The 62,030-nt window shown below is 44.7% G+C and overlaps 1 protein-coding gene and 1 pseudogene across 1 annotated transcript; one reads left to right on the top strand and one right to left on the bottom strand.

Moving 5' to 3' along the window:
• The first annotated feature begins 2,231 nt into the window (after positions 1-2,231).
• LOC121837278 lies at positions 2,232-52,749 on the top strand. Its single transcript, XM_042292862.1, has 4 exons — positions 2,232-2,265; positions 25,904-26,038; positions 49,595-49,966; positions 52,412-52,749. The coding sequence occupies exons 2-4, from the start codon at positions 26,014-26,016 to the stop codon at positions 52,747-52,749; spliced, it is 735 nt and encodes a 244-aa protein (XP_042148796.1). The 5' UTR covers positions 2,232-2,265; positions 25,904-26,013.
• A 2,276-nt stretch (positions 52,750-55,025) lies between these two features.
• Positions 55,026-57,164, bottom strand: LOC121837279 (annotated as a pseudogene).
• Between the last annotated feature and the right edge of the window lie 4,866 nt (positions 57,165-62,030).

Here is a 62,030-nt window from a genome sequence, read left to right on the forward strand (position 1 = left end):
TAAATAAACACAGTGAAGGATATCCAACACAGTGTGCTTGCAAAAAGGTAAAATTTAGTTTTTAAATTTTAATAAATGTGGAATTTAACGGCTATGAAATACATATATACTCTCCCCAAAATAAAGGCATTTTTGTGTAAACGTTCCAGACCTTTACAAATTCTCGTTAAAAAAAAAACTATTTACGCCGGTGCTTTTTGTCGAACAACTGCCTTAGATTGTTTTTATTAACTTTCAGGGGTCTTTTAAAAAGCTGAAGTGCGGGGATTATTTAGAGTGCATGAACGATCCGAAATTAAAGTAAGAGATACTATACCTCAAGTAGTAAGATCAGGATTATCGGCTGCGTTCACAGAATTTCAACCTTTTATTATAGCGATATCGTACTTTGCATTACGCAGGAATTTATTGATAAGTAAGTTGCAGTGAATCAATTACAAATAAACTGGTTGTCCTCCAGTGTTACGTATTGGAGTGGGTTTAGGGTGTCACACCCATAATATGCTTTAATAGCTGACTTTGGGAAACCTGTCATATCAGTAGAGTAAATGAACAAAATTACTATTAATTTAATCAGCTTATCCAGCTAGAAGTGAGAGTGGTACCAAGCTCCAATATTGGTGCTGTTTCAGTCGCAACAATGGGGTATTTAGTGGTTTCACCACTCTGAGCTGATTACGCAAATGTCAATGATAGCTTGTCGTCATTAGCGTCGACAGAAAGTAATATATAAAATAATCGAAATATGCCCATTCTTAGCATTAGGATTCTGGTGTTCTGTGTGAATCAAGGCCCGTTCACACTCTTGCAACCGAGTGCGACCGAGAGAGACCAAACCGGTTTTTAAGCCTCTTGCGATCTCTTAGGACCAGCTCCGCTCAGTGCATCCGGTCCCAAGAAGTCTTTCTCGGTCGTACTCGGTTGCAAGAGTGTGAACGCGCCTTCATGGTGCAGCATTGAATGTTATGCCATCTCATTTATTCCTTAGAATTGACACAGTACTACTCAGCGTTGCGAAAACCTTCCTCTCGCCTCCATGTAACTCGTTGCTCAAGGAGGAGATGGCATCTTTCCCTGGTATTGCGTGTAGAGCGTCAACACGTCAAGGCCGAACGATACTTGTTCACGTGCAGCACACGTGCATTGTGTATCACGTGCAGCAGAAGTTACGTTGGAGAGCCCGCCATAGTTTGATGGACATCCAACGGAGAAGCTCAGCTCTCACCCTTGTAAAATCCTTGGACTCTGCACTCATGTGGGGCAGCATACAAAAGACTGCCTTGTTCTCCGACCTGCGCTGTTCACCGACACCACGTCACTCCAAGCCCTCAGACACGAGTAATATATCTAGCAGAGTGAGTAAGTGACAGCGGCATGAGAGGGCCCCAAACGACGTACAGGCCGTTTCAAGAACGTCGCATTGTAGCGCAGAGACTTAGCAGCAAACGCCAGTCTAGTCATTCACAACTCAACAAACGCAGGGTGTGGCGAATTCCGAGCACCCTATCATAGCTCCGCAGCTCATAATATTGCGCTATTAACCCATAAAAAAAGAGTGAATCGCGATGCAAGGACTCAGCATAATAAGACACGTCCTGCCTTTCTTCAACAGTCAGTGACTACGTCACTAAAAATTGTCGACACTCAAGGCGCGTGCATTTACGTGCGATACTTATTAATCCATATTCAAGCAATCATTTTATATTATATCATAATTTGCCACAAAATATACAAATGGTGCTTGGACCCATAGCCAAAGATTAGTTTGGGATCCAATAACAAAATATATCTTGGAATGCGAAAGGGGCTACGGGCACAGCATAAAATAAAAAAAAGAACAGAACAAAATATTAACATAATAGGTAATTCTACAATTTACTAATCTTAAACACAGGATAATAACATTTTTATCTATACTTTTATTTAAAAACTTAAGTAAAACAAAAATATTTTTTTGAAGATGCCAGGAAGTAACTTTTCACTTTCACATTGCAAGGTATAATATTCGAGATTAAGGCAACATGAAACACTCTTGCGGTCACATTAACGGCTGCCAAACAGTATCATCTGATACTGTTTTTTGTCGGCCACTTTGTGCACATCCAAGCCGTTTTGCTTGATTTAATATTACTTGGAGTGTGCTGCGAAACAAGAGATATTTATGGAAACTCGTTGTAATATAAAACGAAAAGTATATTTTCAACTCCTTTTTTTCAGAAGCTGCTGGCTTCCGGTGGTCAATTAAAGTCTCGCCAACACCTCGAGGTTAGTACTGTTCGAGAGCTCACATTTACCAATCTGGTCTTTAATTAATAATGTGTAGTTCTTTCAAGTTCAAGTGAGTAATGTTAGTTGAGGACACCCCTAGTATATGTATATGCGTAGGTATAGGGCATTTTAAACGCCATTCACTTCAACGAATGGGTTCGCAGCAAGAATCGCTCAGCGTTCTTCAGTTCCCAGATAGAAAGGCAACACTCACTGGTTGTTTAGTGTTTGTTCTCTAATTGTTCGTGGTTCTTTTTTATTTATGTTTTTATGTTACTCTTTTAGATGCATGTGGTGTGCCTCGAAATTTAGTTGATAACAACATGCGGTCACCTTATTTAAAGTAAGCGAGAATTCATTAAACAACGTAATACATAAGCGATTTGTATTTCTTTTCGTTTGATGAGTACATGATTATCAAACCTCCGTGTTCCCTTGATTGCGGAAGTCTACACGCACAAGCGTTCGTTCTTTTCCGAATACAACCTACAGTATGGGATTTCACTTGTAAATATTGTCACGTGTGGTGACCAATAAACAATAAACAATAAATAAACAGAAAGAAATAAACGTTTAATGTGGCGAACTTGTGCCAAAAATAAAAGGGTACAAAAGGTAATAACGGAGCGTCGCGGGCGTCTAAGTCGGCGTAGCAGCAGAGTCGAACGCTGGGCGAAAACTGACTGCAGATCAGCACGCGGAGTCCCTTATGTACGCGCGTTGGGTTCTGGAACAATCGGCCTAGATTGTTCGGCGACTGGAACATTCAGAACTCGATCTGACGAGAATGTTCTCGAACTCACGAGAACGCAATGAAAGAACAAATAAAAGAGCATTCCACTGACTGGAATCGAACCCAGACTTTCTGCACGACAGTCAAGCACGGTAGCCACTCGGCCACGCGCGCTTTTTTTTTTTTTTTTTTTTTCTTTATTGCCTGGTTTAAACAGAGCATGAAACACCAACACATACACTCAGAGCATTGCTAAAATCGCCGGCCACTCCTTGGCTGGCGCGGGTGGATTAAAAAGGTTTTAAAGCAACCAGCTCGTCCAAAACAGGGAGCCATTCAGGCTGCTCCCTCTGCGCTTTGTACATCGCCCTTATATGCACAACACTCTCCACGAAGTACTCTCGGACTGGACGCGCATCCACGTCCGCGTGACGCACAGCCATCCGCGTTCGCCAAATACTATGGAGGCTCAAAACCATGAACATATCATAGGGCACGCTGCCGCTCTTGTCGACCGGAAGGAAACGAATGCCGCGGGGTGAAACAGGAAGATCCTTTTTTAAAGTGCGCTGAAGGATGTCCCAATGGAATATGGCATCCCAGCAGTCGAGGAATATATGTTCTACGGTTTCAGGTTTACGGCATAACAGGCAATTGGTCGTCCAGGGAACAAAAAGACCCCTTTCCTGAAGCCAGGTTTTAACGGGTAGCGTGCCGCTATGTAGCTGGAAAAAAAAACTCTTTGCGGACGGTCGAATCGGCATTCTTTTGACCCTTTTCAGCACATCGCTACCAATGTCCTCACAGTACAATGAACGGTACAGAGGAACAGGCAAAACCGTATCCACCAGGTCTTTGTACAAACGCTTTCGCGGCACCAAACTCAAATATTCTAATGAAAAGCGCACCTTCAGAAATCTAAAAGCCAAAACTACTTCACGCAGAAAACCTTGGATCCTCCCGCATTTCACATTGTCAGAAGACACAACAAATTCAGGCAATGCACTACTCAACCTTACTTGCACAACATTGCGTAGAAATGGATTTCTCATGTCACGCAAAAAAATAAATCTAGATACCACCTGCCGTAAGAACAAATGAACCAGGCCTAGACCGCCACTTTTAACTGAACGAAACAGGTTTGTACGACTGGTGCGTTCCCACACCGAACCCCAAACAAAGACCGCAAACACTCTATGGATTTTCTGAACACCGGCTCTCGACATGCACAACACCTGCAGCACATACCATATTTTAGCCACAATAAACAAGTTACAGACCGTTGCGCGAGCAAACATCGAAAAACCGTGTCCCCCCCACTTAAGTGTCTTCGTTCGAGCCTGTTCCGCTTCGTCTCTCCAATACTGTCTTGTGTCTTGGTAATGCTCGAGTGGCACCCCGAGATACTTAACAGGTGCACGAACCCACTGAACATTCTCAAAGACTGCTGGCTTGCTTTCCCAGCTACCGTGCCAAAATCCCAGGCACTTGCTCCAGTTAATGGTGCTTCCCGACAGCTTACAAAAACAAGCAGCTTCTTTGACAACCTCACGTATACTATCGGTGTCATCACAAAAAACGGCGATGTCATCCGCGTAAGAGAGAACCTTGACCTCACATGAGGTCAAGCGAAAGCCGCGTATTTTCTCGTTCTGAATAAGCTTTAAGCAAAACGGTTCTAGGTACATTGCGAACAACAAGGGTGACAACGGACACCCTTGCCTGACCGAGGACCGGACTTTAAAACTTTCGGTTACATTTTTGTTAACAATGACACTAGTAGAACACTCCGCGTAAGCCATTTTAACACCTTCTAAAAGCACTGAACCAACATTGGCATGTTCTAAGATGCAAAAAAGAACCTCATGCGAGACACGGTCAAAAGCCTTTTCTAAGTCCAGCTGTAGCATAGCAACGCGGCCTTCAAGTGCGTCGCAACATTCTAGAATGCTTCTGGCCACGTGAATGTTGGTGGCTATCGTTCTTCCCTTGATGCCACATGTTTGATGGGGGCCTACAATTATTGTTATTACAGCTTACTCGGCCACGCGCGCGGTCGCTCGCTGACCAGCGTGGCAATATTACCGTGACGTTTTATTTTCGATTACGAATTGTTCAATAAGCAGCATACTCTCTTAAACCACGTCTTGTGGGACTTTGTTTATTTTCTTATTTCTTTTTAGTATTTATTTTAGTCCAGCTATGGCTTTCAGTGAAGAGCCGCTGTACTGTAACATACAACAAAAATGAGGCGTTTTGCATTAAACCTGATTACGTTAAATGAATACGAAGCTTTTTTGGTGAGGATTATCAAAAATATAGCTTTAAAGTCCGGGAGAGCTTTTAGCAGCACCTATTAAAGAACGCGCGCATCACAATGACCGCCAACTTTTGAACAAATTGTGAAACACTGCGGGGTTCCAAGTTCTTCTGTGAATATACAGTGTGTTCGATTTTAATACGAACATATTTATTTTGGAAACCCATAAAAGATACACTAATCTGGTCTATGTAAATAAATTATACGGCCAGAGGGCATACTGTGAAGGCTAATCGTCACGTTAAGTCGAATCAAAAACAAAAATTTGTTAATTACTTTTCATTTATTTATTTTCAAACTCTCGAGGCCCGGTAGCTTTACAGAGAGGATTGGATGGTGCAGAGGAAATCGTTGTCACGCTTCTTGAAATATGTGGCGTCATTGATTGACCGGGCTGCCGTATCCCAAATGGAACACGCATGTTTAAGTTTTGGCTTGACTAAGCTTTTTTGTAATTGCAGTTTGACCAGAAAATTAGGGGAGCGGAAGTGGCGGCGCGAAAACCCAGACATACGATTGGCATTGTTAAATACGTAGCCGACGTGCATGTTCCAGGAAAGGCTATGAGTTATGGAATACAAAGATGATTCTATGACGCAGCTGAAGATAATGGTATATCATTAAGGATGTAAATGGCACGATCTGTGTTTTAAGAAGGACGGGAAACACGGATGCGTTTAAATTTAGCAATGTTACGCTTCAATAGCTTAACGTGGCTAATTATTACGAAGCAAAGTTAGGCTAGCTGATATATTTTAATGTTTTATTATCATTTTAATTAGAGCTATCTGAGTATCATCAATAACCAGACTTGCACACGTTACTGACAAAAGTAACCGATTACAATTGCAATTGCAGCCTCAAAGAAGAAATTGAAAAATTACTCTAAAGTACTCGATTACTTTTCGCGTTACTTTTCATTAAACTTTTTTTTTATTACAGTAATCCTTGGGGTCTCGCGCTCAGTTGTCCCAAAAGAAAAAGCCTTGACCATTTTTGTTTAGAGCTGAGTGACGCCAACACACCCGATTTCTCTCGTGAAAAAATGAAATAAAAAGAGCGCTCTTTAAGTTTATTACTCACAAGAGGATGGATAAGGTCATTTTTCAGACACCAATGTAATCTCCGGTCTACAAAAAAAAAATGTACCCAGCAAAGGAAGCATAGTGAAGTGGCTTACTAATCCTCGAGGTTCCGTGCTTAGTGGTTTTGAAAAAACAAAACAAAACAAAAAAAAAAATTAACTTTGCCCAGAGCTGAGTGCCTCCAGCACATTTAACCCTCCCCCCCCCCCCCCCCCCCAAAAAAAAGGAAAAATTGCAATCGGTGATTTTGTAATCGATTACAGCAAAAAAGTTATTCAATTACAAGGCTTGTCACTCATTAAAGAAAGTAATTTGAAGCGTTACAAAATTACAGTAAAATGCAATCGATTACAAGTAATCCATTACTTGTAACGTGTTTCGTACAAGTCTGTCAATAACTCATAAAGCAGTCGGTTTGAGAAGGAATAAGAACGCGCAGGGAGCGCGGGGCTGCCCTAAAATTAGCGCTCGTTCAGCAGGCACAAAGACTAGCTGTTAAAAAATGCTAACCAAATTATCATGCCCCTTTTAGCACTGCCCGAGTTGTGCCTCATGCACAAACGTATTCCACGTATCTAAATTGCTCTAAAATTGACTGGCAGTGATTTTCGACGACGCTTGGAACTATGTGTTTACCTTTAATATTTGCAAAGTGAAAGATCATATTTTATGTAATTATTCGACTTGTCAAGATTAGCCAGGTACAGGGTGAAACAAGGAGACGCCAGGCTCTTTAAATCAACAGGGAAATTCGGTTTCTTAACCTATCGCGCTACAACTTTGTGCAGCGTTGCCCACAGATGGTGCATTTTTTTTTTTGTAAAATTTGCGAAGAGCCAACTTACCTGAGGAAGAAGTAAAGAAAGAAAAAGGCTTAGCTCCTATGAAAACGCAGCGGCGCCACCGGTCTGCAAACAACACGGCGCCGTTTCTCACGCGACACAAGAGATGGCGCAAGCGGTCGCGACGCCAACTGCCGCCAACGAACGAGCAGACGACGCCGAGAGCCGGCCCTTTAGCAGACAAGGAACTGCATTTCCTTGCTGTTACCGCGCCTGTCTTTTTTGTTTCTGCGACTGTCGCCGCCTGCGGAACGCGCGCCGCTTTTGAGTCGAAAGGAACGTCTGCTAAAAAGGCCTGCTCTCGGCGCCGTATGCTCGTTCGTTGGCGGCGTTTGCTGCGCCATCTCTTGTCTCCCGTGCGAAACGGCGCCGTGTTGTTTGCAGACCGGTGGCGTCGCTGCATTTCCATAGGAGCTAAGCCTTTTTCTTTCTTTACTTTTTCCGTAGCGCGATAGGTTAAGAAACCGAATTTTCTGGTCGACCTAAAGAACCTGACGTCTCCTTGTTTCACCCTGTATATTATGTCCTCCTGGCCGTATCTGCAATCTCGTTATGGTGTGAGATGCAAAACTTGCGTTTAAATAGGAAAAAATGCTTGTCATATGTTTATGGGACAAAAATTGTGTTCTCAATTTTTTGCATAAGCTAAATAATGAACCATTACTTCGAGAGGATCGTGTGCAGGATTTGGGCGTTTATAAAATTCCACCCTCAGTTTTGATGCACATTTGTCAAATTTGGTGTGTTCATGCTTCCGCCTTTTAGGTTTGTTTTCGAGAATGACCCGCGATTTCCAGGAGCCCTCGTGTCTTGTCAGGCTTTGCACCACTATTGTGCGTTCAAAGCTTGAGTTCGGCTCCGTGATCTGGAACTGTTTGAGTGTGGCAGGCTCTGAGAGGTTAGAAAATGTTCAGAGGAAGCTGGCACGCAGTGTGTACGACCATTATTACGGTCGCCGGATTTCGTTTTAGTCACGAGTCAACGTTACACAGGATGGATCTGCAGACATTAGTTGCTGGGAGAAATTTTCGAGATTATGCATTTTTGCGCAAAGCTGTGCATGGAACATTAAGTTGTTCTGAACTTGTGTCTCTGCTCCCTTTATCCGTTCCATGCGTGAGCAATCGCAAGCCCAAAAGGTTCTATATGCAAAACCTTTCTTCACTTTGGCCAAGTTGCGTATTCAAAATAGTTTGAATACACTCAGCGCGGAGGTTGATATATTCGACAGTGAGCGCTCGTTTAAAAATTCCCTAAGCATGCAGATTTATTAGGGTCAATGTTTTTGCGTTTCCTTTCTGTACAAAAGGTGTATTTGTGTGTACCAGCATTCAGGCTGTTGCTGTTCCTGGACACAAAAAAAAGAAAGAAAGAAAGAATAACACCTGCCCAAGCCGCGCATTAGCGTACCTTTCAAGCTTTTTCATAAGAATATATATTAAAATGAAGATGAAACTTCCGGTATGTCACTCGGATTGCCCCAGGCTTCCTGCACAGGAATACCGTAAAATGTGCTCCTCCTGGTAAGTCGCTGTCAAAGGTAGAGTTGTTTTCCTATCGGCTCGCGATGTTCCCAGGGTGTGCTCTGAACAAGCTCATATTTATTGTATGCCTGAAACAACAATGATGATTGCGTGGAATGCACGTCAAACGTGCAAGAACCTTCATTCCAGCCGATTCAGGTCGTTGTACTTGGCTGATGAGAGATGAAAGCTAGTTCTGAGCATGGTCTGCACACAACAATCAACGATATGGGGTCCCATGAATACCCGATTTTCATTTGCTACCTATTTCCCCTGATACTGATTCACAAGAGAATCGATGACAGCGAACTGCTTTATGTGGCGAGTTTTACCGGCAATGAATTCTCAGCGTCGTCTTCTTATTTTTCCTTTATATTCAGAATTTGGAAGCACACTTCCTCGTCGTCGTCGTCTGTGACGTTTATCATTCAAGATGTACCACCACGCAAGTTTGGAATGTACGCTCTGATGGATAAAGTGCTTGTATCACTCTGCGTGCCACCTGGATATTCGGTAGACGTATTTGACAAGATATGGCGTGCTTGTAACGGCTTTAATGAATTGGCACAGTTCTTCGCATTTTCCACATTTTTCCACGGGTGGATAGTTCTTGAAATCCGAGTGAGCTTCGGTCGAAAATATTTTTAAGATGAGATTTCACGGTTCTGCACACCCTCTCCCAAAAACCTCATTACCACACTTCATACTCCGCATTGGATTTCCAGGATATGTGGTTGTGTGCGGTGTAATTCATTACGTATTGGAGTTTCAACACTTTCCAGATGTTCGCGTGATCTCGCGCTACTGCTTTGAACGTTAGAGCATTTTCTGAATATATGACTCTCGGTAGCCCTCGGCGAGAAACAAATCGTCGGAATGCCATTATAAATTCTTGGGTGGACATGGTTGACACCAACTCCATATTAATGGCGCGAGTTGCAGCGCTTGTAAATATATTTATTTGCACCTTGCCTTTTCTCTGGTTCTTAGTGTGCAATGACTCGGCAAAGTCTAGTCCAGTGACCTCGAAGGTTGCAGCTTTTTCGATACGGTCTTTTGGAAAAGGAGCTGAGGGTGCAGACGCTGCTTTCAATATAAATGGTTTGCGTGTTGCGTATTTACGTAGTGCCTTCTCAACTAGTTGTCGGCCACGTATTATCGAAACTCTTTCTCTAACTGAAGCCAATCTATTGCCAACTACAGCGTGAAGTACCCGTTTATGCGTGTTGGACACGACTAATTCAGTAAACCTATGGTCGTTGGGCAAAATAACAGGATAAACATCCTCAGTTGAGTTATGCTGTTGTAACCGACTTCCAACTGTCAATATCCTAACTTCATCGAGGAACGGTCGTAGATCCTCGATCTTTGATCCTCTGTTGACAGTTCGAATTTCTTTTATTGCTTGGATTTCAGCTAGAAGCTGCTGTTGTTGTACGATTTTTATCCAGTTTCTTTCTACTTGAAGGATGTCTTCCGCTATTAACAAAATTTTGGCTGCTTCATGCTGGATTTCTTGCAGTTATTGGTGAAGCGGAATATCCATGCTGTAATCCGTAAGATTATTTAAAGGCTACTGCAGTGGGTTAAGTTCAGAGCATGTTCTTCTATCGGCGCAATGGGTGGTAACAAAAGTGTACCAATACTCTCTTTTACGTCAGCGCTTTTGCTAACATCCTATTTTGATTTATGATGGGGCCGTTCTGAATAATATTTTCTGAGTCAGGAAGGGCCATCTCACCATAGTTTATTTGTGTGAAGGTTTGTAGCTGAAATGACTCGAGTGAAGTAGGTCGGCTGGACACTTTTTGCCAGGGCAAAAGTTCCACCGTGACAAGTCAGTGTTCTTTTAAATTTCCATCACTCCGTTGGTCGCAAATCTGTTCCATCGCCTGTCTGATACTTGGATCCACTTCAATGTTATCGTAGAGTTCGTCCACGAATAATAAGTAGACTCCTTGTCTTGAAAGCTTTTTTTTTTTTTGACATGCTGGATCAGTCGGCTACCGATAAGATCTCCTATTAGTTATAAACGAGGGAGTGTTAATCGTCTGATCAGTGCTACTCCGGTGCTTGCTATCAGTGTTTCTCTGCTAGCAAGCACCGGAGTCTGCCTTTGCATTAGTGTCCAATGTGTGCAGATAAACAGCGGCGCCGTAAGCTTGTGGATGGCATCTGTGAATACATGAACCTCATAGTTTGACTTCGCGCTACTAACCAAGTTGAATATAAAGCGTAGTACAGCTACCGTACTTATCTCTTGCACCTCATTGCACCAAATGTGTCATTCACCTCCAATTTAAGTTGGTAGTGTCTCATCCCAACAACTTTTTTCTTCCCACAAATTCTGGAACAATATTTTGACACGTATGATGAAAGGTGCAAGACGCCCCATATATTCAAAAAATGGAGTCGATCTCTGCAGGAGATAGCGTTTCGTGTTCGCTCTGATTTTCAAACAGTTTAGAAGTGGATCAAGTTAAAATCGGAAAACGTCTTCAGTGACGTCCCAGATTATTCTGAGAACTTTGGGACATGACAGTCTCGCGTCAGGCTCTTCCGTTTCTTGTTGGATTATGTACTGTAGAATCTTGCAATTAGATGTCCATCTTTCAGCTTCATTCCCGCACCTTGCATTATGCAACAGCCTTCAGTAAATATCCGCGCAGCCTCTTCGATAGTCGGCGCTTTTGTTAGCAGGCCATCCACTAAAACGACTTTACGAGGAGAGCCGCTGTCTCTTTGTACTTACTGGAGGTCCTGAGGCGATGTTGTGAAGTTGCGTTAAGTAGAAAAGGGCATGAAGTCAACTGACTGGGACCCTTGTCATTCTCCACCCTTCGATGGGAGGTAGATCACCTACAGTCCGCGGCGTCTCGTGAAACCAAAAAAATCGAACAACATCTCGATCTTGAGTTTTAATGGATATCTGCAGAAAGGCTTTCTGGATGTCAGTTGTCATTGCTACCTTGTATATTCTGCAATGCAACAATCCTTGAAGCCTCTCGTTCGTCAAGTTCGGACCAGTTTCGAGATGTGAATTGAGACTACCTTGACCTTGCGTTGAAAAAAAATACGCACATTAGTTGTGAGTGAGTGTTCTTGTATCACTGCGTGATGTGGCAGGTAATGAAAGCGGTGAGCTGTCTCTGGACTCTCGTTCGTCATCGCAACTTTTGCGTGTTCATCCGTTGTGTACCTTCCAATACCGTTGTCTTAAGTTTGTAGCAAATAGGGGTGTCTACGCAGATTTTTAAGCAATCTATTAAGTCTTGCACACGCTAAATCTCGATTATTGTGCACGCGCCCTTTGTCATGTTTCCAAGAAAAGTCCACTTCATACATTGCGTCGTGTCTTCTAATATTTACTCGAAACTCGTCTAACGTAGTTGCGTTTATCTCCTCTCATTGATAGATGCCAATGCGATCCAGGTCCCAGAAAACCTAGATTGGACCTATTTCCGAGCACACTTCGGCACCCAAGACGCATACCATGGCGTTGCTCATTTTTATCATGGAGCAAGATGCGTCTGTCGGTCCTTGAAATGTTCAACCCAGACGAGTGTTGATGAAAATAGTGCCTTATCTTGGGTTTCGACAAACTCTTTCTTGAGAACTTTCCATAGTTGATCAGCTCCGAGTATTTTAAAATTCGGGTTCTGAGTATGTTCATGGAGCCTATAACTTAGTCTCCCTCAACGGCGACTTGTATCCCAGCTGTAGAAGCGCAGTTTAGTCACTGCAGTACAATCACTAGCCTGGGGTCTTTAACGCCCACCACGCAGTAGTGATTCACGACCGCACGCCGGCGCGATGCTCATCCAGATAGAAACGGACAGGGGTGTAGATCGAACCCAGGACCCCTGGGTTGTGCAGCGCGAGCTTTCGCTCCACGTGCTCCGAGCTGACGTGCGCTAGGCCACTCGGTCACCGATCGCTTTTATTTCCGAGTCATAACCAGACAACTGGTGTTTCACTTTTTCCGGGAAAGAGATACAAGTCCGCAAGTTTTTCTTCACCCCTCTAGAAGCCGTTTCAAAAATTGATATGTAAAAGGTATTTCTGACATGTTATTGCAGATGTGAGGACGTTCAACCGCTTCAAAAGTGTATTGGACTTAATGAAACTGGCTTCTAAACTTCAGCTTGTGGGGTCGCTCTATAATAATCGCCGCCCGATCGGTTTGTACTTCGCTCAAATCCCAAGGACTGACACAACACAACGAGAAGACAGCGAATGGGTTTACTGTACTTCCTGGTTGCACACCCTCGAGAGCAGGCACTCCGGGTCCGCCGACCCTGGTTGTCGCCCGTCATTGAGAGCTCTCAGTAGGAGTCCGAGTCCTTGCCTGCGGTTCGTCCTTCTCACACCAACGCTGCGAAGGCAAGCAGTCCCGGGCTATCACAGCCCGAGTCTTGCTGAGGAACCACTCCGGGATTGTCATAGCCCAGGTCGGTATGGCTTGTGCTCGCCGTTTCCACCGGTCCTGCTTCAAACCTCGCTATTGAACCGCTCGGGGATCGCCATGGCACAGACCGGCTCCGCGTTCCTGCCCGGCCATGGCCTCGCGCAGCACGATCTGTCCGGCGCCAGCTCGTGTCTCTTCGGCCGACCGCCTGTCACGTGCCCTCGACCCCGTCGTGTTTCACCCTCGCTTCCCACACTCTCCTCCCCCTTTTATCGTCTCCCACACTCTCCCCCCTCAAGGTCCGAACTTCGGAGATGGACTGGGGAGGCAGGTGAACGCTCTCGTCGAGGCCGTGTAAGGCGTCGGGAGAGGCGGCTGCTGTTGGTGTTGAAGGTCTGGTGCCTGGAACGCGTCTCCGACTTGTGTGTTTACCGCGTTCAAAAAAAAAGTGGTCCCTTAATTTCCGCCTGATGACGTCATAGAAGCGTCATGCTGCCGCCGGTCGCGACCCTGACAGTGTCCCAGCAGCAGTGGTGGATGTAGCAGACGCCTGTTCTGCTGCAGGTCGCTCTTCACTTCGACAGTCCCGAAGGAATGGCCACGTTGTAGAGTCCGAAAGCGGCTTAGGTGGTGGTGGGACCCTCTGCGTCAGTAAGTTCTTGGTGCCGGCCTCAGCTAACTCCTAGCGAAGCCGGCAAACAATGTCGACCTGTCCGTCGCTCACTGTCCCATTCACAACAATGCAGCTGGGGGACTGCTCTAAGCTGGTCGCTCCGACGCGGACGGACTTGCCCCGTTCCGCTTGGAGGTCGCTGCGGGTGTAGAACTGCCCGCTTGAACCGTTCGTCAGGCCGAACAAGTGTCAGCCACCTTGAGCACTTAGGAATATGGATAAGCCCGTGTTTCCTCCCGGTGGACTTCCTGGGTCGCGCCGTCTAGGGCCGTCTTTCCAAGAAGCCATACTGCGCAGAACAAAGTGTTAAAACAACACACCACGAGCAAACAATCTGCCTCAGATTATGGCAGTGGTCATAGCATCTACTGCAAAATTGTTTGCTAACGGGATCGTAAACCGTGCGGTTAACTCGAAGAGTCCGCATTTCGGAGCTCGCTTCTGGGTCGCCAGAAACAAAGGATTTCCTGTGTCCTACCGCGACCTCATGTTAATCGTTTTTCCCATTGCGACGGTAGTATCCCTTCAAATCAGCGATGTGAACCGGGCCAGAGTCCTCGTTTGTATCTCGCCGAGTAAGCCTAGAAGTAAGACACGACTCTCGCGTCTTTGCCTCGGGGGCCCTTCTCACCTCGCAGCAAGCGATGCGGCAAAACCTCTAGCTGCATTGCCCAAAGCGCGAGCTTCCTTGAGGAATACTTAACGATGGTGTAAACCTAGTCTATTTATTGCGCAAGCGAACAAATCCAAGGCCCGCGGTGGGATGGCCCTACCATACCCACGTTCCGCAATGGCTGCGTACACCTTTTGCGACTCGATGTAAGCGTCGGCGTCCCGTTCCTTCCACGTGCATATGGGGTCTAGCCACTCTCCAGCCCTCGGAGGTGTCGGCAGCTCATCGAGCCAACCCGCTTGAACCATTCACGCCTCAAGGAAAACTGTACAGCTACAAGCCCACCTAAATGTCTCCCGCCTTATCCCCGCCATGTCGTGACGCGACATAACCTATGAAAAGTCGTGCTGCCACTGTCATGACCGGCCAGAGTGACGCCGAAAAAGCATCATATAAATCACCTCCTTTTGGAACAACCACCCTGAAGGGAGAGTCGTGTCTCCGCTCGTCGTCGATTGTTGGGATGATTCGAAGCTACCAGCCGTCTTGGCCCAAATGATACGAATCGTAGTGCTAATTAACTCGCCTGCTTGCGTTCCCGTTGTCAAGTGCCATCCCCGCACTTTTTCCGACACCCACTGACAAACTTATCCGCCAGCGTTCCCGGTGTGAACTGCTATTCCCGCAATCTTTCCGACACCCGTTGACAAACTCGCCCACCAGCGTTCTTGGTGTCAGCTGCTATTCCCGCAATCTTTCTGACACCCGCTGACGAAAACTCATCTGCGCCCCGGGTCTCGACAAGCGCTTACTTGTTCACTACATCACCCCAAGCCACGATCTTTGGTCCACTCCTCCAGCGTCCTAAATCTGCAACAAGTCCTGACTGTTTCACCTCCTGGCAGTCGCTATCTTGCCTTGCAGCGGACATACAGCGCCTCTTCTCTGCCTCCGAAGACGACTTACTTACATATTTCCCTCACTCCTCGTAACTCCCCCAGTTTCATCACCTTTTCCCAACCGCTATTCTAGGGTGCTCGAGAGAGCGCGTCCTAACCTCATCGGTCGAGTTCTTTCGGCACTCGACTCAAGGTGACACCCGATGAGCTCTGCTGTGAGACAAGTCGCCAAAATTCAAAATTCAAAAAAAAAACTTTGTCTCAACGGGCATCGTCAGCGTTATTGAATAACCCACTAAACGAAACCGTGGGACCCCCTGAAAACGAACAGAAGCAGAGGCATACCGACGGGGCCCCACCTTGGGTGCACCATTTTTATGTATGGGGTCGCTTTATACAATAATCGCCACCCGATCGGTCCGCACTTCGCTCATCTCTCAAAAAGTGACAGAACACAATGAAAAGGCAGCAAATGGATTTACCGTGCTTCCCGGATGCTCGCCCTCGAGAGCCGACACTCCGGGCCCGCCAACCCTGGTTATCAACTGTCATTCAGAGCTCGCAGTTGGAGTCCGTGTCCAGGCTTGCGGATCGTCTTTCCCTCGCCAGCGCTGCGTATACGCTAGCTGTCCCGAGCTATCTCAGCACGAGTCTTGCTGCGGAACCACTCTATGATCGTCATAGCCCAGGCCGGTATGGCCAGGGCTCGCCGTTCCCACCGATCCTGTTCCAAACCTCGCTGGTGGACCACTCCGGGGATCGCCATGGTCAAGGCCGGCTCCGCCATTCCTGCCCGGCCCTAGCCTCGCGCAGCACGCTCTGTCCATCGCCACCTCGTGTCTCTTTGGCCAACCGCTAGCCATGTGCCCTCAACCCCGTCGTATTCCACCCTCGTCTCCCACAATGTCCATCAGTCTTCTTCTCTGTTTACATGGCTTGTTTGCCCCAAAACTATTTATTTCTATATGACTGTTCTTTTTTAATTTTGAGATTACAACGTCTGGAGACATTTTCCTTGATAAATGACCGCTGGTTGCCAAAGACCATTGCACCTCGTGTGTAAACAAAGGTGTTATCCCCTGCAATGACTGAACGGAATGTTTGTAAAAGAATCTCTGGTCCTGCGACCTTGTGCAGGTTTCTTGATCTTGTATGCGGAGCATTTGTTTTCGACTGATCGCTTCCGTTATTTCTTCGCTGCCTGGCCGGGTCGCACATGACGGTAGCATGCCTTTTATTCCATGAACCACATTATAATCTTTTGCTGTGATTTCTTGCACGATGACCCTTCATAGTACATTGGAAACATCGCGAATCAGTCGACAGTCTTTCCTTCTTTTGTGTTATTGTAATATCCGTCGGACATTCCTCTGTTCTGTGTTTTTGAAAGTTTCAGAAAAAACAGTCTCGAGCTGCAACGTTGCTCTGTAGCACTGATGCAGACGGTATATTTTCGTTTCATGGGTAGTCTCTTGTTAAGTGGATCGTTGTAGTTGATGCATTATGGTTCTAACCAATTCTTTCCCGACTGTCCAGTTCAACTAAAAGGAAACTTAGAATCCGTTTAAGCTTATTTCCTGTCGTAACCTGTTACGCTATCTCGACAGAATTTCTTCTGCGGTGATATTCCAGGACTAGGTCCCGCGGCAGTGTCTTGATCATTATTTCACAAATCATTAAATCGTAGGACGGAGGACTGGCATCTGGGATCCTTAATCACCGGATATGTACCTGAATGTAATCGTCTAATCTTCTTTCTCATTTCTTTTACATCGTCTGTAGAAGCTTTTTTCTAGACTTTCCATAACTTATTCATATGCTCCAATTAAATGACATAGGTGTCACCGAAACGTCGCTTTAGAATATCCATTGCCTCTAGGTAACCGTTTTCGGTGGCTATTAGTCCAGACAGTGCACACGCAGTTGATGCTGTCAGAAACGACCAAATGTAGTGAAATCTTTCGATTTTAGTGAGGCCTCTGTTGTTCTGTTCTGTCGCTGAATATTGGTCCAAAAATCTTGCCGATTGGTCAGTGACCAGTCGAATGTTGTCATGTGTAACTTTGGTAGTCTGGTTTTACTTGGTCTAGTATTAGGCAACATTAGCTCCTCTCCTTGAGCAAGAGGCACTTGTCCACTTTTACTGGAGTCAGCTGTCGTAGAAGCGGTCGTCAACCTCTCGATGTGGTGTTTCAGGACAGGTAGTGTCTGAGTAACATCCTCTTTCTACTGCTTGACCGTTTCATACTCGGCTTCGAATTCCGCATCTGGGATAATTTTTTTTATATTTTTCTATTCGAATGTTTCAACTCGGCGTTGTTCTTTTAGAGCCTCTCGTACAATCTTAATAGTGACGACGTATCCGGGTTAGGCGATGAGACCGCAGCGCTAATCTTATTTATGATTCTTTTATTTAATGAACGCCGGGACGTCCACTTGGTTCTGAGCCGATCCGTGCTCTCGGTTGTTCTTGAATTTGAAGCTACCGAGTTTCGGCACCAGAATTTCTCTTAACTGTTTTCTCCAGACACTGGTTTACGAGAAAATTGATGACGGCCATCTCTATATGATGAGGACTTTTAATGGCAAATAATTCTGAGCGTCGTATTCTTTTTTTTTTTTTCTTTTGTATTCAGAGTTTGATAGAAAACTTTCTCGTCCTCGCCGTCTGTGATGTTGGTCATTCAGCATAACTTACACAACCCTACCGGCAAGAACATTTGATTAAGGCTAGGGGTCAGCTCTCAAGGTCCTTCACCCAGCAGAGTTCTCCTACATTCGACTACATTGCGGAAGGTCCTCGTAGGGATGAGAGTGAGAGTTACTACGACAAGTAACCGCGGACAAGCGTACTCTCAAGAAGTAAAAAATGCTGTTAAATGGTTCTGCGTAAATTTAATTCAAATGTTAATCGTTCCAATAGCTGGAAACCAGGGTTGGGCAGAAATACTCAAAAATGTATTTGGAAATACAAATACTGGGATACATTAAAATAGTATCTAAAATACTGATACTAAGATACATTTGTAAAAATGTATCGCGATACGTATCGGAAATACATCTTAAAAAGAGGCAAAAAGCATTTGAAAATACAAATACAGGAATACATCTTAGGGAGGGCAGAAATACAAATACAGAAATACTGATACTGGAATACATTTTCCAAATTTTTTGAGACGCCAACTGAGATGAAGCTTGAAGTTTAAGTGGATGTTTTTGATCCCGAAATTACTTTCCTGTAAGCTTGGCACTTTGCCTTAAAGATAGTGGTTTCGGACTACAAGGAGTTTTCAATGGGCCCAAAGAAACGTCCAATGAAGGGCTGACCGCAGTCCCTTCCATGACATCCTGTCTGTCTTACGAGGGAATCCTGTCAACATTGATCACATGATGTCACGGTGGAATGAATTAATATTCTTTATCTGTAGGTGTGGCCTTGAGCATAAACTTTACCACGCAGCTGTATGAAAGGACAATACGTACTTTCGTTGTAGGTTACCTAGTTAAAGTTCGTGCATACAGTGTCATTTGGAATTTTTGAGAATAGTGGACCACCTGAAGCATCTTGGAAGACATGTTTTATCTTCTGTTAAAGGGGGATTAGCAGAAATATTCTTCCGCCTGGCGGAAAGTCCTCCTCGCCCTCTTTCTTTCTTGTATTGTAGCACGGCGAGGCGAGGGGAAAGGTCCCCTTTTGCGCCGGCTTCTTCTGAGAGGATAAGCCGAGAAAATCCCCATTCTGAGCGAAGGGCGATTTGTGCGGCAGCAGCGACCTCGTGACCTACAGGTAGCTTCAGCTCCTATCGCGTAATCTGCCCCATTTTTTGGCGCTCACCAAGCCTAGCCCCTCGGGTGTAGGTTTTACGGAGCTGCAAGGCTGCGCCTGCGCAGTCACCGAATTTCAGCTGTCGAAGGTCTTTGGTTTAGCCCGTGGCAAAGTAAACGCATACTTGAGAGCTGCGATGCATCCTCGCACCCACTGAAGGAACGTTTCATAGATATTTTCGGTTTATCAAGGAGCTCAAAACACATGCGCGAGAAGTGGTGACTTGAATATGTAAGGATGACTTACATCTTCACAAAACATTCCATCTTCAAAAAAAAAAAAAAAACCCGGCTTATTACGCTCGATGGAAAAGAAAATGATGTACCAGGCGCGGGCATGTTCTAGAAGGTCTTTGTTTTCTAGCAGCGAGCACAAATTATTAAAGGACTTTAGCAGACTATGTTTTGAGGCCACGCTATATTTAGCGGGAGCTCGCGCTGCCACTTCGATGCATTCTCTGAAGCGCGCGCCTGAAGTGGCAGCAGGCCTTTGAAAACGATTTACTAAAATGCCCTGTTGTGTGCCTAGCTCGCAGAACATGATGGCCAGCAAAATGTATAAAATTCATATTTACACATTCCCAACAACCACCTGAGGTGAGAGGGCATCAAGGGTGGATGTCAATTTGAGAAAGTTTTAGTGTGTCGCTTTTAGCCACTTAGATAACCGTACGGTCCGTACCCCACAACGAAATGTAAGCTAGACTCGCTGTTTACATTCTTTATCGAGTGCGGCTATGGAGCGGAAAAGACAATATCAAAACCCTTTTTGGCGAGTCTAGCGTGTCGTGTTAAGGCCGGTTCACACATGCAGCGAAGCGCTAATGTAGCGCTTCTCACGTGTCGTCTGCTACTTATAGACCATTCCATTTAGCGCTCTCTGGGCGGCACCATTTTGTTCGACCGCAGCGCCCTCTCCACACATCCGGGAAGTTCAGCGAGTTCGGCGGGGTAAAACGAGAGAGAGGGCACGCGCCCGACTCCGCTAGCAGACGACAAACCGGGGTTGCCGTTCTCCATCTTTGGGCTGTATCGGAGGGCAGTACGAAACACCGAACTCTCGCTCGTGGCTGCCGTTCTGAAGTGGTTCGCGTTCTTAGAATAGTTGTGGCTACTCCAAAATCAGCCTATAGCTCTCTGTTGTTCTATTTCGCTAAATGATCAACTAGCATATCTTTTTTTCCGTTACTTAAATAGCAGTTGAGTCAGCCGGCAGTACTATTCCCTCAACTACTGCGCGTATTGCGGCAGGGGAGCACGTTTTATTTATTATTTCAGACTTCAACTCATGGTCGCTAGAGGCCTACACCAGTACGAACTTTCTATAGTAAAAAAGGTACAGCAACCGGATTTACTTTTCGCCAAAGAGACCGGCCAATCTGACACAGTTTTCTCCATTTTTTTTTGTTTTTTATTTGCAAGCAGGTAACAGCGCAATTGAACCCTGTGAGTCTTTTTATCTATCATAGCATTACGCGACGCTGGCATACCAAAATCTGCGCATCTGCGCTTGAAAGTTCCAAAATGACGCGATTTTAAACAGAGTTTGCACGCCAGCCGGACGCTAGCTACAGCCCACTCGGCGGAGGAGACGAAATCGGGGTGAGAGGGGGAGTGCATTTTTTTTCTCTTTTACCCTCTCTGCTATGACCCTAATGGAACGGTCTATTGTCTGCCATGAACAACGGTATTGACGGTGCGACACGAAGCTGGTGAACGCTCCCGTCAGCACGCGCTTAGCGCGAGGTCAGCGCTCCGCTTGTAGCGCTGCGCTACATGTGTGAACAGGCCTTTATGGTTCAACGTTGCTTGTATCGGTACCATAGCACGGGCCACCACTTCGAAGTATTTGTGTTGTCTCAAAGAAACTAAAGCAAAAGCAGACAACTTTTTTTAACGTGACACAAAATTGTATTTAACATTGTAAAACACTTTTTAGGTACCCTACGCCACGCAGTTAGCACAAACAAACTATCGCCGGTGTTTACAACTTTTTTTTCTTGTTAGAAGTGAATGATGTTGAGGAGACTGTTAATGCGAGTATCCAACCTAAGCAGTAGATTTTAGTTTGAGTTGATACATTGCTGGGGAAAATAGCAAAAAGCGCCGATGTCGTGTTTGCGCTAACAGTGTCGCGTAATGTACGCATACCGCTGCACAATCAACGCTAACATAGTAAATCAGTATATTTAGTGGCCCCCAAAAAAGTGGCGTTATTTTGTTTTATTTTTATGTTTGAAAAGTTGTTATTTTTAAACAAGCAATTCGGTAAAGAGTGCTTCCGTTGGGCACCAGCTTACGAGGCATCAATTTGTTCTTATATACTAAATTCTGCATGGCCCTTGCTTAAAAATGTCAATATTGTGTTTCGTGCTAGCTGTGTCACGCACAGTAAGAAAACCAGTTCATTGCTCGAACATTTAAACAAGGCCTTTCTTACGCTTTCTTACGCTAAATAGACGTTTTGCGAGTACGCTCTATTACTGGTGGTTCATAAAATAATCTACGTTGTTTATTTAGAGGAAGGAAGTGGTGGTGAGGGAAGGGGGAATTGAATACAAAAGACGACTCAGGGAACCTCGAACTTTGTAAATATTTGGCTCAACCTATAATCCTGAGCTAATTAAATCACTTTTGCTTTGTCTGTTTTAGAACTTGTTAAAAGTCGCGCTAAAGGCCAAGATGAGCGAAAAGTCAGATGCCCCTGTTTATTTGAGCAAGAAGCTTATTTATGCGAGATAGAACTGAAAAAGCGTACGAGTGTAACAGTAGCGATCACCGACCAAGCCTGAACCTCACTTTTTCGCCATTCCATCGAAAGCCGTTTCATCGAATGAACAGACACTTCATCGAACGCCGTTTCATCGAGCGCCGTTTCATCGAATCGCCAAGGGCCGTTTCATCGAATTTCTCTGTTATGGCACTGTACAGAGTTTTGGGGCATAACAGTGCTTTATAGTTGTTCCACCTCTCATTTGTTAAGACTAAGGTAGTCACTTGTGAAATTGTTTTGAAGGTGGTGTCAAATTACTAAAAATAAAAGCAATTGGCATAAAAAGAAATAAAAATAATTCGGTATGCGACTTACTGAAAAGCTTTACTCATGTACATACACGACTGAAACCAGGACGCTGCAAATAAAGGACAGAGACTTAAAACACTTTTAAGCGTCTGTGCTTTCTGTTTTTGCCTCATTTTTAATTGTTTCATGTGACTTGGAGAGGGGTCATTGTTTCATAGAGGCTTCCTTTTCGAAGCAGGATATGTTCACGATGGAACTTATCTCGCCACTGCACCCAGTGATATAAAAACAGACAAAAAAAAGAGAGAATTAGATGAAGTTGTGTATAAAAATTAAAGTAAATTCCAAAATATTACAGACTGTAACGTTGTTCAATGAGACGGCGTTCGATGAAACGGCTTCTATGAAACGGCTTCTATGAAACGGCTTCTATGAAACGGCGTTCGAGGAAACGGCGTTCGATGAAACGGTGTTCGATGAAACGGCATTCGATGAAACGGCGTTCGATGAAATGTCCGGACGCACTTGTAGCGGTACGCGTGCATTACGTGGCACTTTTAGCCCGAACGCGACATCGGCGCTTTTTACTATTTCTGCCCAGCAACATGTATTGTCTAGCACTGAGCTCTGCCACTTAGGTTGGATAGTTGCATTGACAGTCTTCTAAATATCATTTATTTCTAAAAAAACAAAATCAGAAAGACCGGCAATAGTTTGTCCGTGCTAACTGTGTGGTAGTATACCTAATATCTGTTTGCAAAGACAAATTACAAACGCGTATTATGTTAAAAAAATCGGCTACATTTGATTTTTTTTTTTTAATTTTGAATGCCTCAAAAATACTTTAAAGTGGCTGCACGTGCTATAGCACCGATTTAAGCAACGTTGAACTACAACACCAGACGCTTCGATAGCCGCACTCGATCAAGAAGGCTCACAGAAAGGTTATAGCTTATATATTGTTGTAGGGTGCGGTTATCCAAGAGCTAAAGACGATCCACTAAAACGTTTTAGTATGGACACACACCATTGCTGCCTTCTCACCTCATGTGGTTGCTGGGATGCGTAAATATAAATGTCGCCTACATTCGTCGGCCATCATATAGTGTGAGTTACGCACACAATATTTGTGCTCGCTGCTAGAAAACAGATACCTTCTAGAAGATGCGCGCGCCTGGTACATCGTTTTCTTTTCCATCGATCCCAATTTGAGGCAGGTTTGAGCGTGATAAGCCGTTTTCTTTTTGAAGATGGAATGTTTTGTGAAGATGTAAGTCATCCTTAGATATTCAAGTCACCACTTCTCGCGCATATGTTTCGAGCTCCTTGATCAACCGAAAATATCTATGAAACGTTCCTTCAATGGGTGCGGGGATGGATCGCAGCTCTCAAGTATGCGTTTACTTTGCCACGGGCTAAACCAAAGACCATCGACAGCTGATATTCGGTGACTGCGAGGGCGCAGCCTTGCAGCTCCGTAAAACCTACACCCGAGGGGCTAGGCTTGGTGAGCGCCGAAAAATGGGGCAGATTAGGCGATAGGAGCTGAAGCTATCTGTAAGTCACGAGGTCGCTGCTGCCGCACCCATCACCCGTCGCTCAGAATGGGGATTTTCTCGGCTTATCCTCTGAGAAGAAGCCGGCGCAAAAGGGGACCTTTCCCCTCGCCTCACCGTGCTACAATACAAGAAAGAAAGAGGGCGAGGAGGACTTTCCGCCAGGCGGAAGAATATTTCTGCTGGTCCCCCTTTAAGGTTGAAAAAACGATACGGTAGCATCCCTGTTCTGAAGGTCCTTACTACCGACCCTCCGCCACTGACGCACGGATTGCAGTTCTCAAGTTTTGCCTAGCATTATCCAAACAGATACCTCGTGGATTGCGAGCTGATATTGCCGGCACAGGTGCGAGCTGTCCGAGAAACAGCGGTCTCGAGACGAGTCGCGGGAGTACGTAGTCTGGGATGGCACAGCGAGGCCACTTCTGGCCTCGTTCTGGGTTTCGGATCACCAGAGCAGCGGGTCACGTGCACGTTCGCTAATGACGTACCCTTGGATCGTGCAATGTTACGGGCGCAGCCGCAGATGAGTTCGAATATGTGTGAACTTCACAGCGTGAGCCTTCCTACTATTTCAAGTTAACCACCACCAGGCTCGTGCTGCAACGGAATGTGACTGAGCTTTGCCGGCTGGGTGTACTCTGTATGCTAAGGAGAGGGAGACGGTTAGCAGCGGGCATTGGATGCCAGCAAACAATGACTCAATAAATCCCTACCTAAGGGCCTGCGGCAGAAGATGCTCTGACTCCACTCTTGGCGCGCCACCTGGTTCGAGTCCCCGACTATGCGACACTTCTCAGAGGAGAGAAGAGGACGCATAGAAAAATAGTTTGCAGAATCAAAAGGAACCTTGGTCAGCATAGTAACAATCTCCTTGACTCTGATGCCCTCAGAAGTAATAATAAAAAAAAAATGCGTTCGGACTTGCTTTTTTTTTTTCGGAGCGGAGGGGGGGGAGTATTTCTCAAGAAATGTAACGAAATACATTTCATCGTGATTGTATCGCGATACAAAGGAACATTCCAAATGTATTTCGATACAGGAATACAGATACTGGTTAAAAAATGTATCGCGATACAGAAATACAGATACGAAATGTATTTCTAAAATACTATCGCGATACATTTGTATCGCGATACTGCCCATTCCTGCTGGAAACATTCTAGTATCACCCAAAACTCCTTGATGTCGCTTAAATTGAACGGAACGTTACAACCGCTAATCTGGTCGCCCTGCAGCAAAACAAAATCAATATAATGTTTCCTGAGCACAAAATTCAAGAGCGCCTGATGATCGGTTTCCAGTGCCTATATTCACGAAGCTGAACCAGGGTTCCTGGTCCAGCTTGAAGACGTAGTGTAGTGTGCGATTGCACTCCCTAGTGTGCATTCTTGCGTATTGATTTTTATAAATTGAAAAAAAACAATATCTAGATTTTTAGTAGCAATAACAAAACGAAAATCCCTAACGGTTGTAGCCGCCGTTATCTGCATTTTGGTTTGACAAGATGTTAGTTGAGATGTGGGCAACTGACGGTGTATACAATCAGGTGCTCGGCAATGCTGCAGGAGAAGTTGACATTGGTACCGGCCTAATACTTTTGTTATGCAGTGCTAGTGAGTAGATGTTGAACAGTACGCTGTGCTTATTTGTGGAATGAAAATCAAATTCAACTCAAGCGTTTAGACTGCGTGAAGTAGCTCTACATATCAGACATGATGACGCGATTCATGGTTTAGGCTTCATGGGGTAGATAGTAAATTTAGCCAACTCAGTATGGACTTCGCTGGCTCTCCGTTTCTGTATAATATAATTTATAAAAATCTACTTGATATTACTTTACTTGCCTCTGAGTTTATTTTTGAATTCTGGAGTAAAAGATGTGTTTGAAGATGAGGCAAAAAAACAAAATCAATTAAAATGCATTTTGAAGATTTTGAGACTGAGGAATTCCGAAGGTGACCCCAAGAGAAGAGAGAGAGAATGTATTGAGACGTTCTCCTCCTCATCTCTTGGTGAAACCTTTCGAAATCCTCAGTCTAAGGTTGCCTCAAAATTTTCAGTATACACTAGCTCACGTGCGCTTTTACGTTCTGTTTTAAAATTATGTAACAGCTAACATTGTCCCGCTTTCAGAACAATTTCAATATGACGAAAATATCTACCATTGTCCACATGATGACAACCTATTCTGGCCAAGTAACGTCGTCTGCGATGGATATCCTGACTGTGATGCAAGTGACGAGATGGATGAAGATATTGAACTATGTGGTAAGTGTCTTACGTGACATAAGCGTTTTCTTATTGCAAAATGTGCCCTGCCAGCAAAAAAATTGCATGCCTCGAATAGACCAATCTCACCATTTAGTTTTGTTGCGCCGCCGCTGCCCGCATGGGTCATGAGAACGGTAGTCTTTCTGCACGCGCGACAACCCCTCTGGAGCTCTGCGCGAGCCGAGCACGAGACGGCACGAGCAATCTCTTGCACGCGCGCCTGTCCCCCGTGAACCACATTCACGGCGGCGTCACAAATGCATGAAACGCTTAGTAATATTGGTCTATTAAAGTCTATTGGGAGTTTGTGTGTTCATTTTAACTTATATTGACACCAGTGAGACAGAAGGCAATATGATAGGCTGCACTGTTCTGTGCATGCTCCAATCAACTCTACATTATTTCCCCAGCCTTACAATTTCTTCAGGGGAGGTGACTATTATGAAGCCCTCAAGTAAAGTTTCATATATCTTCATATGGAGCGCGTGGAGCTGGGGATGGCCTTCTATAACGTCAATTTAAAAGACATAATGTTGTAAATTCTTGTTTGTTATAGTACACACTTTTTTTTTGCACCAACAATTTGTCGCAGAGATGTGCAAGAGATTTTTACGTTGAACCCAGTGATTCGTAGACCTCGTGCAACTTGAGGAATCTGAAGTTAATGGGCAAAAAGTGAGCACTGCCTGCGACATTTCTTTTAATATTATGATTCTGTCGAAGCACCTGGGTAAAAACCTTGGATTGAAAGCTTTTTGTCCGGTGCAGAGGACAACGAAGGTTGCGCCGAGGACACCAGAAGAAAAGCTTTCTATTTATGTCTTTTTGTCTGGTGTCCTTGGTAAAAAAGTGGTGAAATAAATACAAGTTCATGTTGATGTTAATTTTCAAAATAAACAGGAGGCTGAGGAGAATTTTAAAAGAAATATTTAGAAGGAAACGTTCAGACGATTTTTTAGCGTTTGTCACAAAAATATGTCAAGACCGAAGTATCAAGGACGTTTTAGTGGGAGAAACTCTGCACTCGTTTTATTCGAGGCTGTCATTACAAGAAATGCAATAAAAAATTCAAAAGTTAACAATCTGGGGTGCACACAGTCATGTAAAAATAAATTAAGAACTAAAAAAAAGGCAACACATTTTGAAGCAAAAGGGCTCATTTGTTTTCATCAGCTGTGTTGTCGGCGCACTCACCAAATGAACGCTGCTGATACAGTTGTGAGTTTTAGTGTCGCGTATACGGCTGGATGTAAGCACGTTACGTTTGCGTTAGCGTTCTGTGTTGTAAGTTCGTGCGCGGAGCCCAAGCTGCTGTCTGGGATTGGCGCACGGCGAAGACGAGCATCGGCTGCGTCCAGCACGCAACGCTGACGCTAACGCAAACACACAGCGCTCGTGTTTTTATACACAATGCTAAAACTTTCTAGTGACAACATGATTGAAACGAGTACATCGTTCTTTCGAGCATCGTTGTGGCTTGTGTCGCTGTTTTCGAGAGCACAATACAAATTGGGCAAAAATTGCGAATTCGTATCTTATAACCGATTATCTTTTTACCTATTATTAAATTGGTTCAAAATTAAATAGTAATTGTTGTCATTATTGTAATTCTAGCGTCAGGCCTAAAACAATATTTAAACGGCTGTTGAACAATTATTTCTCAGTTAGCCAACTTAACAAGAAGATTATCCCTTTACCGAATGTCTGTTGAGCCTGATAAATACACGGTGGAGGTGGCACGCGTCTAACCCTCACCTCGGTTCTGAAAACAATTTTGACCGAGTTGAAAGCAAACGCCCTGAATGTTCTTATTTTTTCATAAGGTGGGCAAAGTCAGCTCCTCGAAAACATTTTGTAATGTTGCTTTGCAATTAGTTGGAATTTCCCTGTCAAAAAAATATTTTTCTGTAAATTATCGAGACCTACAGCTATTTTCGAATTTTCCACGTCCGCTTCTTCAGTGATTTGGAAGCCAATGCTATTGAAAGGAATAGCCTTATAAAATGTTACTTGCCACACATCATGATAAGTGTAGGTAGCCCTTGGCATGCTTCAAAGTTTGTTTCTTTTTTTTTTTTGGGGGGGGGGGGACGTACATTTGCATTAAAGTTCGAGAAAAATGACGCGTCACAGAGCAGCGCCATTGTCTGGGCAAGTGAGAGTGGAATCCTTATTTAATTAGATAGTCAATTCTATGAATGCCCTACTATGTTATACCACAAATGACTAATACCGGGAGTACAGTCTTGGCGCCTGCAACCTCAATTTGCGAATGACAGATGCCTTTGATACTTAAAACCCCGTCATTTAAGGCATGTGCACTGCGCTGCTGTAGTGTGATTGCAGATTTCTATGTATTAGGTAATTCCGCTTACTTATAAAAGCTGATGATAACCACAAACGACTACGAATCTAAACCATTTAAAAAATGTACATCCTGCGATTTTGTTTTCTGAGCGTGATAAGTGGCGTTGCTTGCTCAACCTCTATTTAGTTGATACGTGCTTTCGCAGGGTTCAGAGTTAACAACCAGTTCCCCAAACGTCATCGATTAAAGCACACGTATAAGGATGTTTCATTCATTGTTGTTGTCAGGCCTGGCATAACAGCTGCGTGCCAAATGGCCCTCTGTACCACCATGGAAACAGTGTTGTTTACATGAGGCCAGCAGTGGCGTCGGTTGTCACCTCTTGGGGATATCGCTCGGGTTGCAGGAACAGTCACGGTACACTCTTAGAAAAAAGGGTCAGTATAGTCCTCCCTAAAGGGAGGAACGCTCTTGAAACATATGTTCTTTCAGAAAGGGAGAAACTTTCGTCCCTTAAGCAGGGGAGCAAAAGTTCCTCCGTCGACTGCATCTCATGGCGGCCACGAATCGAGCAAATCGAGCTCGATAAGGCTTAACGAGAACATTAAGTCTATTGTACGAAGCGAGAGGAGCACCAAATAAAAACGTAACAAGAGCTTTCCGCGAGCTGTATTTATTTCCGAAGTTTCTTTACCCCTGCAGTTAAAGAAAGTTACGTTTCGAATGCATGCAGTCACTCGGTCTTCTCATCGTCTGCACTGCGATGTTCAACGGAGACAACCGGCACCCAGTTCGCGCACTTTATGTCTTACCTTCGCTATTCCTCGAGCCACAATTCCTTCGTCAACCGTTGCGTCAACCGCACATCACGGAGGAGTGAAAACCATTGGCCCGCAAGACCAAAAGCCGCTCTAAAAAAAAAGCAAATCCGAAGCAACCTCTTGGCTTATCTCAGCACGGTAACACGAAATTATGGCGTAGCCGCGTAGCGTAAAAGGATGTTAAATCGCTTGCCACCAGATGGCAGGGTCAAGCAGAGTAATCGCGAGTAGCTAGGCTAGGTGGCGCTAGGTACCACCCAATTCATGTTTTACAAAAAAAGCTTTTATTTTCTTACGCCACAATTGCGCTTTCTTTTCTTCGGGAATCTCTAACACATATAGACACGTTACGGACACTACAAGCATCAGGTGAACATATATTGAGCGCATATGAAGGCATCGCACATACAGACATCAACACTACAGCACACTACCCCAATCACTACTCCCGAGCCCTGCGTTTCCTTCTTTTATACTGGTCGTTTTGAACGTACGGAATTTTTCGGTGACTCCCTAAGCAATAAAAAATATTCCGAACATGTTCATTTTTTTCCAGCAATGTCATACATCTGAGACTACTTTTAATGACTCAGGGGATGAATCTCTTATTAAAACGAAAACGCTTGATCATGCCGTAATTATTTGAAAGCCAATAAATCGAGCCGCTCCAATGTGGTTCGAAGCCATGAGTTTGTTTTCCCGCACGGCCCTTCGTAGCCAGTATTTATATTGTAGTGTTTGTTTTTCTATTTGTGCTGTTCGCGCACGGCTGCAATTGCCGTCTTGAATTAATCTTTGTAGAGCGGATATTCACTCAGCTGGAAGTGATGCTTCACGGGCAGAGAAATCGCTTTTCGATCAACTTGAATGCAGTCAAAGCCGCGACTTGCGGCAACTGTTAAGTGTACCGAGCTACGCCGTTGCGAGCTCGAAAGCGTCTAGCGCTCATCCCAGCGCGCCACTTGGAGGGCAGTTTCTACAGGAACCGTAATATATTTAAACAGTAAAATAAAGGATAGCGTTTTTTGTTTTTGGTTTTCGATTTTACCTTTTTTTTATGCTAAACTTCCATTGTAAATATACGTACTTTCCGTCATACCGTATTTTCCGGACTATAGTCCGCACCCGGGGTATAGTCCGCAGAGGCAAATTTGGGGTGAAAAATGAAAGTTTTTGCTCAGATAGTCCGCACCCGCTGCATAGTCCGCACCCAGTGCATTTCCCAGTGCATAGTCCGCACCTGGTGCTAAGTCGACACGAAATTCTTCTCATACGCGGCACACCTGGACATACGTATGTTTTCTTAGCTCACAAAAAAAGTCTATAATATACATAAATTATCAATAACATACTCTTTTATTCACAAATTCCGTCCCGTCTCGTCATAATCAACGATATTGAAAAACATAATTCCTGTATAATCCGCATGCGTAGATAGTCCGCACAGCCAGAAATTTCAACTTTTAAACATGTATAGTCCGCGGACTATAGCCCGGAAAATACGGTACTTTCGTACTGTTCAGTCTTTTCTCCAGAGCGCAATCGCTCTCGGGGACCGACAGTCACATTGGCCACTGTACGATAGGAGCTTACCGTTCAGACCAGCGTTCCAACATGACTATCCGCTCGTCGATCGACTGCACCTAATCCCTCAAGTGGTTTTAAACTCTTTAATGTAAAGCCGAATGTCATCCTGCGACACCCCGCCCCCTCCGATCACGGCCCGACCAGCGGCATCAATGTCCGACAGCTTACGTTATCTCATCTTGTTGTTACACCACTGATACGCGAACGCACGGTCACATCGGCGATAATTCCAGTCTTCTGTTCACAACCCACAACACTGCCATCACGATGTCGCTGACACGCAGAAATACAGAATCACGTTGACGATGTTGCTGACACGCAGAATTACAGAATCACGTTGAATGCCGGTTGGCACTTGGCACGGGACAACAGAACCGAACTCAGCACGGAAGGCACCCAGGCAGCCGGCAGGAAAACCTGCCTGCCTTGGACGCAGTTCCCGCGATTTCCATAACGTCGAAAACGTCGACACAGCTCCTCGTGGTTTCGCTGCTGTAGTTCCGCGTGTGTCCCGCAAATCGGAGACGAGCGTCTTACCCAGTGTATGTAGCGCTGCTGGCACTGCTCCGGAGCTTCGCTGTTTCTAGCGGCTTCGTTAGCTCGTTTGATAAAATTAGTGGTAAAAACGTCAATGCAACCGAAATGTTCTGCACGTTTGGACTAGAAGACGGAATTACAGGCGGCCTTCCCTGCCGCTGAAGCTCAATCAACTCAACATTAATTTATTAAATAACGTGCGCGATGTGCTCGAAAAACGAAACCGAAAGAAGATGAGTCGGGAGGGCGAAAGCTTTCTCCCGTCTGCCTGGAGAAGGAGGAAAACGTCTCGGTGAATAATCAGGACTTTAATTTTCCTTTCATCGGTCTAGGTTTGTTTATGTGTGTTTTGGTAAATAAAAATTAAAAAAAAAAAAAAAAAACTTGACGAAAAAGAAAACCCGCTCCTCTGAGGATTGAACCTTCGACCACTTGGTCAGTAGCGCGATGTTGTACCCCTGCGCCAACTGAACATTTCTTTTCCTTATTGCCGGTTCGGACATGTACAATAAAAAAGGATCACATATTTACATTCACTTCATGAAGATCACTTATGCGCGGTCGTAAAATTTAAAATTCTTTCAAGGTCTCCAGTACGTCTAGGATTGACACCGAATCAGGCGGACGAACCAAAGTGGCGTATACAGATTTTAGTCTGCTAATGGATTCTATGAAATACATGCGTACGGGTCGGGCATCAACGTCGGCATGCCTCACTGCCATTCTACTTCTCCATATGGCATGCATGCCCAGGAGCATGACTAGATCGACAGGGATTTCAACTTGTTTCTTCACAGGAAGAAACCTAATGCCGTATGGGGTTAAAGGCAAGTCTTTTTTGATAGTTCGCTGGAGGACGTCCCAGAAAAGGAAAGCGTCCCAGCAGTCGAGAAAAACATTTTCGATAGTTTCAGGTTTTTTGCACAAAAAACAATCAACGCCCCACGGTACGTAAACTTTTTTCCCCTCAAGCCAAGTTTTGACAGGGAGTGTATTGGTATGTAACTGGAAAAAAAAATGTTTTAATAGAAGGCGCAATGGTCATCTTTTTAACTCTAGATAACACGTTACGATCTGGGCCTGCATGAAACATGGAACGATACAACGGTTCAGGAAAAACACTTTCAATAAGGTCACGAGTTAAGCGCTTGCGTGTCACAATCGACAAGTATTGAAGAGAAAACGCACAGACAAAAAAACGACACGCTTCGACCACTTCTCGAAGAAAACTGCTGAGTTTCCCCTGCTCGGGTCTACATGAAGATACAACAAAGAAAGGGATTTCATCTGCAAGTGTCATTTGAATTATTGTCCGAAGAAAAAGGTTGGTTTGTTCTCTAAGAAACATAAAACGGGATACAGTCTGCCTAACGAACACGTGAGATAACGATAGCCCTCCCTTACTGACGCGACGAAACAAATTGTCGCGACGCATTCTCTCCCATCCCGATCTCCAGATGAAAACGGCAAAAACACGACGTAACTTCTGAATATTCACTCTAGCACACGCCAGCACTTGATGCACATACCAAAATTTAGCGATTAGAAAAATATTACAAACGGTAGCTCGCGTAGAAATGGACATATCCCATCCTCTCCATTTGCCAGCTTCCTCGCGCGTTTTCTGCACTACTCATGACCAGTATATGTACGATCTCTTATAATGTTGTAGAGGAACGCCTAAGTACTTTGGAGGTGTCGACGTGAAATTTATGTTTTCAAAAACGTCGGGTTTGGTGGCCCATGTTCTATGCCATAAGCTGCTGCACTTTTGCCAATCGACAGCTGAACCCGTAAGCTCGCAGTAGGCCTTCACTTCACAGATTGCTGCGGTGATGCTATCCTTATCTTTACAAAAAATAGCGACATCATCGGCATAGGACTGGAGTTTGACCTCTATATTTTGTAACGAAAACCCATTAATACTGGTGTTATTTATTATAGTTCGACAAAAGGGCTCTAAATAAATACTAAACAACAAAGGTGATAGCGGGCAACCCTGTTTAACTGACGAATCCACAGAAATTCTCGATGTTGCTTTCCCGTTAATTATAGTCTGTGTTGTACATCCTGTATATGCCATTTGTACAAATCTTCTTATGACTTTGCCCACTCGTACATGATCTAAAACTTTATATAGGACGGTATGTTGCACTCGGTCAAACGCTTTCTCCAGATCAATCTGGAGGATGGCAACCTGGTCAAGTTGAGCATCGCACAACTCTAATACGCTTCTCGCAGTGTGCACGTTCGTTGAAATAGATCTACCTCGGATACTACAGGTCTGGTGATCCCCTACTATGCCGCAAATAACATTCTGTAGTCGTCGGGCGAGAACTTTCATTAATACTTTATAGTCGACGTTACCTAACGCAATGGGTCTGTAGTTCAACACATTTCTTAATTTGTGTGCATCATCTACTTTAGGAATAAGGACAGTATGGGTATATAAAAAGGAAGGCGGTAACTTTTCTGTCTCATTCGACTCGGTTATCACATCGTGCAGACGCGCAGCAATATCGTGTTTAAATGTTTTGTAAAATGCCGCAGTTAATCCGTCAGGACCTGGAGCTTTTTTTGTTGCCAGGTCTTCAATCGCCTTCTCGATCTCTGTGACGCTTATCGGTTCTTTTAATTTTTCTGTTATCTCTTCTTCGAGACGGGGCATTACTACTAGGTATTTTTCAAATTGCGCATCGCTGCCGTGCTCCTGTCGCTGGAAGAGATTACTATAGTATTCACTAAATGATTTTTCTATAATTTCTGGTTTACTACTTGGTAAGCCTTCGTATTCTATTTCGGCTATGTTTTTTTCCTTTACATGCTTAGCTTCGGCGCTTAATGCGCGTTTGGTGGGCTGCTCCCCTAGAATGTATTTAGCGGCTCGGGTCCGCACGATGGCTCCTTTATACTTCTCCACCTCTAAGTCAGCAATTTTACTTTTTACTGTCTTAATCTGTTCTGAAAGCATGCCTGGGTTTTCATTTTCGAGTCTGCATAGTCGGTGAAGGTCATCAAGCAGCAACTTTTCTTCGGTCTTTTTCCAGTAAGCAAGCGTGCTAGACCGTTCTATTGCACTAAATTTAACTTCGCGCTTAAACCATTCCCACTTTTCACAGGCGCTCGTCCCTATGTGGTGCATTTTACTTAATAATTTATCTACTGTCTCAGTAAAAACTTCATCCTTAAGAAGGTTATTATTCATTTTCCACTGGTCCCAACGAAACTGAGTTTTTTCTTTGAAACCACCAACAATAAAAGAAACGAGCGCATGATCAGAAAAAAATACCGGCAGTACATTATAGTCTTCGTATCCGGTTAAAAGTTCAATTGACACGTAAGCTCTATCAAGACGGGCATGACTCGAGGACTGATAATGTGTGTACCATAAACAATCGTTGGTTCTTTGGTACGTCGCGACATCCTGCAAACTGTATTCCGTAATCATCTCGTTTAAAATAATTGCACTACTGTCGCTCTGTCTTGTAATTTTGGATCGGTCCCGTGTGCCACAAACGCAGTTAAAATCACCTAACAAGACAACTTTACGTTGAGAATCTAAATATTGGTCATTGCTCTGAAAGAACACTTTCCTTTCGTTAATGTCGTTTGGGGCGTATACATTTATGATACGATATTCAACATTGGAAATACTACAGTCGCAAATGACGAGTCGACCAACATTGTCGACTATTACTGATTGGACTTCTGCGTTCAAAGATTTTCGTAAAAACAACATACAACCCCCGGACATACCATTTGCCCGCGACACGCACACTCCGAAAGAGTGCAACAAAGAAGCCAGTAAGCATGCGGTCTCTTCGTCACTTCCAACTTTGGTTTCCTGAATTGCGAGGACATCTATACCTCTGTCGATTAGGAGCCTCTTTACCTGATATTGCTTGCAACGCGAGGCAAAGTCTCGAACGTTAAGTGTCGACAATTTCAGGTTTCCGACATAAATAGACGCTCTCGCATGTCAGGGGCTCACCTCGTCTAGAGAACCGCATCAAGTACCGGCTCATAACCGCGTCAGCCGGTCGGCTTGTCTGGTTTTCTGGGTTCGGAAACACAAATCGGTGCGGGTCGAGGCTTTCTCCGCCTCGTGGTCACCGTCTTCACAGGCAGCTCCTCCGGGTTCGAGTCATAGCCAACCTTAACCGCGTCCGAGTCTGAATCCGAATCGAGTTCCTGTGGTCGATTCGTGGCCAAAGCCCCGGTGTCGGCCATATCCACGTCGACGCTTAGCTGCGCCTCAGAAGACGTCGTTGGCTCGACGGCTCTCGCCTCTTCCTCCTCCTTCACCCGGCGCAGCGTTGCATGGTGTTGTCTGGTCGAGGCTCGTTTCGGCCACGGCAACTGGCGTGGCCTCCGTCATCTTCGGCAACTCTGCAGACGCTAGTGGGTAGGTGCCATCCTTAGCTCTGTCCTCATTGTCTTTGGCAGCTGTAGCGGCACTCGCGGCGACTTCCTCCGCGTCTGTCTCGTGCATGACGTGCTCGGCGTTTGTCTCGCGGCTTCGGGCACCTGCGGCCGCTGCATAAGTCCTCACACATTGGTCAGCGTCATGGCCGAAACGGTGGCACGACTCACACTTGTGCACGCGGCAGTCACGGCGGATGTGGCCGGTCCGCTGGCAGCGCAGGCAGAGTGGCGCCCTGCCCGGCGCTACGACGAGCGCCAGCCCTCCGGCGATGCGCAATTGATGCGGCAGGTCATCCAGTGTAAGCCCAGGCTTGAGCCGAATGACAGCCGTTCGCGTCATCGACGTGCAGCCCAGAATGCCTTGCACTCGCCACTTCTCGGTGCCCACCTCGATTATAGTGCCGTACGGTGCCAACGCCGCCTTCACCTCGTCATCAGGAACATGGTACAGCATCCAGTGAAGCTTGAGGCGAATGTCTCGGTCTCCCGGGTCGATGACGAGGCACCGCCGCCCCTTGACGACGAGGTCGCCGGCGGCAAGGGCCTTCCGCTTTCCCTCGGGTGACTTGAAAGTCACAGCCCAGACGTGGTTCATCTGGTATGCTCCCAAAGCGGCGACTTCGGGGAGCATTTCCAGACGCTGCGGGGTGTCTCGGAAGTCCTCGACTCGGTACGGGCGGCCACGAACGTCAGCATGCAAAAATACGGTGTTTAACACCGCAGAACCAGTCGGCAGGGGTGGCAGAATAGTCGGGTAGTCAGTAGACGCTGCGTCTTCCCTGGCACCGCGGCCCGGCCGGGCCGCAAAAACCGCTCCGCTGGAGCTCATGATTCCACGTCCGCACGCGCTGGTGTTCGAAATTGGAATCGCGCCAACTGAACAAGGAGGAACTCGTCCTCCTCTATTCATCTGAACTGCCGTTCCTCCCTTCTCTGGGCAACTTGTCCGGAACAAGGAGGAACAGTCGCTGTTGCTACCTTTCTCCTCCTTTTTTTCTTAGAGTGTAGAGTTCCTGTATAGGCTCCATACGGGAGCCAGAGTTGCGCGTTCGTGGCCGTAGCGCCGGTTTTTCTTTGCTCGTCATTTGACTGAATTCGGCGAATAGTGCCCCGAGCGTAACGCCGCGCATGCAAGACAGGAAAGGAGGAGAAGGAGGCAAAAACAGGGGAACATATGCTGGGACGCGTGCACGGTGCCTTTCCTGCACTGTGAAGATTTCTTGCTCCTCACGTGACCGATCTCGGCGAATAGCGGTGCGGTGGCACATGGAAAACAGACGCGCCACTCTTGTTCCTGTAGGGACCGAGGAACTCTAAAGGCCCGTTTACACACTTGCATTTGACTTCGACCGAGTGAGACGAGAACGGTTTTTAAGCCTCTTAAGACGGCTGAAGACCGGCTCGCCGCGGTGCATCCGGTTGTAAGGCCCGTTCACACACTTGCAACCGAGTAGAACTGGCTGAGACAAGCCCGGTTTTTAGCATCTTCCGAAGGCTTAGAACCAGCCCCGCAGCAGCGCAACCACTCCTAAGCTGTCGCAAGAGGCTTGAAAACCGGTCTTTTCTCAGTCGGCTCTATTGAGTTGAAAGCGTGTGAAGGGACCGGAGAGGCGACGGACGCGATATTCGCTATCGTAGCAATGCCTGTTGTGTCCTCACGCAAAGAAGCAGTAAAGGACGTCTCTCTCGGTGCCCTGCTAAGTCAGCCGATGAGGGTGGCCGCGGTTACTGCAGCTGCCGAAGATGGTGGAGCAGCAATGAGCACATGGCACCCGAAGTTGTCGTCGATTTCAGCAATGAATTGGTCCCGGACAAGGGCGTCGTTGTAGATATTAAAGAACCACAAAAAAATGTGTTTTTGTTTTTCTTTTTTAACAGACTGGTTGGGACATGCGTGTCAACAAATTAATTCTACGCGAAAAAAAAAAAAAAACATTTTTTAGAGCGATATTGACGGCGCGAGGCGCGATTTAGTCGGCAGTCAGTACCTTTCCACTGGTTTTCTCTTTCGGCATTTTCGGGCGCGTGAAAAGAGGCGGATAGGCCTTCTGCGCTGAAGCTTTGCACGTATCATGGCGCTCTCCGGTGACGGGCGATAGAGTGTCTGAGTAGCACAAGTCCCGCGGCCAGGCACTCTAACAAACCTGTTGGGGCGGCTGTTTACCTCTGCACGCAGCTGTTATTTGCGCGTTCGCGTGGTCAGAACTCAAAACGTATCACACGTAGTTTCCACCGCACAACGTTACCCCGGGGACCCGAGATCGCCGCAAGCTAGTAATTTTTCCTTCGTCCAAGCATGTCAAAACTGGTAGTAAGCGCCCTCGATGCGTTCGCGTAGTCAACTATCAAGAAATGCAAGAACCCCGGAGTTAGCTTCTACAGAATCCCATCGAAACCGCATCGAGTCTATACTAGCCGTCTAGGGCACTGAGTAAGCGAGACAATTGTTTTTCTCGCTCTCCAGGTTGCTCTGCTAAGCATGACACAACGATCAAGCGGCCGTGTCTACCATCAAAGCGTATATCATGCGAATTTTACGAACATGAACAGGCTACACTGTTCGACCAGTGGAGCCATCAGATTAAACTACTTCTTTTGGAACATGGGATCAGCAGTAAAAGCACTGCATCCAGCGAGAGCTCTCTTTTGAAAAGATGAGCGTGCACGCGCACCACCGCACTATAGAGGGCAAGAAGCATGTGCTGAAGGCGGAGCTCCTATTTCTGATCTTCTGTTGCGTTAAGCGTGTTTCACATGCAGCGATTTTGGCCCTAAAGCGGCGCGATTTCTGCCGTCGCGGCGCTCGTGCCACTGAATTGCTGGTGCTGGCCAGAGCGCCGCGACGGCAGAAATCGCGCCGCTCTTGGGCCAAAACCGCTGCATGTGAACTAGGCTTCAGGCTTACAGCGAAAATGCGCAATAAAAGCTCCAAGAGGTCGAGAAGCCGCTTGCAGTAGGAATGATCTGCTCGGCCGACAGACGGCCCGTCGTCTCTCGATCCCTTGCGTCTGCTTTCGTGCATTTATGAGGTTGGTCATCAGCTGATCGCGTTGGCTTTACGAAGCACTGCAGTTTGGAAGTTTTTGCTTACAAGGCGCGTTAACGTATCTCGCGATGCTCACCTCAAGCTCGACATTACAGAAAGTTTGCTGTTTTGCGACTGACAGCTAACGTACACCAAAATGGCGGCTTCTTGTACGGCGTGGACGGAGCTTGTAGTAGCATGCATCGCTGAGTTTCTTCCCTTTGCGAGGTGTTGAGGAGCGAAAGAAACTTTACACGTTAGAAATTGACTCAATTCCGTGCCTTAAAAAAAAAAAAAAAAATCGCAAGAAGTCAATTCATACACCAGCTAACGCTTTCGCGCGGGATAAATTCAAATGCGCAAGTTTGTACTATCCAATACCGATAAACAAATCGTAGGGGGCGCTACAAGCCCGTTTTTACCAGAGCCGTTAATGGGAAGAGTTTGGCCATACATTGGTTTGAATAGGCGAGCACCTCGGGGCCAACCACAGGTCTCGAAACAGCCCCTACGGGTGGTCGTGAGCTCTAAATATGTGACACGACTAATTTAAGCCGTTTTAGCGTCGCTAGAGTGATAAGGTTTAGCTCTAAGTGACTGAAATCTTTGGGCATGTGAGGCTTTCGTCACGCCAATATTCAAGTGTAGAATAAACGAACGTGCGCTCCAAACCAGGGCCGACTTGGACTTGCTCTAGGGAGCATTCACTAGATTCCATATTTGTGGTGCTGTTTAGAGCGCATGCTCAGAACGAGCTTACATCAATAGACCGGCAGTCTTGATGGTGCGGAATGCACGTTGCAAAAGAACGGTGGAAGCTTGCCATCAGCACGCGCTCAGCATTCGCGCACACAGCTATGGCCGCCAGTGAATACTCCCTATACTCTATTTCACCTTATGATGTACCGTAAGGAAGGCTACAAGCGCGAGCTCCTTGCTCTAGGGCACGTCTCGGTGTCACAAGCTCTCGTGCACTAAGGGCTGCTGTCAACGCTATGAGCTCCCGCTTCTAGCCTGCGGTACAACATATGGTGAAACGGAGTATAGAAACAGCGTCTCAGCTGCGACGGGGAAAGAAAGCACTGCCAAAGCCAGTGCACGAGCCGAGCGGGATTCCGCGTCTCAAACGCTCACGCGCCCCAGCCTTTGCACCGCTTTCTTTCAACCAGTCTCAGCTGAGACGCTGTTCTAGCAAGCCGGCCCATAGCAAACTGTCATCGATACTTATCTCAAAAACATCAGCAGCGCATGCAGACAAAGGCATGGGCACGAGCGCGTTGCTTTGGAAAGTGCCTTCTATGCACGAGTGCTCGTACAAACAAAAGCATTTCGCTGAGCTAGGCTCACGCGCCTGTGCCTTTGTCTTTACTGCTTTATATGTCGTTTGCAATATTATGACGTTGCGGTCTCCGGATTGGTCGACGCTGTATCGTATCTTTAGTTTACGCTCTAACCGCGGGAGGAGTTTTCGGCGCTGGCGGTGGCCTTTGCTCCGCCCATTGTCCAAACTGTCCTAATGTACGGCTCTGGTTTCTACGCAGCGCTTCCTGGGCAAAGCAGGAGGCCTATTGGCTTCGCCATCACGTTGTGGTGGAGAAAGTGTATGACCATCTCGTTAGGGCGGAAAGTGTGTGTGACCATTCTGTGACGTCGTGGAGTTTGCGCGCAGGATTTAAAATAAATCTCGCGCCGTCAATACTGCTCTAAAACGCTTTGTTTTCGCGTAAAATTAATTTCACGACACGTGTTTTCCAACCAGGCTGCTAAAATAAAAAAATCTTTTTTTTTATTTCAGTGGTTTTTTAAGGCCCGCTCTCACACTTTCAACTGAGTAAGACCGACTGAGCGAAGACAGGTATTTAAGCATGTTGCGACGGCGCAGGACCAGCTCCGCAGCAGCGCATCGGGTCCTAAGCTGTCGCAAGAGGCTTAAAAACCGATCTTGTCTAAGTTGGTACCACTCGGTTGCAAATGTGTGAAAGGTCCTTAAAGATCCGAGCGTATGCCTTTCAAATAAGGTTCATCAGGTGGTACGTGAGCATGTCGTATTGTTCCTCGGAACAGTACAACATGCACCCGTAGTACAACCTGATCTAACAGCGCGAGCACACTGCCCGTTACCGAAAATCAGTAACAAGTAGTGTTTCTCCTTCATTCGTCACAACTTAATGCGGTACTAATATTCGTAACCTCCCTGTAAATAAAACGAAGTACCGTCACAGTTACGTTCAAATATAGCGAAGGTTACTTTTGTGTTACTTTGAGTTTCATTATTATTTAACAGCGAAAGGCCGAGGGTTAGAACTTAGACAACAATTTAACTTTTACAGAATTACTTCATTGTGTACTATGAGTTCGTGAAATTCGTAACATACATATGCATGTTTTTTTGTTTTTTTTTTAATTCAGATCGTTTTTGACTGTGTTCTCTCTTTTTTTATTTTTTTGCGAATAATCTAGTTATTTCATGCGCGATCTAAGGCCTAAGAAATACAGTTTGTTTAAATTAAACACTGTTGTGAGCAGAAAGGTCACCGCGCGTCGACAGCTTCCCTCTGCTTTGAACGAATACTTTTTTTAGGAGTAATGCATTAGACCCTTTGTTTAGGGGAACGTTAAGGATCTTCAGAATGATCTCTTTTAAAAATTCGGCAAACCAGCGCACGCGGACGGGCACGCGCAGAGTGGAGACCGCTAGCTACTTCGCCGATTATTTAAATGATTCACTTCCGAAGGTCTTGTAAGTATGTTTCGTATATGTAAAACACGGAGTAAAAGTTTCGTATGTTTCGTATATGTAAAACACGAAGAAATTTGGGCATTAAAAAAATTATCAAAACCACGTCAGAAAACCGAAAATTACCTAGAAGGACATAAAAACTAGGTTCATCCGGTGGAAAGATGCCTAGGCCAACTCAAGTGTAATTAGTAGTAACAAAGGCGACGCTCGTACGAGTGAAAAAAAAAGTGAAAGCCGTTTACTACTCCCTGTAACACCGAATTAGAGCGCAGCTCTTGAGGAGGAGGAGGTAAGGGTACTGGGGGGGGGGGGGTGAAGTGACCTAGGGGGGTCACGTGACCTTGGGGGTTCACGTGACGATGCCGATGATGTCATCAGTGACGTCACTGATGACGTCATCAGTGACGATGACGATGCGGACTCCGATGACGTCATCAGCGATGATGACGATGCAGATGTCGGTGACGTCATCAGTGACGTCACTGATGACGTCATCCGTGATGATGACGATGACGATGCGGATGCCGGTGACGTCATCAGTGACGTCACTGATGACGTCATCAGTGATGATGACGATGACGATGCGGATGCCGGTGAGGTCATCAGTGATGTCACTGACTACGTCATCAGTGATGATGACGATGGCGATGCGGATGCCGGTGACGTCATCAGTGACGATGACGTCATCGGGGAGGTCACGTGACCCTGGGGGTGGTCACGTCACATCGGGGGTGTCACATGGCTTTGGGGGGTCACGTGACCCCAAGGTCACGTGACACCCAAAGTTACGTGACCCCCCGAGGTCGCGTGACCCAAAACCCGAGGTCACGTGACTTCGGGGGAGGGGTCACGTGACCTTGTGGGTCACGTGACCTTGGGATGACCTTTGGGGCCACGTGACCTTGGGGTGGCTTTGGTTACGCCGACGCCGACGGTGACGCCGACGCCGCTCAAGCCGGGAACGGGCCCCTAAGAGCTGCGCTCTAAAACAAAACTATAGTTCTCTTAGTGATAAGTCGAGTCAACGGCGTACGCAAAAGACACAATCAAAATAGTAGGCTAAATACACACTCCGTTCGCGACTATGCATGCAAACTCGGCCTGCACATTTACTCCACCAGCAAAAACAAACTTGTCTCGGCTGGCACGAATAGTAGCAACGGTTGGTAAAAAAAGATATAAGACAGACAAAAACGTCACTGAACTAATCTTAGAAATTTGTCACGACCGCAGCCGTAAAACATATTTACTAAAATTCAAATAAGGGGGGATTCCACGTCAGTTCATGCAATGATGGTCCGGGTCATAAGTTTGATAGTTTTGTTAAAATATATATGAAAGCCATGTTCTTGGGATGAACATTAAGCTATATATGAACGCCGTAACAAATTTTTTCGCTGAGATATAAAATAGAGAAGGTTGTGGCGTGGAAATCGAGAAGATTTCACTATGCTACTTTGCGCAGTCGTCATTTTCTCATCAAAGCTTTCACGTCACCATAACTTTTTAATGCGTTTTACAAAAGATATATAGAACACATACACAAAAAAGTAAAAATATCAATAAATTATTTCTATGCAAACAAAACTATCAAGCATGGCATAAAAACGCGTTTCAGAGACATATTCACAATTTTTTTTGCAAATAAACCATTTTTCATAATACTTCACAAAACATATCAAAATGCGCGCCTATAAATTTTCTTTACGAATGTATAGAAATAATATGCCTACCCTTCATTGTCTTCTTGTTATTAACGCGGAAATGCAGCTGATTTCTCGAAATGTGGCAAGATTGGGCGTCAATATTTAAAAAACTCCATCTTTTATTCTTTTTTTTTAAACTTTGCTTGGCACTTTGCAGTGACTTGAACTAACTTGTGATGGCGAAACATTGAGTAACATATGACGTCCAAACGGGAAAAGCTACGACACACCTTCACTCGGAGCGAACCGACGTCTTCGTCATAGCGGCTTTGCCGCACAGCACCAAATATTTTGAGCGTTAGTTATGGCATGCATTTTATATTTTTCAAATTCTTTTTTTTCAGAAGGGGTTAGTATAACTGGCACGCAAATGTACTTTAGGCTGGAATACCATTACTTAGCTTACAATTCACAAAAACAAAACGGCCCCACTCTGCAAATTCACTAACTATGCATACCTAAGCTTAAAACTCTCAGTTGCGCAAATGGCCATGTATACATCCGGCCTCTCGGCATATGATGACTTCCACAGATGAGATGCCTGGATTCCTCTCACAGGTTTTACGGTGGCCTATTCTACTTGCTTCACCGCACGAAACTCTCGAACCCGTTCCGCAGACAGGTGGAACATGCAGACATTTGTTACTTTTTCACGCAGCACTTCCACAAAGTCTTTAGCGGTGACAATCGTTAAGTTGAACGAAGATCTCAAGTTGGTGAGCGTTGCGTGGTGTTTAAGAACACCACCTACTCCATCACAAGCGCTTTTTCCGTGTCCAGTGGCTGAAAATATCCATCTTGCCAAAGAGTACGGCTTCCGAGATAATTCGCGCAATTGGAAGCGATTCTTGAAATGCGCCGCCGCTCCGTCTGATACAAAAATTATTTCAGAACGGAGCGGGTAATGTTCATCAACATACTCTTCTATGGCTTTTGTGGCTAGAAGAGCGTGAGCTGTGTCATGTGTCGTGTCATCGCTGACAACGGCAAAGCTTTCCGTGCCTTGCGTGGACGTAACCACACATGTGAAGAGAGACACTTGAGTTTTTTTTCAATAAAAACTCTGCACTTCGGTTGGGAAGATGACTGTCCAATTTTCCGCAAAATCGAAGTGGAACATCACTGCCTTGCGTGGTGAGGCGGTTCTTGTGCCACGTATCAGGCTTCGTTGAAGGTCACGGATGTAAGAATGCCTCATATACTTTTCGCTCCATGACTTCAGTTCCTTTAGGAAAGCGGAAGTGTCCATAACATTTTTGACGAGTTCGCCGGCGTCCCATAACGCGTAACAGATCTCTTCGTCTTCGTCGAGATGGACGACTGCAGCGAGATGCTCTGCATTTTTGGGCACTTTTCGCAACGGCGGAGGAAGCAATCGTTTTGAGGAGCGCTGCAGAGGTAGATGCGCTTGAAGTCGTCTTCAGTAAATGTCTCCTGTGAGGCATTTGTTATTGCCGTTAAAAGCAACTGAAAATTGACGCAATATATGCAAGCGCACACCTCATGCTCGGGACTCTTTTTTACCCATTTTGGTCGTAGGGAATAGAACTTAGAGATGCCTAGTTCTCGATGGGGATGGTCCTTCCTAAACTGCTGGTAAGCTTCCTTAATAGAGCGGGTGATAAACCTTTTTACGACTTTGGTCTTGTTGTCGTTGATCATGGCTTTGACGACGTCCTTTTTGTTGGGGCTTTGAATAGAGCATGCGAGGTCGTCGCGTGTGTAGTACTCAAGTGCAACTCTCACGTCTTCGGCATTTGCCTTTTTCCCCATGTAGGTATCAGGGGTTGCCCATACACAACCTTTACGCTTCAGTTTTTTTGTTTGATCAATCATGTAGGCAGTCGCTTCTGGCACCAGACGCAATATTTCTTTTTTCGAGATGCTTGGTCGCAGAAGCGTGTACAATCGCTTGCGTTCCTGGTGGGAACTGCATGCCTTCAGTGCTTCGCGGAACGCGTCAAACCACTCCGCGCAGTGCTCACAACTGTCTTCGCCGGTTTTCATGCCATAAACGCCTGACAGCTTTCTTCTAATCGAAGAACTCACTTGAGCTTGTTTTTTCCTCAAATATGCTTCGCGCCTTTTTTTTTTTTTAATGGTTTTACGTGGTTTAAATGGAGTTACCGACGGACTAGCAGCACACAATTCTTGACTCACTTCAGCCTGAACTTCACCAGAGTCCCGGAAAGAAGAGTCTGATGTACTCACGTTGTGAGGAGAAGCAATCTCATTCTGGAGGTATTTGTAGCAATGTTGGCATAAAAGGTCAGATTTGTTCACTGTCCGCGGAGCCAGTAGCTTTTCCAACCGTACTTTGTTGAGTCTCCCTACCGATACGAGGTGCTTATCGCTATACACTTTCTTCTTGTGTCTCCGTAGATAGTCCACACAGAACAATCGCACGGTGCTGAATCGTTGGGCCATGGCTCATCGATTTGACACTAGACTCTTACTCGCTTCGTAAATGACAGAACTTCAAACGTCCTCGCAAACGCCTATTTGAGAGGTTCTGAATTCCTCTCTCCTGGCTCCAAATGTCCGGTCAGAGTTCGAAAAGAAAATGTCCTTGTGGTTATCAACTTCTGTCTTCCATTGTAGATATAATCGGTGCGTCGCGCATGGTTAAGCTGGTGTTGTTTGTTTGTAGTACCACTTATTGAGCACCAAAGACACCGAGTCTCCTCTAAGCATAGCGATAGTCGGCCGTCTTTTTTTCTTTTTTTTTACCTTCTAAAAGTTTTTTATATTCTAATGTTTTTGGGGTTTTCGGTGATGGAGTGTAGTTTGTGTGTGTGTGTGTGTGTGTGTGTGTGTGTGTGTGTGTGTGTGTGTGTGTGTGTGTGTGTGTGTGTGTGTGTGTGTGTGTGTGTGTGTGTGTGTGTGTGTGTGTGTGTGTGTGTGTGTGTGTGTGTGTGTGTGTGTGTGTGTGTGTGTGTGTGTGTGTGTGTGTGTGTGTTGGGGAAGGGGGTTACGGCAGTAAAATAGAAGAGGGGGTTAGGGGTTCGGTCTCGGTCGGTTCGCATAGCGTGGTGCAAACTATCTGTTCAGGTCCTTGGGAGAGGTGCCCGTTCCCGTTGCTGTCCTTAACCTTGGATGATTTAGTTTGTCTGGTTAGGTTCGGTCAAGCCTTTGCGGTCGCATGTCTTGATCTTCCCTATTTTATTTCTTTCCGCGTGGACATGCATTTATTGTCATTCTTCTTGTGAATAAGTTCAGCTGCGTTTGAGAGTTCGTTTCGCACTGTCCGTTATTTTTGTTTTTCCTCGTCTCTGGGTTTAGATTGAAATGTTTCCTGAACAACTGACATGCATATTTTCCCTTACAACTACTGTCGCCTTATTTTGCAGTAACTGACTCTTCACAGCTTTGGGTTTTAAGGCAATGTGCTGTGCTTACGATTACTAACTACCGCAAGCGGTGACGTTCGCAGGCGTTTCTTGCTCGTGGTAAGGGGCGGGAAGAAGAGGGCAGGGCGGGGGAAGGGGGGGGGGGGTTATAGTCACACAACGATAAAGCAATGCTCGGAACATCACGACTTTCCGCTCTCTACGACTGAGTCCCGCTTTCCAGCTTTTGACGCTTCCATGAAGGGGACGTTATGCGGCAAAGCCGCTATAACGAGACGTCGGCTCGCTTCGAGTGAAGGTTTGTCGCAGCTTTTCCCATTCGGAGGTCATATGTTACTCAATGTTTTGCCATCACAGGTTAGTTCATGTCACTGCAAACTGCCAAGGGGAGTTTAAAAAAAATAAAAGAGGGAGTTTTTGAAATATTGACGCCCAATCTTGACACATTTTGTGAAATCAGCCGCATTTCCGCGTTAATAACAAGAAAACAATTAAGGGTGGGCATATTATATTTATACATTCGTAAAGAAAATTCAAAGGCACGCATTTTGATATGTTTTGTGAAGTATTATAGAAGATAGTTTATGTGCAAAAAAATTGTGAATATGTCTCTAAACGTGTTTTTATGCCATGTTTGACTTTTTTGTTTGCATAGAAATATGTTATTGATATTTTTAATTTTTTGGGTATGCGTTGTACATATCTTGTGAAATTCATTAAAAAAGTTATGGTAACGTGAAAGCTTCGATGAGAAAATGACGACTGTGCAAAGAAGCATAGTGAAATCTCAATTTCCACGCCTCGAGCTTCTCTATTTTATATCTCAGCGAAAAAAAAAAAAAAACGTTACGGCGTTCATATATAGCGGAATGTTCCACCCAAGAACATGGCTTTTGTATATATGTTTAACAAAAATATCAAAATTATGACCCGGACCACCATTGCATGAACTGACGTGGAATCACCCTAAGGCAAAAATTTGAAAACAAAACAGCTTAGCTTTTTGATTGCCACGATCCTCAAGCACTCCGATGCCTGGTGTGGTTGTTATAAGAGAATAGCACTACGCACCACACCCCCATTTCACAAGAACAAAAGCTGCACAGAAATTTCAAGACTAACAAAAAATAGGTTCTGCGCGGCACACGCGGAGGAGCCCACTTGACAAGTGTTGCGGCTAGCTCGAAAAGACTTGATCGCTTTCGTTGCTATAGCTGTTTGGGATGTACATGATGGTAACATAACATACCGGCTGAGGATCAAACTGGAGAGTACGAACGTTTCACGGTGTGTTTCAAAGTTCCTACCTCCCACACAAGGTGATACAACCCCAGTGTGCCAAAGAGTAAACGCTAACCTTCAAGAATAAAAATGGAAGTTCGCAAAGCTGGAGAGCAAGGACCGCCGATTGACATACAGCAAAATAACAGCCCCTCGCGTCTTGTCGCTTTAAAAAAGCGACAAGACGCGAGAAGGAAAGAATCTAAGTACTTATTTCTTATGTTTTTTGTGTGTTTTTTCGCGTTCCTTTGAGGATTATTTCTCAGGGCCATCATATAACCTGTGAATGTAAACAAAGCGTCATGGCCTCGTCCTTGGTAGGTTCTGGTTGTCTAAAGCAAAAACAAAAAAATAAACAAACTGGTAAAATAAACAAAAAATAATTATAATGAATGATTTCTGGAGCGACAGGCCTGCTTGCTGTCCAAGCTTCGGCAAAAAGAAGGTGAGAGCGGAAAGGGATAAGAAGAAAGGGCATTGATTTACTTGGCTTGTGAACCTATCGCGGATGTCTCATTGCCCAAACGAGCCTTCGTGTGAAACTAACTACACATAGAGAGGCAGTTACTTCGAGGAGGGTCGACCAAGGACGGTTGTGGCTTCGCTGCCATGAATAACCTTGCGATTCGTTTTGGCAACCGGGGCGGAAATGTTAACTTTCTCAACGAAGAAATTTTAAATAATGCCATAGAGAAGAAACAAAATGTGAACCTGTTTGGCCGAGTTCACAAAAGGCAACATAATTTAACTTAAAGCTAAAAAAAATAAAAATTAAAAAGAACGAGTAACGTAAAATGAAATAAGATACGCTAAAATAGTAACACAGATACCTTATTTGTTAGACATTTGGAAAGGTAACGAGTACGTTGGCGCGTCACCGAAAAAAAGTAAAGCATTCTTTCTGACCCTGTCAACTGGGTGCCTACGCGCGGAATTGCGCAGCAGCAATTCCTCGTTGAGCCGGAAAACACATCTTTATGACATGGTCTCAGACAGACGGGGAGAACCTTTCACCGTCTTTCACATTTCAATACGGGTACACCAAAACAGATCATCCGCGCAGTTCTGTCTGCAAGAAGAGCATATTTTTAGAATCGTCCCTCTTGTTCGTCGCAGCGCATAAGTCAAAATGGAGCTCCGAAGCGTCATAGTCCTCATCTGAAAGAAATATTTTCGGGCACCGATCAATAGTGATTGACGGGTTTAGCATTCGCCATCCTGCAACCCCCAGAACTGTAAAAGTTTAGTTGATGAACTTCTAAGCTACGAACTGTCCCTTTCGATGGCCGTACCCGGCAGTGGCGTTCTTCTGCTTGAGTGCTTTCCCGCGCTCTTGCCACGTTGTCTTCTTTTTGGGCCATTTTTACAACGTGGCCGTTAGAAAGACCACAGGAGACTCGATTTCAGATGGTGCGCATTGTAGCAACGACGTCGAGGCAGTCACTCAGTAGACCGGGTAGGTCCGTTCGCTGCCAGGCTTTAGATTCCAAAGTTCCAATGTTGTCAGCGCTTGCCCGTACAACATTATAATATGCATGGCGAGTGCCATGTATATGGTAATGGCCCTGCAGCCAATCAGATTGTAATATTAGCTAATAAGAAGGCCGAAGTACAAAGCGCGAACCAGGAGGCTTGAACACAATTGGCTACGCCCTGCGTTTGTTAACCTCTCAATGTCTATAGATAGACCATTGAAACTTGAATGCAAAATGAACGGTGTAAAATTAAAATAGTTGGTAACACATCGTGTTTTGTTTATCTTACAACATCTAGCACCGAGAGAATACCTGCAACAGGACCTGCTGCTAACTGCAAACCACATCACGAACAACTCTGCCTTTCTCACGTGGTCAACGGGTGTCGAGCTGTTTGGAAACAGCAGATTTCCACTGGAACTCAGCGGCTACTTTCTGACCGGAAGATCGCTGGGCCACACCTTCCAGAAGACCTTGGAGCCCACTCTCACGGAATACAATGTATCCTGTCTGAAACCGTGGACCGAATACAACATTACACTGAGGAGGTTTTACACGTTGAAAAAGAGCGCGACTGAGACGAGGTTTTACACTAATAGCGAGGAGGTCGTTCATCGTCCAATGAGATTAGGACGAGCAGTGGTTTTGGAACTTCAAACGCATGCGTACAGTAAGTGATCTTTCACTTAAGATATAAAAAAAAATATCGGCAGTTTTATTTATGATTGAAAAAAAAAATTACAACATACACGGAAAGAAAGGGGAGTTCTTAAGGAAAGGACACCCCTTTGTCTGTTTGAAGTTTATTTGTAGCATAACCCTACAATCGACTTAGACTTGTTTCAGATGAATTGCGCAATAAAATAGAACTATGGAGGTATAATATTTCAGAGGAATGCTTTTTTTTTAAGGAAAGCGAGCAATACAATTACCTCAATTCTTCCTGCATTGAAATCTTTTATCCCGACTCTTCCAGAGAAATTCAATAATAACTCGGACTGATTTACTTCATACAAATTCTGGCCTGATTCATTGTTAAAATAGCAATTTTCTGCACCGAAAAAAATAATGAAAGAAAAAATCCTATTTGCATTCTGAAAAATTATCTCATAAGTTCAGTTAAACAACTCTTACAAGGAAAACCAACGAACAAGGGCGAAAATATGTGAGCAAAAATATTCATATTCATATTATTTAATCTTTAATAACATTTTATTAAAGATTAAATAATATGAATATAAATATTTTTGCTGACAAAACTACACAAAATAAACTCTGATTGGCACCATGACACGGTATATATATAGAGTTCCATGTTCTCGCGGTATGTTTATCTGTAAATTTGGAGGCGTTTTTTCGTGGTTTATTTCGTCCATAGTTTTTGGATCTTTGGGTTTCATCTTTAATATCGGCCAAAAAAATGGTCGTGTATTGTCGCATTCCTTTTAAGAAACCAGGACACGACCGTGAGAGTCCCAAGCCACAAGGGACAGGGGGGTAACTCCGATTTTTGAAAATGTCTCAGGCCGATTGTAGGAGAAAAAAAGAAAATAAAAAGATAAGGGGTCTTGTTTCCGAGGCGAGAAGTAGCGTGCGAATGGTTTACTATAGGCTGTTTAACAGTTAGACACGAAATAAAGCTATAGATACAAAATGTATTTCCGAGAAGTTCTGCCTTTTCTTAATCCAGGAAAGTCCTGGAAACAAGAAAACTCCTTTATACGTAAGCTACAATTTGTGAGCTACAATCATTCTACAATTTACGTGACTCGCTTCAAACAACCTATCTGCGTATAATGTGTTTTATAAAAAAAAATAACCAATTCCGATGCGTTATCGGATTACTTACAAACAAAATATCCAGGGCTGAAAAATGCGGAGTCAGACTTGATGGTGGCGCCAACTGAATATCTGTGCGTTGTTGGTGTTCATAAGGATTAGGTCAGATCATTGCATAAATTTATCAATGTCAGATTCTATTGACCTAAAACAACTAAATGGGCTAGGCTTAGAGTATGGGAACTTAATTTCCCGATTAATTTGTGGGTGCGCCCATGATGATGCTTATTGCGAACCAGCGGTAGATGGCGATGGTTACGAATAAAAAAATTGTTTCCTGAGTTGTAGATACAGTATCAAGAAGCTCTAGCGATATCGTCTTGCTCTATCGAGGATTGTTTTAACATTTTATGAGGACTGGAAAGTGTTTTCTGCAACAAAAAAATACAACTTACGATAACTAGCAGCTATATTTCTAAGCAACAAGATGACCGAGGTGTCTTCAATTTGAAGCGTAGCCTATTTAGTGACTCTGCAGCTTGGACGCCAAAATACCTCGAAGGGTTTTTTCACCGCGAAAATAACATACGTATTGCCGAACGTTCGTTCTCCTCTTAATTGTAGTGCTAGAGGTCCAAACCAGATGCTAAAGAGTCAAAAAGAACTATTATCTAATTAAAAAGTTCTCTAACTTACTAAAACTTTCAATGGGAAACTGGTCGCCTTTTTTTATTGTTGTCGGTCACTGGCACCATTCAGCTTAATGTATTTGAGAGCTATATGTCGTCCAGCTTTTTTAATTAAATAATGTAGGAAAATCATCGATAGCTTTTGATGGAGATAACGGTTAGTTTTGAAAGATTGGTATCAGGTTCAAACCACTAGTGCTACATTTGGGCGGAGTTTGAGCTTTCGAAGATGCGTAGTCTATTTTTGAGGAGAAGAAAACCTTGTAAATTGTTTCTGGAGTCACGCTGTAAATCCCTCATTCTTGAGGGCGCGCAGCACGAATGTGTACTACAAGAATTGCTTCAAGGTTACATTTATGATTGGTGTCTATCAAAGTCAAATATAGGGGCTTTACGTGCAAACCACCAAGGGTCATCTGGCACGCCCCAGCGGAAAACGGAGGATTAATTTCGAACAGCTGGAAATATTTCGGTTTCACGTCATCGTCTCCGCTGTCGGCCTTCGCAGATTGCAGGCACCTCGGCCGGGACTGGAACCCTGCCCCTGGGGATGCGTAGGCATATTTGATCTGCATTTATCACCATATTGGTAAATTTCCGAGTGTAACTACCTGCTTCCGGTTGTATGTATATTTTTTTCTATGCAGATCCTTCCGCACCAAGGGAGCTCAAGATTATCTCAACTGGGCAAAAAAATGTGAAACTACGCATCGTGGATCCTGTTAATTGGAATGGATTGCCATTCAAATATCACGTTCGATGGGAACCACGAAGTCCGATTAGAGGACGTCCCGGAAATATGGAACTCGATATTTCTTCAACGCGACCCGATGATCAAAATTGGATGAACTGCAGGTTGTGGCTTGAACCAGGAGAAAAGTACAGGGTGTTTGTCTCGGCAGAAAATGCCGCGGAAAACCGTAACATCACCTTTCGAAGTCCGGAGATTTCGCAGGATATAGCTACTATTCCTAGTGGCAAGTAGCTATTGTACACCTATCGTTCTTTATTTATTAAAATGGAAAGTGACAATCAATATTCGCTTCTGCTAGAACTCAACCTTCATTTCAGTGGAAGTCTTACATATAATAGCTTTTTTTAAGTAACAATCCGGAATATCTTTAGACTAGATTTGCAAGCATAATTGTCTGTCTCAGAGTGGTTGTTAGCTCTAGACAATATGGAAGCTGTAATGAGGAGAGAAACTAATTCGAAACAAAATTATTGGAGGAAATATTTTAAGTTTTAATTGCCCTTCTATTGATAAGCGAATTGTGTCTTTCAATTATGTCTTGTAATCAGCAATAATGGAGCATATATCGTTAAGGAAGCCAAGCAAGGATGCAAATATGTGAATTCAGACATTTGATTTAACTTATTTCAAGCTAGTATCGCATCCCTACACATATATTGTTGAAAGCCGGAGATATGTTGGAGCGTGCTCTGTGTGTTACAGATATGATAGACTTGTTCAATAAAACGCTTTATATGTATATTCAATTTCTGAACTAATTTCTAGCTCAGCTGTGCATGCCGGTATAGCAAACCAGTGCGACATTTACTGCCATAATGCACAATACCATGAAGGTTGTCTGAAAATGTCTCGCAGAAGAACTGCATGTTCACGCATTTAAGATTTCCCTAGATTACATTTCTTATAAATCGGAAAATCATATAATAAAACGTGTTTGGTATTTAAGGTTTTGAGATGACACCTTATAATGTACGCGAAGGCATTTTATATTATGCATTCGTAGGTCGTAGCAAAAGAGGGAAAGTTTCGGATGTGTGCGTAAATCCTTTTCCAGATCCCATTGGTCTACATGCAGACCCACTCAGTTCTCATGAACTCCTAGTCAGTTGGAGCGTCTCTGGTCCTGCGCAATTTTTTCAGGTGAGCCAATGTATAATAAAAATTCAGCTGAAGCCGTTCCGTTTAAAAGTAGCTTCTTCGAAAATATTATAAGGAATGTCAGTGGCATCCGGGTAGGCCGGAAAATAGACATTCGGTTTTGATTCCTGAATTCCGGCGTTGTATAAACACTTCACTGTGTTGAAACAATTTTTGCAGAGCAAATTTATATCTGCAGTAGTCGATATGGCACCTTTCATTTCTGACTCGCCGGTTTCTGCTTCTGATTTTTCTGACTACTCTTTGGCATTTTATACGAACTAATTGTAGTACTTCCAATCAAACCAGTACACATTCTTTGGAATTATCGAGGCATTGTTATATCCTCTTAATCGTATAAAATAAAGATGTCTGCGCCATTTTTCGTGGATGTGTATCTTGAGTTTTTTGTTAGCCAGCTCGAATATGGGTTAGATCTCTGTACACTTAGAAATAATCCCTAGCATTGATACTTGACGAAAATTGGTGTTGTGATGTAACCGGACGCCTACATGAAACTCCCATCAAGAGTCGCCAGACCATGAGAAGGAGTTTTAGTGTTAGTCATTATGACATCGGGGATAATGTTTATATAACCTAGATTACCTAATGTATGTCTAAAATAAAATAATTTAAGAAGAAATTGATGTAGGCGTTCGTGCTCGAATTTAAAAAAAAAAAAAAAAAAAGATGCCGTCGCGTATATGACACGTACGCAAGTAGCGCGGTCAACGATCATGCTAAATTAACCTGAGATTGGGGTAAAAACGGAAACATCAAAACACCAGATCGCCTGCACCCTTACGATATTTTCTCAGGTCAACAATGTTTATTGTATCCACCGTGAGGCGTTATTATATACAGTATGCCCTAGCGGCGCAGCTGTGATGAGGATGGCAAGGCTGACTTGGCATCAGTTCGTTACGCTGCGATACATCTTATCTATTTCGAACAAAAACAAATTTTAACGAGAAGTTGGGGAAAAAAAGGTAAAGGAAGAGAAAATATTAACCTTGTACGATCGCGCTTAAAGTCCTGGTTTTGGGTACCTGACGTGGCTCCGCCTTTGCCTTGAACTCCTCTTGAGCTCGTGGCTTTGAGGGTCTTCTGATGGTGGGGCTCCCGTTGAGGGCTCTTTCCGGGCTTGGCGGCCAGTGGATTCAGCAAACGCTGTGGTGACCAGTTGCTACGGCTGCGTCGGCAATTCACCAGCCGCCGTGGTGACTGGCTGATATTGCTGAGGCGCCGGCCCATGCCGGTGCTATTTTGTTCGGCGTAGCACACGCCCGTCACCAGTTTCGATCACAAATAAGCGCGAAGGCACCGCACGTTTTATGACGACTGCCAGAGACCACGTTCGTGAAGCGGTGTCATACGTGCACACCTGCTGACCATTTTGTAGTTCAGATAGGGTCTTCGTATGGTTGTAGTACTTCCGGTGCTTGCTGCGGATTTCTCGTAGTCGGTTGCCTACCTCATTTGTTCGGCACGGCGGCAGGTTCCAGGCAGCAGTTCAGAACCGGAAGCAGCGTTCGTGTCTGACGACCCATTAGCCTCTGTATTGGTGAGCTGAGCAGGCTGTCCCTCGGGCTGTTGCAGCATTTCAGGAGGGCTCTGCACAAGTCAAGGGTGTTGTAGGAGCACCTTGTTAGCAGTTTCTTTGCATATCGTATGGTGCGCTCAGCCATTCCATTGGAGCGAGATTGGTGAGGGCCTGACGTTGCGTTAAAGATTCGAAACTTATTCTCAAAGTCCTTGAAGTTGTAACTATGCGGAGAGCAAGTCGTCCGCTTCTTGCACGGGGGTTGCGGTGACGTCACAACAACGCCAAGCTCTGAGTGGCTTTAATTTAAAGGATAGTTAGTAGACCTCAATCCTAAAGGCCTTGAGTTCTACCCACTATTTTTTCAATCAGCCAATACGAGCTCGGCATTCTGACATCATCGGATCCCACGTGCAAGGAGCAGAGGACTTGTGCTCCGCACTGAAAGGGGGTCCGTTGTCACTGCACCATTTGGCTGGTATCCCATAAGCAGCGAAGACTTCTGCTCAGGCGGATACCACTGAAGATGCCATGGACTGTCGAAGGTCCTTCATTTAGAAAAAAGTAGAATACAACAACGATCACCAGTCAACAAACGTACAAGATCCGATCTACCACAACAATTGTTGTAGAAGAACCGGCCTAGCCCCACCAGCTACCACGGTAGGCGGGGCAGTTCATGGCTCACTAATGGTAGTCTTGCATTTCTAGGATTATTCTTTGTGCAAACTTCACATGACTTTACAATTAATTTATTGTCGCATGACATGGTTGGCCAAAACATCATTTCTCAGGAGCGCATCTTCATTTTGGATTCACCGCATGTGCAGTATGCAAATGTTTCAAAATCTCCGTTCACTTGGCCTTTGGAATTACCACTTTATTGCTCCTGAAGACCAACCAGCCCATCTTCCACGTTCATCCCGTCTCTGTAGTTCCAGTACGTTTGAAGTTACTCCGGAACTTCTCGTTTTTCAGCTGGCTAGGATGTTGATGCATACTCTCGGAGCTGGATGAAAGCCTCGTCGTTTTCTGTCGCTTGGAGGGTGTCCCTCACTCGTGCATCTGAAACAGGTAGCGTGAAAACAACGTTTACTTGAAACTGATCGCTTTCGTCCTTTAGCATAGCCCTCGTTGGCAGCCTTGACAACGCATCCGCAAGAAAATATTCTTTCCCTGGCTTGTACTGCACGGTAATGGGGTATTGCTGAAGCACTGGCCTTATCCTTTGTAAGCGGAGCGGGCAGTCACAGAGGGGTTTCCGGAATATTGCCTCCAGTTGCTTATGATCCGATTTAATAGTCAAAGATCAGTGCCTAAAATATAATCGTTGAACTTGCTGCATCCGTGTACTATAGCCAGCGTCTCTTTTTCAATCTGGGCGTATTTTGGTTGAGTTTTGGTAAGGAGTATGATGCGTAGGCACTGGGATATTCGTTTAGAATAATCACCGCACCTACACCGGTTTGGCTGGCATTAATTGGCAACGTGACTTGCTTACCTTGCTCGAAATACGCAAGTACTGGCGCCTTGATAAGCGACTCGCTGATCGTTTCAAAACTGCTTTGTTAGCGTTCAGTCCAAACCCAAGCGATATATTTTTAAGCAGCTTGCGTGATGGTGCTCAGAGAGTATGCATATTTGGTACGAACATTCCGACAAAGTTGGTCATGCCAAAAAAATATTTGTGACTCCTTACGGTCTCTGGGCTTCGGAACAGAAAGGATGTCCTCGACTCGTTCTGGATCTAGGCTCAGACCTTCAGTCGTAAAAATGTGGCAGGTACTGTACTTCGTACCGCAGAAAGCGACACTTCTTCTGATTCAACTTGAAATCGTGCTTCTCGCAGCGTTCCATGGACCAAGTTCTTCATTTTAACGTCATATTATTCTATCGTGGTTACCCAAACTAGGATGTCGTCTATGACGACTGTTATGTCCTTCAGTTCCTCTAGGATGCCGTGCATTGGGTGCTGAAATAGTTCTGGGGGTGTTGATATTCTGAATGGCATACGGATAATCCTGTATCTGCCATAACGTGTGCTCATGGTATATATCTAGGAACTGCTTCTGACAATTTCATTTGCCAGAAGCCCGACAACGCATCCATTGTAAAAAAAACGGTGGCGCCGTGCAGACGTGGAAACACATATTTATACGTCCGCATAATGTAATGTTCGCGCAATAGCTATATGTTAAGATCAGATGGGTCCAAACAAATTCTAACCTTATCTTTCTTTACGACGACATGCATGCGCCTGGATTCATTCCGCTGGTTCGTTTACCTTCTCGACGACTTGATCAGCTTCTATGCGGTCCACCTCTGCATTGACTCTATCCTGGAGGGCCACAGGTATTCGTCTTGCTGCTTTGATGTTATCACTGGATCCTGGTTGTTGCTTAATATCGTAGACAACACCTTTCAGCTGGCCGAGCCCTTGGAAAACGGCTTCAAAAGGTCGTGCTGCACCGTATAGCACTGCGGTGCTGGAACACAAGTAATCAGTCTCAGACGTTCCGCTACGATGCCAATGAAGGTGACTGGGACCTTTTCGCGTACAACAAAAACCCAGCTTGACATTTCTTGTCGGATGGAGGCAATTTTGTTGTGCATTTTCTGCATGACCGAGGAAAGTGTTCGAAGTGACGTTGCACTGTTTTGTTGGTTTCGAAATAACTTGGCCTAATGCTGCCTTCGAGATGACACACCAATTGGCTCCGGCATCTATTTTGCAACAAACAGGAATGCTCTCTAAATTCACTGCAGCCGTTCATAGTTCCTTGCCAGATACAGCACCGACAGTTAGCGCTTCCGAAAAGTATGCCTCGTCACCGCTAGCCACAATCTCGTGTACTTGCTGTACGGAGGCTCTTTTTTGCCCTGACTTGCAAACTTTCGCGAATTGAGTAAAGCTTCCGTACTTGTTGCATCTTTTTCCCAGTCTGTGGGGAAAACATTATTTCTGTGCTTTGCAAACCCAGACTTTTCGCGCGATGATCTGAGTTAATTCTTGCACTACGTTGACATTTTCCGCGTGCCTTCGCTTCGCTTTGTATTGTATTAAATTGTTCTTCGCACTGTTCCCAGGCTCTAAATCTTTCCACCGCTTTGATGTACGAGTTGTCGGCGATGATCTTTTGCTGAAGTTTATTGTTTCGAAAATCCAGAATGATTTTACTTCTAAGTAGCCGTTCTTTGAGGTCCCCGAGCTCGCACTTGTTTGCCAAGACAGGAATGTCCATTAACCATTCGTTGAAAGGCTTCCTCTGTTTTTGGTTTCTCGTACCAAACGCAAACTCATTGTAGGTTAGGTGTGTAGTGGGCTAGTAGAAGCTATGAAACTTCTCAATGATAGTCTCCACATCTTGTCTCTCGTCCTGGTCTGCAAACGTGAATGTGCTGAACGACTTCCTTTCATCTTCCTCTATTATCATTAACAGGGTCGCCGCCTCGACTTATTTCCATTGATGGTGGAGTAGAGTAGCAGTAGAAAACAGTTTAAACTCACATTTTCAAGTTTTACAGCTGCGCCACACGTCTCCGGACGTGTCGAGGTGTTATTAAGGGAGTAGTAGCGTTGTGCAGGACAGCACGATGGCCTGCTGTGAAGACGCCACTTTTCGGATGGGGTGGATATCGCATACTTTCTGTCGCTCGGCTACTGGTCCACCGAACCGCGGCGCTCGAGCGATAAAGCGCTTTTGACACCATATGACTCGTAGGCAAGTAGCGAGGTGAACAGCGTTTATTGAACGCACCGTGGTGCCTTATATACAGTATGCCCCAGGAGCGGAGCTGCCGTGCCTATTACACGGCCGATTTGGTATTAGTTCGTGACGCTGTCCCAGAATGGATTATTGAGGTGATCAAACCGAGGATGAATAATGCGTGAGGCTGTGTATACTAAATTTTGTTTGTAAATCATTGAATATGTGAAAACACGTAAGGTTTTTCAAGCATTTCTCAAATGCTTACACACGAATAGAACTTAACACAGCTTGAGTTAATTAGTTATAATGCCGATGCATAAAACTTTAGTTAGCAAAAACGTTTTGTTTGTAAAACTGGGATATATTCACAAAACGAATAGGCTGTAGATTCAGATATTTGCCTTTCAATATGGCGTAGGTATTTGTTAGGTTAGAGATATATATTGCTATTGTTCAGTTGATAAACTACGTGGACGTATCGTTTGTTGCAGTGAGGAGGAGCCCTCATCGTTTATTACATTTGCCAATTCAAGCACCCTTCTTGCTAACCGTTATCAGTCGAAACAATTTAGCCGAACGATAGCTTTAGTCGCTTACAGAGCCACTACAGCAGCGAGAAACCTTTTAACCTGCAGCCTCTACGACGTTTTGACTGCGCGTTCGCGCTTGGGCCGCACGAGACGCGAATCGTCATCGAAGGTACAAAGCTTGCGCTAAAGGCAGGGCAACAGAAGCTGCTCCCTGCTCTTCATCAGAGTTGTAGTCGAAGAATTGAAATGTATAAAGCAACGTGTGTGAACTAAACGGCATTTGCTTACAATATTGTCTTATCTAGAAATTTGGAAAACTAGCCGTTGTGAGTACCGAAAGGTCATTTTCAATCAATCAATCAATCAATTTATTTCCTATAATACTGTGTCCTTTATGAAAGTGGCAAATACTATGGAAGTGTTGCTCTTTATATTACAGGTGACTGTAAGTCATTACGATCAGAATATTACTTCCATTCAACCTGAAGATTCTGAGAACGTTTACCCCATCAGAGTAAGTGCACCCCGTCTCACATCACAGAATGAAAGTTCGTTTAAGGTTTATGTCAACTTTTCCTATGAATAAAACATTATTTTTTGCGCGTGTATATAGTATTGAGTTTGCTGTATTCCCGAACGCAAATAAATAATATCATAAACAATATAGAAACTTATTTACAATCAAGAAAAAAACATAAAAAACAAACGTTTCTGCTACCATTATTTTTCAAAACAAAACTTGCGTCATCCTAAATTGGTAGTTTGTCGACTGGAATAGTTGGCTGCCAGAACGTACAACTCATTTTAGTTAAACATAACGAATGAAAAAAAAAAACAAATTTTGAACAAATATGCTGTTTAATGATCCACTTAATATCCTATAAAATATTTAGTCCTCCGGAACCTTCCCTCAAGCTACTAGGAAAAATAATAAATAGCGCAATTTCAGCTATCCTTTTAATTAGAAAAACTGGGCAATAAAAACCGCTACGAATTCAGGTCAAAATTTTCTAATATCTGTTACTTACTAAAGTACAATTCTCCGAACCTTTCGTTCAACATTTATATACTAAAACGGGTAGGTATGTGTGTGCAGGCAGGGTGGTCACTTCCTACGTATTTCTGAAAAAAAAAACATATTTCAGATTCATGAATAAAGTAAGTGTTTGCGCAAATATAGCTCTAATCTATTAACGTCACAGTAACTAACCGCATCATCCGGGAGAGAGTTTTATTTTGTTATTGTCCCAGCAATGGAGATGCACTTAAAGGCATCCGTTTGATAATGGGGATGAGCGATTGTCCTGCCCTTTCTCGCATTCTGAACACGTGACAATTAAACAAGGCAATCATTCCTGCAAACCTTTTTTGGTGATGGCGTTGGAAATTAAATATAGTTCTTTTAACCTTAATATTTGTCGTCATATTAACAGCCATACGCTCAATATTTAGTGATTATGTAGTCTCACAGTAATTTGTAATGACGAATCAGAACTATACAAGTGTACAAATATGTCACTCAAAGTTCAGATTAGGTTGTTTGTTATGTTATTTTAAGTATAAAATTTATTCAAGTAGTTACCTCAATTAAACCATAACTGCATTCCATAAATTTTTTTAAAGTATACTGTGAGTAGATTTTTTTTTTTCTCTCTATACGTAAAAACCAGCAAAACTGAGTATTAAAGGAGCTATGCAACAATTTTTGTACTTTGCGCAAATACCGCTTAAAACGGATCCCTAACGTTAATGACCTATGAAACACGCGTTCGTTTTTCACCCCACGCAATAGAAGTCCCAGAAAAAAATAAAAGAAAAACGAGCAGCGTTCACCCCCTCAACTCGCAGCCATAACAAGCGGCCACGTGATCTGGAGCCGATTATATGCCGCCAGTGTTCATCATAGCCACGCGCTGGGGTTGGCAAAGCGCAGGACACGCGCTGAGTTCCAGACATTGTTATGGCTCGGCTGTTGTCGTCGTTGCAGCGATTGGACACTGGTCACAACCCGAATGCTTCTCGAGCTAGCAATTGTCACGAGCCCAAGTCGAGTGCCCACGCAATGCTCGGGTCCAATCTATGAACCGCATTCAAATATCGTCACTTGGGTGTACTGCGATCCCCGAGTTACGTCATCAAATTTTGCAAAGGAGAGATTGAATGAAAATGGTCGCTTTTGTCCTTGAAATTACACCGCAACAAAGGAGTTTCTTGACCAATGGCGTTGCGTGTGAGTATCCTTGCGTCCCAGGTGTGCCAGTAAGCTCGTGTAGAGAGAAAAACATTCCAATTGAATATCGTTGCACGGCTCCTTTAAAGGGGCCCTGCATTCATAGTTAAGCGACTACCTTTTTTGCGGATACCACGTCTCTTGAGGTTCGGGCAAGCCAGCGGGCAGGGAGAGAGTAACTAAATATCAGTGCGTCATATTTTAACCCGACAAAGCGGAAACCTCCTCCACTCACGGGGGCGACCCGCGGTCCCGAAAGCTCGCGATATGTGACGTCTTTGGTACTAGGCTTACTACTGGTCAGAGCCGCTAAAAGCTTCTTTTTAGTCGAAATACAATATATAAGTGGCGCGAACCGTTTC

This window comes from Ixodes scapularis, unplaced genomic scaffold (assembly GCF_016920785.2).
Source record: "Ixodes scapularis isolate PalLabHiFi unplaced genomic scaffold, ASM1692078v2 PGA_scaffold3__209_contigs__length_174095766, whole genome shotgun sequence".
NCBI classification, from domain to species: Eukaryota; Metazoa; Arthropoda; class Arachnida; order Ixodida; family Ixodidae; genus Ixodes; species Ixodes scapularis.

What these genes read in the sequence shown, in the direction of transcription:
- LOC121837278 (XM_042292862.1), top strand. Translation starts at nt 26,014, where the DNA reads ATGGATGAAGATATTGAACTATGTG. An exon ending in TGAAGATATTGAACTATGTG is followed by an intron (nt 26,039 to 49,594) that starts GTAAGTGTCTTA and finishes TACAACATCTAG; the next exon opens with CACCGAGAGAATACCTGCAA. An exon ending in ACTTCAAACGCATGCGTACA is followed by an intron (nt 49,967 to 52,411) that starts GTAAGTGATCTT and finishes TTTTCTATGCAG; the next exon opens with ATCCTTCCGCACCAAGGGAG.